General features: G+C 45.6%; 1 protein-coding gene across 1 annotated transcript; it reads left to right on the forward strand.

The window, feature by feature from the left end:
- Positions 1-13980: 13980 nt before the first annotated feature.
- On the forward strand, positions 13981-53464 carry LOC138258108 (nicotinamide N-methyltransferase-like). Its single transcript, XM_069205918.1, has 3 exons — positions 13981-14159; positions 19959-20166; positions 52793-53464. The coding sequence occupies exons 1-3, from the start codon at positions 14012-14014 to the stop codon at positions 53226-53228; spliced, it is 792 nt and encodes a 263-aa protein (XP_069062019.1). The 5' UTR covers positions 13981-14011; the 3' UTR covers positions 53229-53464.
- The last annotated feature ends 18625 nt before the right edge of the window (positions 53465-72089 follow it).

Here is a 72089-nt window from a genome sequence, read left to right on the forward strand (position 1 = left end):
CTCACAAGTCTGTACAGTGGGTGGGTTGCTCAATCCTGGAGAGTGCAAAGCCACAGTCTCTCAAGTGGATAACAGTCTCCACTGGTTCTGGAGGGGCTTTGTGCCCACAGTGCTTCATCCTGCCAAGGACAGAAGTAGTGGATGCCTTACTCCACTGGTTCTGGAGGGGGCTTTGTGCCCAGAGTGCTCCATCCTGCTCGTGGCGGCCTCAGTAGCGGCCTAGCTTTTTGCGCTCATGGGCAGCGGTGCATGTGGCGGCGGTGTCTTTGGCAGCGGTGCTTGTGGCGGCAGTGTCTCTGGCAGCGCTTCAGCTGCTGCCGGTCCTGTCTGGGCCAGCGGGGCTGCTGGCGGTCACTTCCTGGGCAGCGGGGCTGCTGCTGGCGGTCCTGTCTGGGCCAGCGGGGCTGCTGGCGGTCGCCTCCTGGGCAGCGGGGCTGCTGCTGGCAGTTCTGTCTGGGCCAGCGGGGTTGATGGCGGTCTTCTCCGCTGTGCTGCTCTTCCCAGACTTGCCGGGTTTCTTGTGTCCCTTCCCCACCTTGGAAGGTGTCGCAGCTGACTCCACACTCCCACCTGTACCCCTGGGAGCAGCTTTGGTGGCTGGTGTCTTCCCCCTCTCCCGCTGGGCACTGGACAACTTTTGATGCTTGACAGGTGGGGGACTGTCCGTGCTGTGGCTTGTTGCCACACTGGCTGCCCTGCTGCCTGGTGCACTCCATAATCTGGTGACTACTGACACCACTGATCCCGCCAATGTTGTGGCTGAGGTGCTAGGTTGGGACCTGGAGAGTCGGGCCCTAGGAGACTGACAGGGTGGGGGAGGTGAGGGAAAGAGGTCAAGGGTGGACATGAAAATTTTCTTGGAACCACTGGGACGGGTAGCTGGAGGGGGTTTGGGAGTGGAGGAAGAGGTAGTGGTTGTAGTAGGTGTACGTTTGGTGACTTTGGATGAAGGTGCTTGCGCTGGAGACTGTCGTGAGGTGGATGGTTGTTGGGCGGGTGTGTGCCTGCGTTTGTGTACCTTGGGAGGTGGCGTCACAGACACACTGGGAGAGGACACAGGGGATGTGTGAATGGTAGTGGCGGTGGTGACTGCACATGAGCGGCGTGTGGTGGTGGGTGTGCTGGGGATGGAAGTAGTGGCTGTAGATGTAGAGCAGGCAGGTGTGAGTGGAGACGAGACTGGGAGGGAGGAGGGAGACGAGGAGGAGGGGGACACAGTGGAGGCAGTGGTGTTGGTATGTCTGCATGTGTGTGATGCTTGTGCAAGTGCCTGTGGGATGTGTGATGCTTATGTTTGCCTGAGCTTCCTTTGTGTGTTGAGGTGTCTGCATGCTGGTCTGATGGTGTGCTTGGGATAGGCTGAGGAACAGGGGATTGGGTCTGGGTGGAGGAAGTTGGAGGGGGGAGGCTAGAGACCGGGACAATGGCTGCCATCAGTGCTGAGGCCAGAGTCTGAAAAGCTTGCTGAAGGGCTGCCTAACCAGAATGAATGCCCTCCCGGAATGCATTGGTTTGTTGCAACTGCCTCCCTACACCCTGGATGGCATTCAAAATGGTAGACTGTCCAACAGTGAGGGACCTGTAGAGGTCAATGGCCTCCTCACTGAGGGCAGCAGGGGTGACTGGGGCAGGGGCTGAGGTGCCTGGGGCAAAGGAGATGCCCACCCTCCTGGGTGAGCGGGCACAGGGCAAAGGCTGAGGGGCTGCTGGGAGGGCGGTGCTGGTGGGGGGGTGGCAGCTGTACCTGTAGGTGCGGGGGGCACAGATGGGCCCGCCACAAGGGAGCTCCCATCAGAGGACGAGTCCATAACACTGGTGTCAGCTCCTGTCCCCGCTGTGGAGCTCCCCTTGCCCTCCGTCCCACTGGTGAAATCAGACTCCGTAGTGTCGCCCTCCAGGGCCATGTGGGATGCAGCTCCCTCCTGCTCCAGTGCCACTGCTCCTCCGCCTGATGATGCTAATGCACACAAGAACAGGGATACCACAAAAAGGGGGGGGGGTGACAGAAGAAAGACATGTTGAGTGCATGCATTACCGCTACAGTTGGCGGACACGACAGACACAGAAGCCCCCTGCACTACACCGCGCACTTGGGGTCCACTATTCAATCCTTGGGCATGGCCTACAAGGCAATGGCCGACATCTGCACACATAGATGTCACAGGAGCGTGACTAGGTGTAGTTGGAACTGTACCCAGCTGGGGTGGGGTGCCACAGGGTCTGCCTGAAAAGGGGACCTAACTAGCACACTCGCCCTGGCCTAGGGAAATCCATCAGCCCACCTCCCCCACCCAGACACCTCCACAACGCGCTGAATCAGCATAATGAGAGTGTACTCACGCCTTTGTTGCTGCTGTGATGCCCTCAAGTGCCCATCTGACTCCGGGTACGCCACTGCCAGGATCCTGAAAATCAGGGGGGTCATGGTGCGACGGGCACCCCTCCCACGTTGGGAGGCCACCCCAGCTGGGCCTCCGCCGTCTTCTTGCTCCAGCGGCGAATGTCCTCCCATCTTTTCCGGCAGTGGGTGCTCCGTCTGTGGTAGACCCCCAGGGTCCGGACATCTTTGGCGATGCCACACCAGATGTCCTTCTTCTGGTGGGCGCTGACCTACATGAATTGTACAGGGGGAAAAGATAAGTTATTAACAACTGCACCATCACAGTCATTGGCCTGCATCCCTATCCTTGCCATGTGGCACATGCACTCACCGTCATTTCATGCACGCCTCATTCTCCCCCCCCCTATCTTTCATCCACACCACTCCACACAGGCATTGCCCATACAGCATGCTCCCAGTGTACTTACCTGTTTGTCTGGAGGACCAAAGAGTAGCGTGTACTGGGGAGGACCCCATCCACGAGTTTCTCCAACTCCTCCGTGCTGAAGGCAGGGGCCCTTTCCCCAGACGCACAAGCCATTGTCTCTTCCAGACTGAGGTAACAGCAGCACTTGCAGTGTAGGTCCTCTCCTGTCGAAGATCAGGTATCGAGTGATTGAACAGATAGAAAATGGCGGTCGCGTCCGTGGCGGTGCGTACCGTCACCGCCGGCGTACATCGTCATTGGCTCCTGGGACCCATAGGGTCCAATATGAACCAATGCAGAATAGCGCCGCGGTCTTCGACCGCCAACCGCATAGGTGTACAACGCCAGCGCAGTTACCTCACATCCCATTGTCCCACTTTACAGGTCAGGCAGCCGCCATTTCAGGGGCCCACATGGCTTTATTTTTAACTGCGTCGCACATACCTAGGTCTTGCCTCAACACTCATCCGGGCAAAAATTGGGTTTAGAATGGTTTTCTGTGTAAGCTGTGTTTACGTACCTCTGAGTTTGTTGACTCTGTGCTACCTGTTGTCCCTCATAGGCACTGTCCGCTGGGACATGTGAGGAGATGGCGGCATCCTCACGTGTACAGATCGCTGGTGGACCTGTTGACAATGGAGGAAAGACATGTAATCATCACCTACAGGCTTGATCGTGCCACAATCCAGGAACTGTGTGCCCAGTGTCAGATAACCCCCATCCCACAGGGACCCCCCCTCAAGTGAGGGTGCGGTCAGTACTCCATTTCCTAGCAAGTGGGGCTTTTCAACCTACAGTGGTTATAGCATCAGGGATGTCCCAGCCCATGTTTTCCAATGTGTTGTCCAGAGTGTTGTCTGCCCTGCTGAAACACATGCAGAGCTACACCGTTTTCCCTCAGATGGAGGATTTGCCTACAGTGAAAGGTGACTTCTATGCCCTGGGACATATCCCCAACATCATAGGTGCCATTGATAGGACACATGTGGCCTTGGCCCCCCCCCCTGCAGGAGTGAACAGGTGTACAGAAACCAGAAGAGTTACCATTCCATGAATGTGCAGATGGTGTGTTTGGCAGACCAGTACATCTCACATGTGAACGCCAAGTTTCCTGGCTCAGTGCATGACGCTTGCATCCTGCGGAATAGCAGCATCCCTTATGTGATGGGGCAAATCCAGAGGCACCGTGTGTGGCTATTAGGTGAGGACATGGACCCTATACAGTGTGGATAGTTGTCTGGGTCTGGGGTTGTCCCTAAGGGTTAGTGTGTGTCTAACAGTTGTCCCTCGCCATTTGCAGGTGACTCTGGTTACCCCAAACTGTCATGGCTACTGGCCCCAGTGAGGAATCCCTGGACAAGGGCAGAGGAACGCTACAATGAGGCCCATGGGCGAACTAGGAGGATTATAGAGCGGACCTTCGGCCTCCTGAAGGCCAGGTTCCGGTGCCTCCATATGACAGGTGGTTCCCTATCCTACTCACCAAAGAAGATGTGCCAGATCATCGTGGCCTGCTGTATGCTTCACAACTTGGCTTTGCGACGACAGGTGCCTTTTCTGCAGGAGGATGGTCCAGATGGAGGTGTTGTGGCAGCTGTGGATCCTGTGGACAGTGAAGACGAGGAAGCAGAAGAAGAGGACATCGACAACAGGAATTCTGTGATCCTGCAATACTTCCAGTGAGACACAGTAAGAAGACAAACCTGCCTACTACATGTACTTTAACACTACTACCACTCTACTGTCTGTAATTTTCACCCAGTGTATGGTCACTGAGTTGTCACTTTCCCTTACGATTTCACAGATGTGGGTCCCACTGTGTGACATCTGCTTTGTTTCCTCATGGACTAGAGCTGTGTGACATAAGTATGTTGACATTACAATTGAAAGATAATTTTGTCACTGTAATTGCTAATACACTATTTCGAAATCACAGATAGACTCCAGATTGTTTTGTGCTTTAAGGGTGTTTATTTAAGTGCTCTTTAATGGAGGGGGTTGTAAGATGGTGAGGGGTGATGGTGGAGGAATGTCCATGGCAGAGTCCAGTCTATTAGTCTCACAGGTGCATCGTCCAAAGGGGCATAGGAAGTGGAGCTGGGGCAGTTTGAGGATGGACAGGGTGACAAAGTGGAACAAATGGATGACATTCAGGGCGGTCTCATTTTTTGGCGGGGTCTTGGCATCGTTCTCTGTCTTTGTCCTGGATCTCAGGGACCGTTTGCGGGGTGGTTCTCCCTCTGCAGGTGGTGGGGTTCTGGTGTGGTGGTCCTGTGGCGGTGCCTCCTGTCCACTAGCGCCGGCGGAGGTGGTGGGCAGTTCATCGTCCATGCTAGTGTCAGGGGCCCCTTGTTGTGCCACAGTGTCCCTCCTGGTGTTGAGGACTTCCTTCAGCACCCTGGTATGGTCATCTAGATCCAGTTGGACAGAGCTTCTGTCATCACTGTGGGCCTCTTCTGTGGGTGGAGTGGACCCTCCTGTGCGGTGACGTTGGGTAGGGGTCCTGCAGGGGTGTAAAAGCAATAATATTGCATCTGTGTGTACCATGGTGTGCAATGGGTGGGTGACCGTGTACCCCAGTGCTTGCATTCCTGTGTGGCACCTTGTGTTAGGATGGTTTAGGGGGGGTGTATGGGTATGTGCAGTGGCCATGCATTAGTGATTGGTGTCCATGGCTTGTTGTTGCATGCAGGGCTTGGTGTTGGGATGTGTGGTTTGTGATATTGGGACATGTGTGAGGAGTTGGAGTGATGGGGGATGCGAGCCGGAATAGTTTATGTTGTTTTGGTCTCTAAGATTGTTACATGCTACGGAAACATACTTTTTCCTCCTACACGACAGAGGGAAGTAGCTGAGATTTGGCCCCATTTTGCTACTTCAAGTGTGAATTTTGACAAGCTGAGCGGACTCAAGGCTTTATTGTTTCATAAACATGTGGCGCTCACATCTGCACGCGAGATCTATGCGCTTCAGGTGGCACGGTCATCAGCAGAAGTACCAACTTCACAAGATACTTTGGTGAGCTCCTGGAATGAATATTTAATGCGTTGGGTACTACTGAAATTGCAAATTTCTTTAAGGCTGTTGCTAAGACTGATTTTGTTCACACCTTCTCCTCTATATTCGGCTTAATATCCACTCAATGTTCTCCAGTATTTTCGGGGGATTTCGGATAACTTTGGCTATAATAGGTGGCATTTTGCTGTTGCTACTTTTTCTGCGCAATGGCTGTCCCGCCACAATGACTGAAAGCGCTTCCACCAGTGCAGCTGTGTCGTGAACGCATGATGCAGTATTTTGGAGCATCAATCATGGAGCAATTGGAGTGTGACTGGTCTCTGTCTTTCTGACCGGTTTTGCATTGTGTGCAGCCCATGTTTCGGTACCTCTGGTGCTCGTTTGAACATGCACTAAAAGTTTGTCTTTCTTCGCAGCGCTTGCTTTCATTGGACGCTGATCTGTTGATGTTCTTGCTGAGGGCTCATTACCAGACATGCGCGTTGAGGGTACGTTTGCTATGGGAAGCTGCTTATGAGTTGATCTTCATGAATTATGCAGCTCGGAACTCATTGTTGGGCATACCATGGAATGCTGCTGCCTTGTCTGGAGCTCAGGCTTTGGAACACGAATGCTCATTGGTTTTCCTTGGAGATGAAAGGAAGTGGAAGATTCCCACCCGCCGAAGTGGAAGATTTCCTGTCTTCTATTATCCCAGATTCAATTGGCAACTTCCAAAATGACTCTGACTTTTGAAATTTGACTTTTTGGCACCACAATTAACATTTTAAATTGTCCTTCTAATACATGCTCAAGTGACCTTTTACTTGTCATTATTGGCATTCTTATACATATGTGTTAGGTTGAATTTTAGTAGCTTTTATACATAATTAGGCTTTGAAACACCTTTGAACCGGCAAGTGGAGTGTGTTGTGTAGCCATTTTAGTTATAGCTTCATACACGTTATTTTAGCATACTAGGCCTGCCGCTATTCACTTTCACCTAGATATATTTTATTCAGCTTCATTTTATTATTTTAACAATAGCCACATTTGCAGTTTAGTTTTATTTTTTCTATCTAGCTGTTCTTTGCCTAGGCCAGCACTGCGTTCTTAAACAAGACATTTTTTTCACTCTGTGCTTTTCTCAAGGCTGCAGTAAGACAGGTTGCAGGCAAAAGTGGTACTTTTTGTCTCTGTTGTTCACAGAAACATACACACTCTTACGTGGAAGTTGTGTTTTATTATAAAACACTACTTTGACCCATGTACATTAGAGGGAGATTCCAGCCAGATGACCACAACTGTATTCTGATTGCTGAGTGCTTCACTGCAGCTGCTTATGTAGACTACAGGCTTCTTGCTCAGGTATGAGGGATGATGTCTTCCCATGGGAAATGGAAGGGAAGAATTAGAGCTTAACATGCTGTGCTCTATCACAGCCTAGGTAGGAGCTATTCTTAACGATTCTGAGTGACAATATGGTAGCATTATTTTTATGTTTCACTCTCCTTGTCACAATTTTAATCCTGTCATGGTTCATCGTCCTAATTATTGCAATACATGCTTTATTATCTAAGATGCAGTTACTTCAATAAAACCTTATTCAACTATATTCTGCCTCTGATTGTCCTTGCATATGTGAGACTAACGTAACTGAGAGAAACGGATGAGATCTGAGTGATCACAACTTCCCTGAGTAGTCAATTATGTCATGCACTCGGTTGCCCAATCATCCCTGCTCTTGGGTGGAGATGAGGGACTGCTAGTTAGCCAGGCAAAACCCGGATTGGGCAGACAGGTGTCACCTGTAGTGGGTTTAGACTCAGTCCCCCACAGTGCAAGTGATTCTGCCACCCAAATCCAGTAGTCTCATTAGAATAAAGAGAGCCTACGTGACAACCTAATATCTTCTAATAAAACTAGTACCTAAGTTATGTGAGTGGTCCTAATGCCCGCAACAGGTAAAGTCCCAAAGTGCAACATGGACAGATCAAATGTTTCCACAATTTTCTTTACCCTAAACTGTTTGCAAAAACTGATATCTTACTCACATTTTTGTGATGGAAAATTCTGGAATCTGCAGGAGCTACAAATACTCTCCCACCAGGCATTCCTTTGTATCTCTCTATCAAAATGGTACCTCACTTATGTGGGTTGGCATAGAGCCCATGACAGGAAAGGGCCGAAAATGTAATTTGGTCCCCGGCTCGGCCGCCACCCTAGTCAACCTATCCATCCCAGACATTTCTGAAAAAAGACACCTGGTTATGTCCAGGATGGTGGGCTTCACATGGATTCACAATGTTTTCTTACCAACTCTCGACTTCTCTGGGTGTCAAGTTTTCAGAAATATCTGGGTTGGTTTTTCTCTGTGGCTACTCACAGTGATGATTTTTCAACATTGCATTAAGAGGTCAGAAGGTTCAGGATCCTGCAGATTTCAGAACTTTCTCTCAGACGAATGTGAAGAAAATGCATGAGTTCAGGCAAAGTCTGAGGTTTCAAAGTCATTGTGGATAAGAAAACACTGTTGCATTCATGCGTGACACACCACCCGAGAGTCCTTAGGTGTCTCTTTAAAAAAGATGTCTGGGGTTGGTAGGTTTAACTAGAGACAATGTACACATTGGAAGTGATAGTCAGAAAAGACAAATATCATTGCACACCGATCTACTAATTCTAATACGCCCAACTACTCATTGGATAAAGGCTGAGTGAAAAGTTCAAATTGTAAATGATATTATCAAATGATCTTATGAAAACTAAAAAGATAGAATTGTAGAAATCACTTTTAGTAAGATGATTGTAATTTCAAAATACTGAAAGTACAACCAGCTTTTTGTGAGCTGTAAAGCCAGATCAAGGCACCCACTGCTTTCAAGACCATTCACATGAATTCATGGGTCACACACAAACAGCCATTCACACAGCAAGCTGTGGGACCTGTATAATACAACACTCATATTAATAAACAACATTAGTAAAGGGCCCTTTAATTTCATACACTGACAAAACAAACACTAATCACACCAACAGTCACACAGACATCAGCCAACATATAAATACATCACCAGAGAGTCACTACATGTATATTGCCAGCCGACCACAAGTGTATCCATACACTGCCAGTCAACTGCTACTACACACCACATGCTAATGTCATGATCTCACCGGGGGAGGGGAAGGGTGGCAGCAGAAGCACTTCCTCTGTCATCCTTATTGGAAAGGCAGGTAGGTACCTATGCTTAGCAATAGGTTCACAAACCCACACTAGGTCCAATGAAGGTCTCAGTAAATTAATACTTGCTCAACCCTTGGTAGCTTGGCCCACAAGCAGTTAGGCTTAACTTAGGAGACAGGTGTGTAAAGCACTTAATATCATCAAAACAGTAAAGAAGTAAAATACAACAAACAATATAACTCCAATACCAATTTACAAGAATAGGAAATATATTTATCATTGAAATGGCACCAAAATAACAATAATCCAATGTAAGGATCCCGCAAAATGAATTTTTAAAGATTAAATTAACAAAATGCTACTTAGCTCCTAAAAACCAAAAGCACCCAATGGGGATAACTGGTCACACATGCCCTGGGCAAAGTCCCTGCATAGATACACTGAGTAACTGAAGCTTTTCTTCTTCTATTCTGGCCGGATTGGGGACAATGGTAGCCAGTTTGACTCTCAACATCAGTTTGGTCCACCTATGGAGCTTTTTTTTCAAAGTTGCTCCAAACTTCTGGATCTTCTTCCAGAAGTACTTTTTGGGTCCTTGAATCGTCAGCAAACTTGATTCAAGGTTCCAAAAGCTCTGAGTTGCTCCTTGGAAGCTGAGACTACAGTTTCCAGAATGCACCTGGTCAGAATCCTCAAATGGCTCCTGGACACTGGTCAACTGTACTCTTCTTGCAGGGCTTTATGCAGGGGACTCTGGTTGCCTCCTTTGAACATGTAACTTACGGGGAGTCCACTCCTGAAGCTGCCAAAGCAAGGCATAGTCCTTTTGTTGATGAAGTCTAAAGCTTGCAGCTGGTACCTTCTAGACCAGTGGTTCAGCAGTGGAGTCCTTCAGTGTCTTCTTCCAGCAGGGATCTGAATTGTGGGGAAGTTCTGCCATATTTATCCTGGTTACTAGGTGAGGAAGCAGGTGGTGCTCCTGTCCAGTGGGGTACAGGCCACCACACTCTAGGATGACCACTTCCTGCGAACTGTGGTAAATATCAATCCCAGAAAGCAACATTCTCTATAAATCTAACAAGGAGAAAATTCCTCCTTGGAGGTTAGATCTGGCTGAGTCCATCCACTGGTGTGGCTAAGTCTCAATAACACACCTCGTTCATCCCCTCTCCTAATCTAATTATTGGGGCTCTCATCTGGCTTGGGCAACAGGAAATGAGGGAGGTCCAGTTTCTGTCTCAGGTGTCTTTTCCTCCTTTGAAAACCAGTTTGGCTACTCTCCCCCATCCTGTTCAAGCATGTGCTGCAGCAGTTCTCCTCTCACCAGATGCTTCCTTTGTTTCAACCCAGGCCTCTTCACACCTCATCAAGGCAGCTTGGCTCAGGCTGCCAGAGGCTGACCAATCAGGTAAGGGCACTACAGGGCTGTATTTGGTAACTTTCAGAAATAATTCTAGAACTCTTTCTCTGTGCTAGTTATAATCAATTAAAACTTAGCAAGTTGTTAGATTTATTATAACATTTAATTTGATACCAAATTTGATAAATTTAGCTGCTCTACCATGTACTAGAGACACATAGGGAGGTTGTCAGAACCAATTATAATTAGGTTTAATTTGCATATACCATTTTAAACAGAGCACTGGCCCGGGGACTGTAAAGCAGTGCCAGAAAACACCAGTAATCAGCCGATCTCCCAGGCGGGCACCTGCATTTTCACCACAGGCGAGTGTTAGAAATTGTTGACCATGTCCTTAGTACATGATAGCTAGTCCTTAGCGTCCAAGATTTAAACCTTGTATTGTCAACATCAACATATGTCTCAAAACGTTTCAGGACAACTTGCTGTGCATCAGCAAATGGATAGGGCAGGAATGTGCCATTTTTGCAAAGATATGGTACCTCCCTGCTCTCTGCCTCTTATGGTGCACTATGTACTGTCTAGCACAAACATAGGAACACTTGCACTGTGGTGCAAGGGTTCTTGCATTTCAGACAGATTTCTTTTGTGCAGGAAGGATTACCTCCATCCAACAGGACATTTTTTTGCTGTTTTGCTGTTAGCATTTCCAGGTTTTGTGTCTTCTCAACTGTATCTCCCTCATGCAGGGTTCTTTAATTGGGGGGGGCATCTTCTACAAGTGTGGCACCCTTGATCAATCCTATGATCCCACATCATCACTTCACTCTGTCCCAATCCTCCTGTAAAGCATTCTGGGAACATTCCAATATGGCAACCTCAGATTGTCTATAGACAGAGCATACCCATGACTAATGACCTGTCAGGGATCGACTGAAGTTTGGGACAGGCCAAGGTGTCTGGAGGGTGCTTGCTGACTGCAGGGACAATGAATTTCCACAAAAGGGGCAAAACATGTAAGCAAGACTGGCCCTAAAGGCTGGGAGGAAGGCAGGATTGAAGCTGAGGACTGAAGAAGGTTGGAAGAGGGAATGAATAGGGAATTCAGAATTCTGCAGGGGAAACCAGCAAGATAACACAAATACAAGCCACAGAATATGGAAGTAGGGAAACAATAGATCAGCTATCACAAATTATAGTTCTGCTCCCCACAAGTGATCTCCCTTTGAGACAAAAAAGAAGGCAAAGGACAAATGAATCTGGCAGAGTTCAGAGAGACACCCAGCAGCTCCCATGGTGAACGTGTGCAGTTTTTTTTTCTCTGTGATGAAGGCACAAGCCTTGGAGTCTGGCGCCCTTGGAAGCAAAGCAATTGAAATCAGGATAAAATATAACACACAAGAAGGCAAAGGGGAACAGTGGACCGTACACAGAAACAGGAACTGGGATCAGCTGGACTGGAATAAGGGTGAGATACTGAAATACACAGAACTGAGAATACTGGAAATATACACATGAACTAAGACAGGAATATACAATCAAAACAGGAATACAGAAAGTAAAACAAGGAATCTGCATATGCAGGACAGTACAGGATGTGTGCAGTCAGAACCAGAATCATGACAAATACAGGAGCAAAAAGGCAGGAAGAACAAGAGACAGGCAAGAGAACATAAAGCAATAATCAGCATGGTAAGTTGGTAGCTGCTGCATTTTGGGCTCACCAGGCAGGAATAACAGGAGGCTCAAGGTAGGAGGGGTGAGCATAGTTGCAAGGAGAGAGCCAGGAGCAAACAATTAAGCAGATGCAAGGAATTGGGGAACTGAACTGAGACAAGAGAATGAAAATTCTAGAAGGCAGGTATAAAAAGGTCAGAAAGGTTATAAGATCCAGGAATCAGCATCGAAACAGTGTACTGCCACCAGAACATGATCAGGGCAAGGTTTAGAGACAGAACTTACTACAGGGACCATGATGCATCAAGAAGCCTGGACTGGAATATGAAGTGAATCTAGGAATGCAAGGTGGAGAGGTGTACATAATCTAATACAGGGATAAAGGCAGGACCCCAGAGGGCCTTGGGTAATGCCACCGTGTAGCTGGATGATAAAATCCTAACACAACTCTGCCCATATCTTAAACAGCTGTCGGATTCCTTCCCAGAAAAACTCGAATGACAATCCTCTCCAGTGTTGGCTCTGGAGAACAGGCTAGGTTTTTTGCTGTGCATCTGAGCTTTCCCTGCCCAAGTGCAATGTGACAAACTAATTCGCACATGAAAATATCCTCCCTTGGGTCAAGCACTGTTAATTGCTCTATTGCGTATGGAAATGTTTGATTCTCATGCTGGAAAGAAAAGTAATTACATTTATCAAGAAGGAGGGACAAAGACCTAGAATCTGATTATAAGCTGAGCCAGAGAAGTATGACAAATCCAAAAGTTTCATAAATAGTACATGCATGAATGTAGGGACTGTAAGCCTACACTTGGGGTACAAGTTTACCCCTAGAAGCGTATCTTGCTAGACCCAGTAGGCATAAGTAGTACAAAACTGAATTGTATAGTATATTTCACTTTTGAAGTGCAATGCAGTGTAAGCACAACAGGCCTACAGTAAGCACTGCAGGCCTACACTATGAATGCCCCCTCACATTATAAGGCTTACCCCACTTCAGTACCAACCCTTGAAGTATCTCTTCAGGGACAGTTACATGTGTGCAGCTAGTGAGCTGTGCCAGACAGGAGTCTAACATGCACAGTCTGCCCACACATGCACATGTTGTGTGCACATGTTTCCAGCCCAGAGCCTCTTGGCCCAAATGCACAGCAGAGGTCTTATCTTAAAAGTCAGACATTGATGTTTAGCACTTTATGTCCAATTACCATGAACTTACTTTGAGTGACACTCAGATGGTGAGATTCACTCAGAGTAAAAGCCAATGAACTTGGGCAGAACCTGATTTGCTACACTCGCCCCTAGAGTTACTTTTACCGGTCATTTTCACGAAACAAAATTAGTGGACGATAATAAGTGGAAACCAGAGTGAATTACCCTGGAATTCTAGAGCCAGGACCCCTGGTAGCTCCTCATTTCACAGTAGAGTTTCAATCAGACATTGTAGATGTCCACTAGAAATATCCAGAGGAAAGTAAAGAGATCTGCATTCTTCCTTTGGATCTCACAATTCTGTTGGGGCTGCAATTACACTTACAATTCCCACTGAATTAAGTGGCCTCTCCTAATGAGGGTCAAACATTCTTGGGACTGTGAAACATTTGCCAGTCTGGATTGCATTGCTAACTGTACAGGTTTAACTCTTGTAAACAATAGAGCCACTGGATGCTTTTCCATTGGTCCAGGTGAAGAGCAGGGTTTTTGCCAAGACCATCATTTGAAACCATGCTCACAACCTCATACATTTTTGGACATATGTCCGTGCTGCGTAAGGAGTTGCATCATGCTTCAAAGTACTTGCAAACAATAAAAACTCACAGGCAGTCACGAGCTAAAAATGTAATGTCAGTTGAGGATCATTGTTCCCAAGGGTAAAAGTCATAAATAGTTCTCTCTATTTGAAGATCATTATACATGCAGTTTCTAGCTATATAGCATTGGTGCAAGTAGCACAGGCTCAAAGTTGGAGAAGGCTTCACCAGAGAAATGGCTTCTAGTATGAGCCAGAAGGAACTCTTTGAGAATTATTTTCATCCAAGGAAGTTTCTGGAGACATACTTCACACGAGAATCTGAGTTTTTTGACGATACCACTACTAAGTTGTTTTCTAACTTCATCAAATTGTCCTCATCGGGTATGTACTTTTAATGGACTTACTCATTAACAGACAGTACATATTTTGTAATTTCTGTTGGCAGCAGATAAACTCATAATGTGGTATCAGAATAGCATCTAACATAACTAGTGAGTCCAAACCATCTGCAGCAGAGGATTGAATATACACTAACAAACACTCTAAATTATTGATAAAAATGTCTCTCTTTTAGGAATGTTTGTTTCAGCCACCACAATGGAACAGTGAATACAGTAAATTATTCCCCACCCATATAATAATGCAATCTAATTCACACCTGGGAGAAGAAGGAATCTAGCCTGGTCACCCCTTGGACTGTGGGTTTAAAATAGCATCAGTGAAGTTCAAGCTACATGAATGTGTGCCCTTCGACCTCTGTGTTTCATAACCTTTGCACAAAAAACTGAAAAATTGTATATGACTTGCATAAGGAGAGTATCTATTGAATTCAGGTGTATTGTGCACAGAAATGCAAGAAGATTGTTTGGAATTGCCTTTTTTGGTTGCTGAAGAATTCAAAATGCATTTATATCAAAACGTATGGCTATTCACAAATGTGTATTAAACTTGTGAGTAGTTTACATGCATAATTTACTCTTACACTTTTGAGTAACTTTGCTTGAGGTCTGGAGAAAAGTCAATCAGCTCACTTTTTCAGGTTTCAGGAGTATTCTAAATGGCTGATAGGTCTATATGAGTAGTTTTAGATTTAACTAAATAGGCATAGCCAACTGATCTCATACTATATGAAATAATTTCTGTGCCACTGTGCCGCAATATCTTGAGAAACAACCTTTGGTTCAGGTCCACAGACACTCAATTATTCCCCTGCTTTGATATTTCTCATTGCAGGGAACAGCTAGAATATTCTAAAAACTGATCTTTATTGCAATGTTGTTTTTCTCATTCTTTCATTTTCAGAATGGCTTGAGAAAATGAGTAAAGTGTGACAACTAGAAGAAATATATGCAACAAGATCTGACGCAGGATCTAAATTCTCGAGGACAAGGGCTAAATGTTTATTGATTAAAAATGTGCAGGATTTTCTCTTTTGAACACTTTTGCCACACTTAGGGCCTCATTACGAGGCTGGCAGACTCGAGACTGCCAGCCTCATGGTGGCGGTCAGGACCACTGCTGCTGTGGCAGTCCGACCGCCACATTAGGACCCTGGTGGTTAGACTTTCAGGATTCTACAATCTCTGCCTGGATCAGTGATCCCAATGGGTTGACAGCAGGTGCAGGTCAGAATCAGCCAGGGCAGCATGCAGCACCACTCTGCTGATTATGATCTGGTTCTCCGCAAACGTTTTCATGGTGGTATCACTGTCATATAAAGGCTGGTGGAGAACAGGGGAAGGGGGCCACATGGGTCCCCTGCACTGCCCATGTACTTGGCATGGGCAGTGCAGGGATCCCACTGCCCAGCACCCTTGCAATGTTCACTGTTTGCTGTGCAGACAGCAAACATTGTGAGGGTCCTGGTTCACCCTGAAGGTGACAGCATTGTCTGTGGCTCGATTATGAGCCGGAGACAATGCTGCCACCAGTTTCCCACTAGGTAGACTGGTAGAAACCTCGTTTTCCATCTGTCAGCGTAGCAGGAAAGTCTTGATTGGACCGGCGGAGAAGTAGGCAGTGTTGCTCAGAAGTTCAGCGGACAGGCCTTTCCGTCCACCAAACTCCTAATGAGGCCCTTAGTCACTTTAAACAATGTCAAGCACATATCCAGTTATTCAGCAGGACATTAGATGTACATTGAAATACTAATGAGCTTTACTAAAAACAGAATAGGCTTAGTCGGAATGAAACAATGTTGTCTAGGCCACAGCAAATGAACCTATTGAATGTGTGCTTCCAACAATGCACAATGGCACGTTATGATGTGAAGCAGTTTTAACATGTCATAGATACTATTGTTTTCACAACATTTGTAAGCACGCATATCAAGTACGGAAACTTCGCATTCTCATTGTTTTCTTCAGATATAGTTTTTTGCATTGTATACACACAAGCTGTTTGTTTAATGCTCTTGTCATGCAATTCATTCAGTGTAAAGTTACTCAAAGGTTTAGACTTCTACATCTCCATTCACTGAAATGAATGTAATATGGTTCTATACATCGCTTTGAACAATTACTACTGAACATTGTTTTTACTTTAGGATGGAATTTACTTTTTTAATTTAAACTTCAGTTACACATTTGTTATAACATTTAGGCCCTCATTACAACCTAGGCGGTCTTTTTAAAAGACCGCCAAGGCTGCGGGAGCCAGAATACTGCCTGTGCAGCGGTATTCCTGGCTCCCTATTATGACTTTTCCGCTGGGCCAGTGGACGGTTACAGTATTTCCGTCCGCTGGCCCAACGGAAAAGTCACATCAACATTGCTGCAGGCTCGTAATAGAGCCGGCGGCAATGCTGATGTGCAGCGGGTGCAGTAGCACCTGTCGCACATTTCACTGCCCGAAATTCGGGCAGTGAAAAGCACAACAGGGCTATGCCTGTGGGCCCCTGCACTGCCCATGCCAAGTGCATGGGCAGTGCAGGGGCCTCAAGGGGCACCCCAAGTCCCCCTTACTGCCAGCCTTTCCATGGTGGTGTTTACCGCCGTGGCCAGGCTGGCGGTCGTGGAGTCATAATCCCCAGGGCAGCAGTGCTTGCACCACTGTCCTGGGGATTATGACCACCAGGCGGAAGCGTGGCGGTGTGTTGGAGGGGCTGGCGGTATGGCCGTGGCTATTGTGCCATGGTCATAATAGCTGGCGGAACACCACCAGCCTGTTGGCGCTGTAACCGCCAGCTTGCCGCCAGCCGCCAGGGTCGTAATGAGGCCCTAAATATATTTAAATAAATTATAGGTTTAATTGAAATTGTGTTGTGTTTTTTAATTTTTTTTACATATACAATGTACTTAAATGAATATATGAAATCGTTTAAATTAATTTTTAACTTAAGTTTAACAATGCTTTCTTTAAATTTTGGACACTTTATCATAGGGAGATCTCCAACCAGACTGTAGAATCTCTCTATTGTAAAGTATAAGGTAAAGTAAGAAAAGGTTAAGTCAAAAGAAATTAGTGTAACTTTATCATATAATATAATGTATTTATTATATTCATTTTAAATGTGAAACACATAAACATTATATACTAAATATGCGATTAAATAAACTACAAATACATTTTTAGAAGTTTAAGTTAAAAAAATGATTTCCCACCCGAAATAAAAATATATAGGCCCTCATTCTGATTCTGGCGGGCGGCGGAGGCCGCCCGCCAGAATTCCGCCCTCCAAAATACCGCGCCGCGGTCAAAAGACCGCGGCGGGTATTTCAAGTTTTCCCCTGGGCTGGCGGGCGGCCGCCAAAAGGCCGCCCGCCAGCCCAGGGGAAAACGACCTTCCCACGAGGATGCCGGCTCGTAATCGAGCCGGCGGAGTGGGAAGGTGCGACGGGTGCATTTGCACCCGTCGCGTATTTCACTGTCTGCCAAGCAGACAGTGAAATACTTGTAGGGGCCCTCTTACGGGGGCCCCTGCAGTGCCCATGCCATTGGCATGGGCACTGCAGGGGCCCCCAGGGGCCCCGAGACTCCCCCTCCCGCCATCCGGTTCCCGGCGGGAGAACCGCCAGGAACTGGATGGCGGGAGGGGGAGTCGGAATCCCCAAGCCGGCGCAGCAAGCTGCGCCGGCTTGGAGGATTCCTGGGGGCAGCGGGAAACCGGCGGGAGACCGCCGGTTTCCCTTTACTGACCGCGGCTAAGCCGCCGCGGTCAGAATGCCCCGCGGGGCACCGCCGGCCTGTCGGCGGTGCCACCGCGTCCCGCGGCCCTGGCGGTTCTATACCGCCAGGGTCGTAATGAGGGCCATAGTATCCTATAGTGCATTAATAATTATTAAAGTGGTGAATACAATTAATTACAAATAATTTATATATAGTTTAATAAAAGTACATTTTAAAACTTTTATAAATGTAAGTATGTAATTAAATAACATCTATGCTATTGTTTTAGATTTGTTTCATATTCACTTGTATTCATTTTTATGTTTAACTATTCTGAATAGTTTGTTTAATTTAGCATTACTTCCTATGAGGTTTTATTTTAAGTACCTATGCCATTATTTTCTTTTGGAGAGTATTGAAGTATCAGTGGTTGGTCAAGTGGTTAGCCAAGTTTGGTGCTGCAATTACTCCAGCTATGAGTTTGAGTAATTACAGTTTTGGTCCCCTTGTAGCTTGTAGTTGTAGTACATTTAGAATTGAAGCTTGTTAATAGATATGGCATGTGATTTGGGGGACTATGTGCCACACATGGCTTCCTACTAAGGGTTTATAACAATCCTAAGTTCCAGCATACTCCTAATTGTCCTGGAAAGCCCCTGGGGTCTTCACAAGCCTACCTGCTCCTATTGTGGGGATCATCTTCAACAAGCTAGAGCCTGCCAGCAGCAGTGGCAAGAAAGGTCATTTTAAAAACAAATTGCCAATCCAGAAACATCAGTGATAGGAGATGTCCTGCACCTTCCAGGCTCATTGCACTGATAAAAGTTAATGCATAAAAGTAATAGATAAACGCACAATACTTGTCACATGAATGACTAGCCCTTATGTTGTTTGACATTATCAATGGGGGTGTTTTATAACAATTCTCGATGGTCCACACTAAATAAAAGTTGAGTGCATATCTAGTTCAAATAGAGCCTTAAAGTTCTGACCCATTAGCTACAGGGTTACTCCTTCTAACCACTATCATTGTCAGCATCAATGGATGGCAGTCTAGGGCACACAAAAAATGTCTATGCTACAGCAGAAGATCATAACAGGGAATGAAAGTGATGATGTGAGCTGTAAAAATAATCAAGGTAAGTAGCCTGCTGGTGAGTAGGAACAGCCTGAGGAGAGTTGTCTATTATCCCTATTGGAAGGCCGTCAGACGTCTCTTGTGGTGTCAGTATTGAGAAACCAGGATGTGTTTATTGCAGACTATAGTCACGGAGACTGTAAGGTGCACGTTTGTCAATATGTCATGCAGTGAAGAGCAGCGCAGCACAGCAAGCCCCCCTACTACACCGCACTACGTGACAGGGAAAGGGCAGGAATGCACCATATTTAACACAATATGGTGCAATCCTAGCTTTTTCTAGTGCTGGCCCACAATCCACTGCCTTGTATCAACGCAGCCATTATTGCACCATAGTGCAAGGCTGCCTGCATTGATAACATCTTCCTGCCCTGCACAACAACTATCCCCTGGGGCATTTTCTGCTGGATACAGCACACATAGAAAGAAGAAAAATCAAGGAAAAATAAAGATATTTCTCATCGTTGCGCCTCCCCAGGGAATGTGTAGCAGTTTTGACATGCACCACCCATGGAACACCTCCCTGGGGCAGAGTAACACAATGCAGCAATTTGAGCTGCTTTGTGTTACTCCAGATTTATCAAGACACTCATGGCCATGCAAGGTGGCCTTGACGTAGCTTGACCAAACACACTTAAGAGCTGTGTCACACATGCACCCTGTTGCATGGTGCAAAAGCGACAAAAACATTCAATAAATATGGCCCTAATTGACCTGACATTGTTGCAAGCACTGTGAGGGGCAGCTGCAAGAGTAATCTTGATTTCTTGAAATGGAGTTCCTATATCCCTAGATGCAAATGTATTGAAGAGAAAAACACACTGCAGAAAATCTCATAGTCTACAAGAGAGGTGCAGGGACCTAGTAGAAAAGAAAGAGGCATGTACATGTTGTATATTTTTAGTTCACTCAAGTATGAATGTTTTTCTAAACAGGTGATGTTAAAGGAGACTCCCTGACTGCACTTTGCCTTGGCCCATATCTCCAGTACATTCTCCCACTCTGTAACTATTTCAACGAGATCACTTTTGCCTGTGCAGATGACAAATCCATCCAAGAGATAAAGAAATGGCTGAAAAATGAACCTGATATAATGGACTATAGTCATGCTATGAAGATGATTTGTGAGCTGCAGGGCAGGGGGTAAGTATTTTGCTCTATTTACACAGTCCTGCTTTGTTTTCCTATCCAGAATCTATTTGTATAACTCCTATGCCAAGGACAAACATGCCAGGGAGAAAGGTTAAGAAAATGAAGGTAAAGGAAGGAATAATCTTCCATGTGCTATACTTGGGCTTCAATAATCACCAACTCAGTTATGTAGAATCACAGATGAACAAAAGGCTCGCTAAGCTACCCTTGATTATTTTTTGTCATATCTTTCCTCGTAGAAAAGCTTAAATGCCATACAAGTTCAATTCTAGATCATGATTTTAAAAGTCTCGATTTAGTACCTCACTTTGACATGTACTGATAAATTTACTGGTACCTTCATATACTCAGACTGTGTGATGAAAGTTGAGCACAATTGGGAAGGTGAGAAGATGTTTTGAATTGTTGACTCATTACTTTATATTGAACATACAACAAACACACCTCCCCTCTTGGCTACTGAATCTTTAGGGGATTACCATCTCATGACTCTCATCTATTTGGTTGATGGCATTGTAGTGAATCCTAGTTCGTTTTAATGGTATATCAGGAGTTAGCTTAGCCTCTGGCTTGTAGACTCGTGCCCCCGCCACCTAGTGACTTTTAACCTACTTAGCTTGCTCTGTTCTAGTCCATTTAATTATTTATTTCCTCTAAGATGGTGCCTTGTTTATAGTTAGGCCACTTGTTATGAGTTACATTATCAGTGTCACCACACCAAGGCGTCAAGATCAAACACGAAAGACAAACAAACAGTAGGTGTTCACACTTAGGGATTTTCCCTCTCTATACTTTCGAGGGATTGTTGATATTAATTGCCGTCCCAAGCGTGTCTGTTATCTATTGTTTAGGAACACACCTACGTCAGAGGACCTTGTAGATCTGTATAAATACATCACACTTTAGACAGATAATCAGAGGGATTCCGACCAGAGGGCATCGCCACCATCACTGATACCGATGCTGCAGTCGTCTTGACGCTGACCCAGTCTTCGTGTTCCTGTGGAGTCTGAGATAGAGACCTCATTCCAAGGTAACGAGGGTTGGGGGCTCCTCTCATGGACATGGCATTGGCAGATTAGGTTTAACAAACCCAGCTCTCCTTTAGGTAGGAGGTTAGGCCTTTCACATTAGGGTATTAGGGCATATTCCATGTTATATATCTTTTTCATGTATTGCAAAATGGTGGGGGTCTTCGTAACAATGACTCTTGTCTTCACAATGCTGTTACTTGCTATATTCATTATCCTAATCATTGCAGTCCATGCAACTTATCGCAAATTGCAGTTATGTTAAATAAAAAGCTATTATAACTATACTGCATCTGTGTCATTGCCTGTGTTTGTATGAGACATAATATATCTGTGAGAAAAGGGTAATCTCCGTTTAACCACAACGCTCCCTGAGATATCTCATTTTTTAGTCCATGCGTAAACGACTGCGATAAATCACCTTTTACTATTGTGTTTCTGGTGAGGTGCTGCTAGTGAGCCGGTAAGGTTGGGATAACAGTTGCGACTTGTTGTAGGAAAGACGCAGACGCCTACAAACAAAAGTACTGTCATCCTTAAACCAGCAGTCTTGCTCAGAGCAAGAGTCCAAACTACGACAAACATGCCCTTTGCCTGGTCCTGGGGAGTGCAAGGACACAGTCTCCCAAGTGGGTGGCTTGCCCACATGCACACACCTAGCACTTGGATGCATCCAAATGTCCCCCTATGTTACAATCTGCCAGTCTGTCATTTGGGAATATGAGGGTCTAGTTGAGTGTATATTTATTATCATCGACATTTCCAACATGTGTTGAAACACGTAAATGATAAAAGACATACAAGGTCTGAAGTTTAGACCACTTAGTTTTAATTGTGTGACATGAGAATCACAGCAATCAAATCAATTTTAGGGTCACTCCTTACCCAGTCTTAGTTTAGACAAATAGGGCCTCATTACGAGAGTGGCGGTCCTTGGATCGCTACACTCGCGGTGGCTGTAGGACTGCTGAGGTTGTGGTGGTCCGACAGCCACATTACAAGTTTGGTGAGCTGACCCGCCAACCTACTGCCATCTCTGTTGAGATCGAAGATCCCAACGGGCTGATGGCGGGTGCAGGATGCAATTAGCCAGGGCAGCGCGCCCTGCTGATTATAACCTGGTTCTCCACTAAGGCTGGTGGAGAACAGGTACAAGGGGCCACATGGGGGGCCTGCACTGCCAAAGACCAAGGCATGGGCAGTTCAGGGCCCCCCCTGCCCAGCACCCTCATAATGCTCCCAGTCTGCTGTGCAGACAGTGCACATTGCAAGGACACTGGTGCTCCCTGCGTGTGGCAGCATTGCAGACGGCTCTATTACGAGCCAGCAATAATGCCGCTGCCACTTTCCAGCTGGGCTGGGCAGCGGAAACCTTGGTTTACACCAGTCAGCCCAGCAGGAAAGTCATAATAGGGCTGGTGGGGAGTTCGCCACTACAGTGATGGCTACCCTGTCGGGAGTTTGGCGGAAGGGTGTTTCCGTCTACCAAATTCATAATCATGGCAATAGTGTTGTGATAAATATAATACCTGGCAGTATAAGAACTTCCAACCCTATCTCTCCAATGACACGCACGACAGACAGAATGGCAGATTGACAGACCATAGCACATGAGCACCTTTGGTGCAACTAAGTACTATTTGTCTGTGACAAAGTCACTGAAATCTCCTTATGGTTTCTGCAAAGATATACAAAGGTAATAGTATAGATTAGGGACTTTATGGGCCTTTTAAAGCTACCAAACAGCAAAATGAATCATTCAGGCAAATGCCACATACAAGAAGGGTTCTGAGGGAACTATTTCTCTTTTCAACTACATGTAAATAAGGACAGTTTTGAAATTACTGGAGTTCTGCAAAACTGTAGGGGGCCCGAAAATTCTCCACCAATGTTAAAACATTGAGACATAGTGGAGGTAATGCTGTCAAAGGAAACAGATGGCTGACAGGTAGGACTTTTTTGAAGGTTCCTTTGCAGATACTTGATAATTTTGCCACATTATTTTATTCCCAAAAAAGGCCTGAGTGAATTAGAGTGATATATAACATATCTTAAGGATATCAACCAATGATATTGTAAAACTACTAGGGTTGTGTCAGGTTGTATCATGATGAGCCTTTTGGAAACAAACAATGTGTTTTCTCCTTGCCTTTCTAAAAACATCAATGCATTTCTAAAAATGATCCATTATCCTCATTGGAACTTTTTACAATTGATTTCTTAATCTGTCCCTAAGCTTTCCACTTCTCACCTTTGTGTTTTCTGCCTTTGAATTGAACCCGCCTCCTGCCAGAATGGCTCCACTTTGCAGACAGAGAAACAGTACCTGTCTGGGTTATTTTTCACTTGCAGAGAGAGGGTGGTATCCAGTTTATCAATGGGCAAATTAGTATTTGTGTGGCAGCTGGAAAAGTATCCTATAATAGAGAGAGTTGGTGCCACACCAACTTGTTTTATGATGATGTGTTCTTTGAGGTGGAGGATGTTGTCCTTCATGAATCAAAGTGACTTAGCATTGATTCAAAGTGACGGATCACATCCATCTTTGTTCATGATTTGGAGCTAGGTTTGGAGCAGCTGTGGCTTGTTGTTATTAGAGAACAGAAGGAATTCTGTTTTGGTGCTGCTGAGCTCCAGACAGGTAGTAGACATCCAGGTCTGGATGAAGTGCCGACGGTTTGGGAGGTATTAGATGTTTGATGTGGAAAAGTCCTCCAAGTAGATTTATGTACCACTGTGTGCATCTATAAGTAAGCTTCCAAAGGGGTCCAGTTAAACGTTGAAGGAAACTGCAATTGTTAACAAAAATATTGTCTGATATCAATAGAATGCAGGGCTACACATTAATCTGATGTAATTCAACATTTTAAAGGTTTCAGAAGGCACTACGCTGTTGACAGGTTTGACTATCCCTTCAATACCATAATAGTCAATAAGGAATAGGTGAATTGTCCCCAACTGTGAGAAAGTAGCCTCTTCCTAGCATGGTTACAGCATTTTTGGCCTGTTTGTCAGTGTGTTTGACTGTGTCACCGGGATCCTGCTAACCAGGACCCCAGTGCTTATGCTCTCTCTTCTCCCAAAATCTGTCACTACATACTGGTAACCCAGTATTTCATCCAAAATTGGCATACTGGTTACCCCTTATAAGTCCCAAGCATATGGTACTGAGGTACCCAGGGCATTGAGGTTCTAGGGGATCCCTATGGGCTGCAGCATTACTTTTGCCACACATAGGGAGCCCATGCAAAGGCTTATTCAGGACTGCCATTGCAGCCTGCATTAAATGGTGCATGCACCATTTGACAGCCAATTACACTTCACCAGGTCACTTATAAGTCACCTATATGTCAGGCCTTCCAATCCTGAAGGCTAGGTGCAAAGTACCTGTGTGTGAGGGCACCCATGCACTAGCAGAGGTGCCCCCACATTGTCCAGGACCATTTTCCCAGACTTCGTGAGTGGAAAGACACCATTTTACGTGTGCACTGGACACTACCTATGTCCAGCTTCACAATGTTAACTCCGAATATGGCCTGGGAATTGTACCCCAATACTGATTCTAGTATTGGTTTTACAATTCTATGCACTCTGGGTGCTCCATAGTGGATCCCCAGTACTGCCATACCAGCCTTCTGGGGTTTTCCAGGCAGCCCCAGCTGCTGCCACCTCACAGGCAGGTTTCTGCCCTCCTGTTGCTTGAGCAGCTCAAGTCCAGGAAGGCAGAACAAATTATTTCCTTTGGGAGAGGGGTGTTACACCCTCTCCCTCTGGAAATAGGTGTTACAGGCGTCGGAGGGGTAGCCTTACAGTGCCTTCGGAAAAACTTTAAAGGGCACAGATGGTGCTCTCCTTGCATAATCCAGTCTACACCGGTTCAGGGGGCCCCAGTCCCTGATCTGGTGTGAAACTGGACAAAGGAAAGTGGAGTGACCACTCCCCTATCCATCAACACCCCAGGGGTAGTGCCCAGAGCTCCTCCAGAGTGTCCCTGGGTTTTGCCATCTTGGATTCCAAGGTGGTGTTGTGCTCTGGGAGCATCTGAGTGGCCAGTGCCAGCAGGTGACGTCAGAGCCCTCCCCTGATAATTGTCTATCTTTGTAGCTGACCAAAGCCCCTTTCAGGGCTATTTAGGGTCTCTCCTCTGGGTGTTTGCTCAGATTGCAAGACTCCAGCAGGGATTCTCCGCATCCTTTACTTCACCTTTTACCGATGAAACTGCATCTGGACACTCCAGGAACTCTACAAACTGCAACAAAGAAGCAAAGACAACTTCTGCAACATTGTATCTTCAGATCCTACCAATAACTGCAATTGTTTCTAGGTTGTGCATCCTCTGAGGACTGCCTATCTTCAGCCTGCACCAGAAGAACAAAGGAGTCACTTCCCTGCTTCAGCAGACACCCCTCTGCAGCGATGACTGGTGGTGTGGTTCCCCTCTCCTGACAAAGTGCTTGGATCTAGCAACATGTGTGGTGGACTGAAGATGTCCCGAAGGTCCTAAGGTCCAGCTGTTAAACTTTGGTGAAGGAAAGAGCTTGCCTCCCCACGCAAGACAGTACCCCCTTTCACCATGTGATTTGCAGTTGCCAAGGCTTGTATGTGACCTTCCACAAAGTTCTTCATGCAGAGCACGTCTCCATTCCCGAGCACTCCTTCCTGCGATGCACAGCTTCCTGAGTGGTTCTCTGGCGGCGTGGTCTCCCTTTGTGTCATTCTGCATGGGCCTCCATTTGCACCTTCTTTGTCCCCATACTGTGGGACTCCTGTGTGCACTGCCTGGTCTTCTGATGGCTCATTGAGTTGCTGAGAGCCCCCTCTGTCTCCTCCTTCTGGGTAGAGGCCACCAGGTCCCTCCTAGTTCCGGGCAGCGCCTTTTTCCGCTAACCACGAGCTTTGCATGTGCCAAAGATTGTTGGTGGAATCCAGCAATGCAAACCAGACTGCAATCATCCATCCGGCGTGGGACATCATCTGCACCAACCAGTAACCCACATCCATCTTCTTGGGTGCAGTACTGACTTCTTCTTCACCGGTGGTTCTTTTTTTGCACCTTCATCTGGGTTAGTATGGGCTCCTGTTCCCTGGACTCTTCAGTGCTTCTTGGACTTGGTCCCATTCTTCCACAGGTCTTCAGGTTCAGGAATCCATTGTTGGTGTCTTACAGTGTCTTCTGGTTCTTGCATTATCTTCTATCACAACTTCTTGTGTGTTCTAGGAAATTTACTGTGATTTACTCCTGTTTTCCTGGGGTCTGGGGTGAGTTCTATTACTTTGGTGTTTCCTTACACTCCCAGCACCCCTTTACACACTACACTTGCCTAGGTGGGAAACCGACTTTTGCATTCCACTATTTTAGTATATGGTTTGTGTTCTCCCTCGGCCCATTGCAACCTATTGTGAGTTTCACTATTTGCACTGTTTTCTAACGGTTTTTACAGCTATTACTGCATTATAGTGTATATACTGTGTATATTACTTACATCCTAAGGGAGTATAGTCTTTAATGTATTTGTGGCATTTGTGTCACTAAAAATAATGAATCTTTTTTTTGTAACACTGAGTATTTTCTTTCATGTGTGTGAGTACTGTGTGACTACAGTGGTAGTGCAAGAGCTTTGCATGTTTCCTAGATAAGCCTTGGCTGCTCAGCTACAGCTACCCCTAGAGAGCCTGGCTTCTAGACACTGCCTACACTTCACTAACAGGGGATACCTGGACCTGGTATAAGGTGTAAGTACCTTGGGTACCCACCAGACACCAGGCCAGCTTCCTACAGATGCAATAGATGAACGGTGACTTCCTGTCTCACAAACACGCCGCTTTGAAATTGAGGCACCTTAGATGCGTACCATGCGAGTTAACAAGTTGGGATATAAGATTGCGGTAAAGATTACCCTGCATTTGTGGCATCATAATGCATTAAATAGCAACTTAAGGACAGTACAGTACGACGAAGTGTAACTCCAAGTAACATGTTATGGCTCTGTGAATAACGATATGTACTATTTGAAATGCCAATAAATAAAACTGTTAAAAAAAGACCAGCACTGCTGGCTGGTTAGTGATGACCCAGACCAGGGCTCGCTTTTGCCACCCAGAGCGAGCCCATGCAAAGGCTTCCACACGACTGCCATTGCAGCCTGTGTGAAATGGTGTATGCAATGGTGTGGCTAGAGTGATATTTCCTGAGCTTTGCATGTCTCCTAGATAAGCCTTTGCTGCTCAGCTACAGCTACCCCTAGACAGCCTGGTTTCTAGACACTGCCTACATTGCACTAATAAGGGATAACTGGACCTGGTATATGGTGTAAGTACCTTTGGTACCCACTACAAACCAGGCCAGCCTCCTACACCAACTGTGTCTGGGAATTTTCGTTCAAAAATTTGAAAATAGCGATCGTACTTTTTAATTTATCAGTAGTCCTGTAAATCAGATAGATTCCTGAGAGTGAGTGTGAAAGTTAATACGATGTGAGAGATGGTAATGAGATGTAAGTGTGATTGTGAATGGGAGTGCAATGCACACATGTCTTTGCTTAAAACAGACTACCATAAGTTGTTTGCACACACCCTGCATGACTTCTTCTTTAAATTAAATATTTAAATATGATTTAATTAAATACAATTATTAGAAATGGGGTCTTTGGTTGACAGTCAGGTTACCCCCTGTTCAAGCGAGGACCCTCACTCTAGTCAGTGTAAAAGAGAATCACCCTCAGCTAACCCCTGCTTACCCCCTTGGTAGCTTGGCAGAGCAGTAGGCTTAACCTCAGAGTGCTAGGTGTAAAGTATTTGTACCAACACAAACAGTAACTCAATGAAAAACACTACAAAATGACACAACACCAGTTTAGAAAAATAGGAAATATTTATCTAAACAAAACAAGACCAAAACGACAAGAATCCAACATACACAAGTCAAGTTATGAATTTTTAAAAATTAAACTCCAAAAATAGCGCTGAGAAACAAAACTGCTTCGATGAGATGTTAACACGGCGTCGTGACGGAGTCATTCCTAACAAGCCAACACCAGCGGCGCCGGACACGGAGTTGTGTAGACCCCCAAGTACAGTACCTTTGGTACTTTATTTTTATGACAATATGCCAAAAGTATGTCAGTGAGTACCCTCAGTATGAGGATGACAAATATACATAAGATATATGTACACAATACCAACAATATGCAGTTAGAGCAAAAGGAAGTAATGCAAGCAGTGTAAAGTTACAATAGATTGCAATAGGAGCACATAGGTATAGGGGCAACACAAACCATATACTCCAAAAGTGGAATGCGAACCATGAATGGACCCCAAACCTATGTGAGCTTGTAGGGGGTCGCTGGGACTGTAAGAAAACAGTGAGGGTTAGAAAAATAGCCCACCCCAAGACCCTGAAAGGTAGGTGTAAAGTGAACCTACAACCCCCAGAGAGCACAGAAGTCGTGATAGGGGGATTCTGCAAGGAAAACCAACATCAGCAATGCAACAACAGTGGATTTCCGGACCTGAGTACCTGTAAGACAAGGGGACCAAGTCCAAGAGTCGCGACAGTGTCGAGAGTGGGCGGATGCCCAGGAAATGCCAGCTGAGGGTGCAAGGAAGCTGCCACTGGATGGAAGAAGCTTTGTGTTCTGCAAGAACGAAGAGGACTAGAGGATTCAGTTTAAGGCCCTCTGTCATATTCACAGGGCCATCTTTAATAAGGGTCCTGAAATGCTTAAAACACTGGCACAGATTTATGTTCCAGCTAGGCCACTCAGATCCTCATCAGCTAACCTGATCATGGTACCGTTGGTTAGGAAGGCAAGATGGGGAGGAAGATCACTGGCATATCAAGGTGCTGTGCTGTGGAACAACCTGCCTTTCAGTATAAGATCCAATTCTCAAGAAACTTCCTTTAGGAAGGACCTGAAAACATGGTTATTTAAAACCTAAATTCTTCAACGAATAGAAATAGTTTCATCCTGGCGATGGCATTTGAAGCGCTACGAGGCCTTAGGGCAGTTAGGCGCTATATAAATATGAATAACATAACATAACATAACATAACTAGGAACTTCGCCTTTGGAGGATGGATGTCCCACGTGGTGAAGAAGCTTGCAGAGGTGTTCCCACGCAGAAAGACCGCAAACAAGCCTTGCTAGCTGCAAGGGTCGCGGTTAGGGTTTTTGGATGCTGCTGTGGCCCAGGAGGGACCAGGATATCGCCACTTGGATGAGGAGACAGAGGGGGTGTTCAGCAAGTCAGGGAGCCCTAACAGAAGCAGGCAGCACCTGCAGAAGTACCGGATCAGGCAGTTAGAAGAGGAGTGAAGCGGAGTCCACCCAAAGTCAGAAAAGGGAGTCCCACGACGCCAGAGGACAACTCAGAAGGTTGTGCACTGCAGGATAGAGTGTTGGGGACCCCAGCTCGGCTGTGCACAAAGGAAATCCTGGAAGAGTGCACAGGAGCTGGAGCAGCTGCAAATCACGCAGTACCCAGCAATGCAGTCTAGTGTGGGGAGGCAAGGACTTACCTCCACCAAACTTGGACAGAAGAGTCACGGGACTGTTGGAGTCACTTGGACAGAGTTGCTGAGTTCCAGGGACCACGCTCGTCGTGCTGAGAGGGGACCCAGAGGACCGGTGATGCAGTCTTTTGTTGCCTGCAGTTGCAGGGGGAAGATTCCGTCGACCCACTGGAGATTTCTTCAGAGCTCCTGGTGCAAGAAGGAGGCAGGCTACCCCCAGAGCATGCACCACCAGGAAACAGACGAGAAAGCCGGCAGGATGAAGCGATACAAAGTTGCAGTAGTCGTCTTTGCTACTTTGTTGCAGTTTTGCAGGCGTCCTGAGCAGTCAGCGGCCGATCCTTTGGCAGGAGGTGAAGAGGGAGATGCAGAGGAACTCTGGTGAACTCTTGCATTCGGTATCTGAAGAATTCCCCAAAGCAGAGACCCTAAATAGCCAGAAAAGGAGGTTTGGCTACCTAGGAAGGAGGATAGGCTAGTAAGAAAGGTAAGAGCCTATCAGAAGGAGTCTCTGACGTCACCTGCTGGCCCTGGCCACTCAGAGCAGTCCAGTGTGCCAGCACACCTCTGAATCCAAGATGGCAGAGGTCTGGGGCACGCTGGAGGAGCTCTGGGCACCTCCCCTGGGAGGATCAGGTCAGGGGAGTGGTCACTCCACTTTCCTTTGTCCAGTTTCGCGCCAGAGCAGGGCTGGGGGATCTCTGAACCGGTGTAGACTGGCTTATGGAGAGAGGGGCACCATCTGTGTCCATCAAAGCATTTCCAGAGGCTGGGGGAGGCTACTCCTCCCCAGCCCTGACACCTATTTCCAAAGTGAGAGGGTGTAACACCCTCTCTCTGAGGAAGTCCTTTGTTCTGCCCTCCTGGGCCAGGCCTGGCTGGACCCCAGGAGGGCAGAAACCTGTCTGAGGGGTTGGCAGCAGCAGCAGCTGCAGTGAAACCCCGGAAAAGGCAGTTTGGCAGTACCTGGGTTCAGAATGGCATTGGGGTGACAATTCCATGATCCTAGACATATTACATGGCCATGTTCGGAGTTACCATTGTGACGCTGTACATAGGTAGAGACCTATGTATAGTGGGCGCGTGTAATGGTGTCCCCGCACTCACAATTCCTGGGTATTTGCCCTGAACGATGTGGGGGCACCTTGGCTAGTGCCAGGGTGCCCTCACACTAAGTAACTTTGCACCCAACCTTCACCAGGTGAAGGTTAGACATATAGGTGACTTATAAGTTACTTAAGTGCAGTGGTAAATGGCTGTGAAACAACGTGGACGTTATTTCACTCAGGCTGCACTGGCAGGCCTGTGTAAGAATTGTCAGATCTCCCTGTGGGTGGCAAAAGAAATGCTGCAGCCCATAGGGATCTCCTGGAACCCCAATACCCTGGGTACCTCAGTACCATATACTAGGGAATTATAAGGGTGTTCCAGTATGCAAATGTGAATTGGTGAAATTGGTCACTAGCCTGTTAGTGACAATTTGGAAAGCAGAGAGAGCATAACCACTGAGGTTCTGGTTAGCAGAGCCTCAGTGAGACAGTTAGTCATTGTAGGAAAGTACCGTCTTGCCTGGCATGTTACCCCCATTTTTCACTGTATATATGTTGTTTTAGTTGTATGTGTCACTGGGACCCTGCCAGCCAGGGCCCCAGTGCTCATAAGTGTGCCTGAATGTGTTACCTGCGTAGTGACTAACTGTCTCACTGAGTCTCTGCTATCCAGAACCTCAGTGGTTATGCTCTCTCATTTCTTTCAAATGTCCAAGTGACTCCCACAGTCCAGTGACTCTTCAGTCCAAGTTTGGTGGAGGTAAGTCCTTGCCTCCCCACGCCAGACTGCATTGCTGGGAACCGCGACTTTTGCAGCTACTCTGGCCTCTGTGCACTTTTGGCAGAAATCCTTTGTGCACAGCCAAGCCTGGGTCCACGGCACTCTAACCTGCATTGCACGACTTTCTAAGTTGTCCTCTGGCGACGTGGGACTCCTCTGTGCGACTTCGGGTGAGCACCATTTCATGCATCTTCGTAGTGCCTGTTCTGGCACTTCTGCGGGTGCTGCCTGCTTCTGAGAGGGCTCCTTGTCTTGCTCGACGCCCCCTCAGTCCCCAGACGCAATTGGCGACATCCTGGTCCCTCCTGGGCCACAGCAGCATCCAAAAACCCTAACACACGATTTGCAGCTAGCAAGGCTTGTTGATGGTCTTTCAGCGGGAAAACACTCCTGCACGACTCTCCACGGCGTGGGGGATCCATCCTCCAAAGGGGAAGTTTCTAGCCCTTGTCGTTCCTGCAGAATCCTCAGCTTCTACTGTCCAGTAGCAGCTTCTTTGCACCCACAGCTGGTATTTCCTGGGCATCTGCCCATCTCCGACTTGCTTGTGACTTTTGGACTTGGTCCCCTTGTTCCACAGGTACCCTCGACTGGAAATCCATCATTGTTGCATTGCTGGTTTGTGTCTTTCCTGCAGAATTCCCCTAGCACGACTTCTATGTCCTTTGGGGAACTTTAGTGTACTTTGCACTCACTTTTCAGGGTCTTGGGTGGGCTATTTTTCTAACCCTTACTATTTTCTAATAGTCCCAGTGACCCTCTACAAGGTCACATAGGTTTGGGGTCCATTTGTGGTTCGCATTCCACTTTTGGAGTATATGGTTTGTGTTGCCCCTATCCCTATGTGTCCCCATTGCATCCTATTGTAACTATACATTGTTTGCACTGTTTTCTAAGACTATACTGCATATGTTTGGTATTGTGTACATATATCTTGTGTATATTTGCTATCCTCATACTGAGGGTACACTCTGAGATACTTTGGCATATTGTCATAAAAATAAAGTACCTTTATTTTTAGTATATCTGTGTATTGTGTTTTCTTATGATATTGTGCAAGTGACACTAGTGGTACTGTAGGAGCTTCACTTGTCTCCTAGTTCAGCCTAAGCTGCTCTGCTAAGCTACCATTATCTATCAGCCTATGCTGCTAGACACCCTATACACTAATAAGGGATAACTGGGCCTGGTGCAAGGTGCAAGTACCCCTTGGTACTCACTACAAGCCAGTCCAGCCTCCTACAGTCATCACACGGGGAACATATACAGGGCACACTTATGAGCACTGGGGCCCTGTCTGGCAGGGTCCCAGTGACACATAGACTAAAACAACATATATACAGTGAAATATGGGGGTAACATGTTAGTCAAGATGGTACTTTCCTACACAGGAGTGTTTTGATGAGGTGTTCTGAAGGTGCCATTTTTATACCCAGTGCCTGCATTTGTGTAGGGGTGGTCCTTGGCCTGCTCCCGAACTAGTTTTGGCCAGTTCTTTCCCTTTTGTTTGGTTTGGTTCCAATCTGTCCAGGGGCAGAAAGGCAAGGGCAGGCCTGCTGTTAATTTTCTTTGTGTGTACTTTGCAGTGTCAGTGAAGGTCATCATGGCAGACCCAACTTCTTCCTAGCCACCCTTTCAGAAAGACCTATTCCCTTTACACCAGGTACCTTTTTCCCCATGTCTGTAAGAATAGACAACACACCACAGGAATGCAATCCACAGTCATATGTTTCTTGACACTGGCAGGAAGGCACATTTGGTTTAGGCAGAAAAATGCAAACTTTCTAAACAGTAACCTAAAATCGGACTTCACCATTAGATAGGATTTTAAATTACCTTTGAAATGAGTGGAAGAAGCATTTCTCTATCTGTTCCCAAACTATAGTTATACCTTAATTTACAGTTTTCTCATTAATAATTTCACTGCAAATGTTGCAGTGATATTATCAATGATGTCAAAAAAGATGTCATGAGTGATGCAACATGTGGGGTATTTTAGCAGTGCATGGTAAAGGCACAGGTTATAGTTAGTTGAGGTAACTATAACTATGACTGGTGAATTTCAGTGATTGTTAGAGATTAAAATGTTGCATTGCTACTGAACATTTCACCTAAGTATAACATTATTTTAACCTTTGTTTTTTTAGTGAATTTCTGGTGGTTTTTATGTAAAGTAATATTTAATTACCATCCGTAAATCCAACACACCGCCATGTACAACCAAAGGCCAGGCGTGATGGGGGGGTTGGCTGCAGGACCTGGTCTGTAGCCAGGCTCTGCAGCCACTCCCTGTATGCATAGAGATTGGCCACAATGTGTGGCCTGTGGCTAGGATTTGTGGCCAACCCCCCTAAAGGCTGTGAATCCCACACACCGGTGCTGGCAGGAAAACCACTATGTCCTGGTGGTGGGCTCTCCAGGACATAGCTAATAAGTCAAGTCTGGGGGCTGAGGTCCCCATGTGTGACGCATACTACATACCAAAATGCTTCCGCTAAGGTAATCAGGAGGCAAGCACACTCCAGTAGGTAGATTTCAGACTAAAATTCTTATTTAATCAGCAAAAATCAATCTACTCATTTCAGAAATAAAAACATCTTGATCACAGGATAATTAGTGTTCCCGAAATAACCAGAAATATTCAAATGACTGTGAAATCTGCAGCACTGTCTTGAAGGGTTCAAACATATACAATATGCGTATGACAAGAGATTATCTCTTACAACTTCAAATGAAATTGAGCAACAATACCAATTACATAATTGTTAAATGTTTTTGTTTTCCATGCACTGTAATGCCCAATTGGGCAAACATCTGACACTAATTATGTCAATGTATGTAATGTGGTTCGCAATTGATTACAACTTAAATAAACAACCATTAATTCTCTAGAATTACAAAAAAAAGGAAATGTATGATTTTTAGAAAACATTTTCCTAACTTACGTTTCATGGTCATACTTTGTTAGTTAGAGCATCATACACCAGTGGGCTATTTCATCACAACATTAAACAATAATTTATTCTCGCCAGTACATTCTTTTACAGGATCATGATAACCATTCAATATCAAGGAAAACTAGATTCATACCAAATAATAACAGAAAAAAAAATAACAGAAACAAATATTTTCTTAGCTGAAGGAGCTGCATATTCTTCTCACAAAAACAATTAAAATCCACAATCTTAGTCATAAAAGAGACTGTAAAGAACTGTAAAAATATGCAGTAGTGTTCTATCATAATTTTACTATCAGAAATGCCTAGCAATTAACCCATATGAACACACATTTCCTTATCTAAATTTAACCCTATGGGGTAGCTTGTGTTAAAATTGATAATGTAACAAAACTCAAGTCTATGTAATGCTAGCACTCTGTCAGCACCATGGATGTTTGGTAAAATTCTACCAAATTCAAAGACCCACAGTTGACTGATCTCCCTTGAATGATGTTCCTTGAAATTCCTTACAACGGGTATTGTTTATCACAACAAGTAATAGAACGCTTGCAATGTAATACTCTCTGTTTATTAGCCTTACAAATAGTGCTTTCAATATAGTATTGGTTGCAAGTACATTTCAGGGCATAGATACAAAAGTCTGAATTGCAAGATATATTCTTCTGAATCACAAACTTTTGCACATTTTTGCACATTTCTATGAAATTTATAAGCCTTGCATTTTTTACAGGTAACAAAAAATAATGATATTCCTCCCTTTTCTAACATCCTGTTCAATTATAATCATGTTCTCACATAACATGACTAGCTAAATGTTTGTATATTAGTTTGTCTGTGTGCAGAACATGGCAGTGTTTATACAGTATTCCTCTAACCTTATTGACTTTGTTACTATATGTAGTAATGCATCCAACAGACTCAGTTTCATTAGATTGCATACTGCCCTCCATAAGCAAGTCTTCTTTTTTTAGTTTATTAACTTTATTTGCTGCGGCCTTCACAATCTCAGACTTATAGCCTCTTTTATGAAATCTCTATAGCTTGACTTTGTTTTCTTCTTCAAAAACAGCAGTGCTGCAACAATTTCTTCTGGCCCTTAATCATTTTCTGTAAGGGATACTGCAGATCAGATTTTTAGGGTGATTAGTTGTGGTGTGCAACAAACTTTTTGCGTGGTCTCTTTCTTGAAACCATGATTCTCAATCTTGAGATCTAAAAATTCTAACATACTGGTGTGAACACTGCCTAACATTATAATTCTATAACGTCCCTGTATTCTTTTTTTTTCAGTGTATATATATATATATATATATATATATATATATATATATATATATATATATATATATGTAGATATATATATATATATATATATATATATATACACACACACATATATATATACTAAACCATAGAAATTCAGCAGTTATAGTTATAGGTACCTCAAGAAACTATAACTCATGCCCTAAGGTAACTATAACTCGTGCTTGAGTCTGTGAGTGGGTGTGTGAGTGTCTAAGTGGGTTTGTGAGTAGGTGCATGAGTGTTTGAGTAGGTCTGTGAGCGGGTACATGAGTAGCTAAATGAGTCTTTTAGTGGGTCTGTGAGTAGGTGAATGAGTTTCTGAGTGGGTCTGCGAGTGGGTGTGTGAATGTCTGAGTGGATCTGTGAGTGGGTGCATGAGTGTCTAAGTGGGTTTGTGAGTAGGTGTGTGAGTGTTAAAGTGGGTTTGTGAGTGGGTGTCTGAGTCTCTGAGTGGGTCTGTGAGTGGGTGCATGAGTATCTGAGTTAGTGGCTGAGTATGTTTGTGAGTGGCTGTGTAAGTGTCTGTGTGTCTATGTGGGTGTGTCAGTAGCTGTGAGCCACAATGGAACCTCACCTGTCCTTTTATCCAGTAAGAGTCCACAGCTTTGCACAAAAAATTTACCCAAGTGGAGTTCTTTGTGCCACCTTGGATAAATGTCTAGTATGTATTCTACACTACACTGTGTAATGGAGCACAAGGAAATGTTACCAGTGACTTTGAGTGCATTTTGGCTATGTGACAGTTCCTGTTGCCTCTTTCGCTAGAATTCTGTGATAACATGAATCCTCCTATAAAGAGGCAAATGAGACTACAAAGACGTACATCTCCACCAAACCAGGGTCCTTCCTCTTATCTATTTGACATAAGTGCTTCTTTGCTTTGTGAAGATGTTCTCATATTCCTTGGCATCAAGAACGTGCCACCAAAATCAACTGGAAGCTTACTGGGGGGCCCTTTGGTAGCCTGTTCATCATGCTGGTAAAATGCGGAAAGACCTTTGCATATTACTAAGGTAGACAGTGCACGGCCAAGCAGGTGCAGCTTCCAGATGATTTGCACATTTGTGAACTCATAGCAATTTAATGGGAGTATTGGAAAGTGGATTGTTGGTAAGGGCAGGTAGGTACAACCACTTAGCAACAGGCAACAAACCCACACTAGGTCCAGTCAAAGTCTCAAAAAATTCATCCTGCTCAACCCTTGGTAGTGTGGCCCATGAGCGGTTAGACTTAACTTAGGAGACATGTGTGTAAACATTTCATTTAATATCAACAAAACAGTAAATAAGTAAAACACAACACACAATAAAAATTCAAAACCAATTTATAAAAATAGGAAATAGGTTAATCTTTAAAATGACACAAAAACGAAACAAATCCAATGTAGGGAACCAGAGGTATGAATTTTGTAACAATAACAGTAAGACTAGCACCTAGAAGCAAAGAGCGCTCAAATGGTTAAAAAAATGTTGCACTGGACAGGGCCACAGTCCAGGGGTCAGGCCACCCATGATGTAACACTGTTAGACTTACTTTCAGAAGTGTGTCTTGACTCAGGAAAGTTCTCTACAGCACTAGTCAAGGGTTCAGAGGCTCTGGTTTGAGTCTTGGAGTCTGGGACTACAACTCCCACAATGCACCTATTCAGCTTATGGAGCTTTTTGCAATAGTAGCTCCAAACTTCTCCAAACTGCTGGATCTTTTTCCAGAGGTCCTTTTGGGTCATTAAAGTGTCCACAAACTTGATCCAAGGTTCCAGAATCTGAGCTGTTCCTTGGGAGTTGGGACTACAATTCCCAGAACGCACATGGTCAGTAACCTCAAATGGCCACTGGACACTAGTCATCTGGGCTCTTCTTGCAGTAATTGATGATGGGGACTCTAGTCAGCTCCTTTGTACCTGTAGCTTACAGGGAGTCCACTCCTGAAATTGCAGAAGCAAGGCAAAGTCATTTTCTTCATGAAGCCCAAAGTGTGCAGCTGGTGTAGTCCTTGTGAGTACAGTTCTTCAGGTGCAGACCAAGGGTTTAGCAGGGATCTGAACTGTGGGGAAGCTCAGACATAGTTATCCTTGCTCCTGGGGGTGGAAAGCAGGGGGTGTTCCTGTTCAATGGTGTGCAGGGCAGTGCTCTGTGCGGTGACCACTTCCTGTGAAGTGTGGCAAATATCAGTCCCAGAAAGCAACATTCTTTAAAAATCCAACATGGTAGTAGTAGCTTACTGTTCAGATAATAAAATCCAATACTAATCGGCAAAGCAAAAAACAATCAAAAATAGTAAAATACCCTCAGAGGCTGATTTCAAACTAAAAGCACACCATAAATTACGCATGCGACATATTAAAATACATTTCTCCCCCCAAAAAATAAAAAAATTGAGTACAAACCACCCGACCCGGAGCCCCACATAAAACACAAGGCACTATACATAGGACACAGCAAAGTGCATGGTGCATAAGGAAGTAATTGCACTAAACATCATCATAACTGTTAGAGCTCCTCATCCTAACCAATAACGGGCAAAATGGCAAGAGCATTAAAGAATTTCAACTAAACCTGTTCATTGCTCACAGTGAGATTAAATTTAGATCGAGCTATTTTGATAAATTTGGTCAGTAACATATTCAACATTGTAGACTGAATAATAGCCTGTCGACAGGAGCGGATTCTCAATTTGTTCCATTTGCTCCGGAGCAAGAGTCTACGCTCCTTTAACCCCTTCGCTGCCAGGCCTTTTCCCCCTCCTGTGCCAGGCCTTTTTTTGCCTATTTGGGGCAGTTCGCGCTTAGGCCCTCATAACTTTTTGTTCACATAAGCTAACCAAGCCAAATTTGCGTCCTTTTTTTCCAACATCCTAGGGATTCTAGAGGTACCCAGACTTTGTGGGTTCCCTTGAAGGAGGCCAAGAAATTGGCCAAAATACAGTGAACATTTCGTTTTTTTTTTTAAAAATGGAAAAAGTGGCTGCAGAAGAAGGCTTGTGGATTTCCCCCCGAAAATGGCATCAACAAAGGGTTTCTAGTGCTAAACTCAGCAGCTTCCTAGCTTTCAGGAACAGGCAGACTTGAATCAGAAAGCCCAATTTTTCAACACAATTTTGGCATTTTACTGGGGCATACCCCATTTTTGCAATTTTTTGTGCTTTCAGCCTCCTTCCAGTCAGTGACAGGAATGGGCATGAAACCAATGCTGGATCCCAGAAACCTAACCATTTCTGAAAAGTAGACAAAATTCTGAATTCAGCAAGGGGTCATTTGTGTAGATCCTACAAGGGTTTCCTACAGAAAATAACAGCTGAAAAAGAATAATATTGAAATTGAGGTGAAAAACACATCAATTTTTCTCTATGTTTTACTCTGTAACTTTTCCCTGCAATGTCAGATTATGGAAAGCAATATACCGTTACGTCTGCTCGACTCCTCTGGTTGCGGGGATATATAGGGCTTGTAGGTTCATCAAGAACCCGAGGAACCCAGAGCCAATAAATGAGCTGCACCCTGCAGTGCGTTTTCATTCTATACCGGGTATACAGCAATTCATTTGCTGAAATATAAAGAGTAAAAAATTGCTATCAAGAAAACCTTTGCATTTCCAAAAAGGGCACAAGATAAGGTGCTGAGGAGCAGTGGTTATTTGCACATCTCTGAATTCCGGGGTGACCATACAAGCATGTGAATTATAGGGAATTTCTCAAATAGATGTCTTTTTTACACACTCTCCTATATTTGGAAGGAAAAAATGTAGAGAAAGACAAGGGGCAATAGCACTTGTTTTGCTAATCTATGTTCCCCTAAGTCTCCCGATAAAAATGATACCTCACTTGCGTGGGTAGGCCTAGCGCCCGCGACAGGAAACGCCCCAAAGCGCAACGTGGACACATCGACAATTTTGGGAGAAAACAGAGGTGTTTTTTGCGAAGTGCCTACCTGTAGATTTTGGCCTCTAGCTCAGCCGGCACCTAGGGAAGCCTACCAAACCTGTGCATTTCTGAAAACTAGAGACCTAGGGGAATCCAAGGAGGGGTGACTTGCGGGGCTCGGACCAGGTTCTGTTACCCAGAATCCTTTGCAAACCTCAACATTTGGCTAAAAAAACACATGTCCCTCACATTTCTGTGGCAGAAAGTTCTGGAATCTGAGAGGAGCTACAAATTTCCTTCCACCCAGCGTTCCCCCAAGTCTCCCGATAAAAATGATACCTCACTTGCGTGGGTAGGCCTAGCGCCGGCGACAGGAAACACCCCAAAGCGCAACGTGGACACATCCTAAATTGTGGAAAAAAACAGAGGTGTTTTTTGCGAAGTGCCTACCTGTAGATTTTGGCCTCTAGCTCAGCCGGCACCTAGGGAAACCTACCAAACCTGTGCATTTCTGAAAACTAGAGACCTAGGGGAATCCAAGGAGGGGTGACTTGCGGGGCTCGGACCAGGTTCTGTTGCCCAGAATCCTTTGCAAACCTCAACATTTGGCTAAAAAAACACATGTCCCTCACATTTCTGTGGCAGAAAGTTCTGGAATCTGAGAGGAGCTACAAATTTCCTTCCACCCAGCATTCCCCCAAGTCTCCCGATAAAAATGATACCTCACTTGCATGGGTAGGCCTAGCGCCGGCGACAGGAAACACCCCAAAGCGCAACGTGGACACATCCTAAATTTTGGAAAAAAACAGAGGTGTTTTTTGCGAAGTGCCTACCTGTAGATTTTGGCCTCTAGCTCAGCCGGCACCTAGGGAAACCTACCAAACCTGTGCATTTCTGAAAACTGGAGACCTAGGGGAATCCAAGGAGGGGTGACTTGCGTGGCTCGGACCAGGTTCTGTTACCCAGAATCCTTTGCAAACCTTTGCAAACCTCAAAAGGGGGGGCAGAAAAGGCCTTCCCGAAAATATGCCCCCCCTGGGAGCGACCCTTGCCCAAGGGGTCGCTCACTTTTGTCAATAACAATAAAAAATAAAAAATCCCTGGTGTCTAGTGGTTTCTACCCCCCTTGGGGGCAGATTGGCCTCATCAAAATAGGCCAATCTGCCCCCAAGGGGGGCAGAAATGGCCAAAATATAATTTTCCCCCAAGGGGAGCGACCCTTGCCTAAGGGGTCGCTCCCCACCTCAATAAAAAAAAATGAAAAAAACAACAACAAAAAATGGTCCCTGGTGCATAAAGGCCTTTTAAAAAAAATGCCCCCCCTGGGAGCGACCCTTGCCCAAGGGGTCGCTCCCTTTTGTCAATTTCAAAGAAAAAAAAAAAATCCCTGGTGTCTAGTGGGGTTTCAAAAGCCGGATTGCAAGCAATCCGGCTTTTGAAACCCTCGGAGGGACTTCAAAGGGAAGGAAATACTTTTCCTTCCCTTTGAAGCCCCTCCGGGCCTCCCAAGTGATTGAAAAAGAAATGCTTTTGCATTTCTTTTTCAATCGCGCTGGAAGCAGAGCTTCCAGCGCGACGAGGGAGGCCCCTGTGACACATCAGCGCGCGCGCTGACGTCACAGGGGGTGGTGGGGGGGGTCGGGGGTGGAAGGGAGCTGCACGGGGGGCGCGCTAGCGCGCCCCCAAGTTCCCCTGTGCCATGGACGAGATGATCTCGTCCAAGGCACAGGGGAACTGTAGCCTTGGACGAGATCATCTCGTCCAAGGCACCCAAGAGGTTAATAAAGCTGGACACAGGCAAACCACCTGCTCAATGGTTTCCTCCGCGTTGCTGCAGCCTCTACATGTCACACTGTTGCCGGGGAGTAGCTGCCATTGGGGCAGATGTTTTTAAAAAAAACAATCACCCATCCGTAGGGTCAAAATGGCCTTTTTTAACCAAAACCGTATGTGCAAGAGAAAAAACTGGAGGACATACCTGGCTTAAAGGAGCCAATTACTGCCCAGGCATGCTTCCGATGGACAAGAATGGAACAGTCAGAGTGATAAGAATACAGTTGAATAAGCCCTTTAATCTCTGATTTAAACAAGGAGTAGGAGGGATTGCTTTCCCAAAGATCACCGGCATCCAATCGCAGTTTACATTCAACCAAAAATTGGGAATAGGTGCACTTCGGTTTCAACTCATTCATTTCTTGCCACAGGACTTCCTCCAGGTGGCCGTCAGAGGCCTGACGCAGTTTATAACACAACTTCAAGAAAGCACCCGTGTCAACTGCCACCAAATCTGGAAGCCCGAACTCCAACCGTAACTGCGCGGGTGAAGCCAGGTGCGGAACATGAAAGACTCTCTTATAGATTTTATTAACCAACCTATTTAATAGGCAAGAGCCTTTGCCCAATTTCTTGACCATAGGCCAATGAAGGGGCGATCTTTGCCCTCACGACTTCCATTAGGGGAAGAAGGGATGGCCCCTTTAAAACTTTAGCTAATTTGGAAAGGCCACCAGCAAAGCCACAGCTTTAAGTTCAATTTCCTTCTTATGTTTAACAAAACTACCCCTGGAGTAAAAATGTATCCCCAGATATTTGTAGGAGTGGTTGGAGACAAGTTTACGGTTCTTATAGTACCAGCTGAAACCCAAATGTTTTTTCCCTTCCAAAGGGGACCACTTTAGTTTTAAACAGGTTAACTTCTAGTTGATTTGCGGAAGTGTACGTCTCAAGTTGGTTAAGCAACCGTTGAAGGCCGATCTTAGTATAGCTGAACAAAGCAGGATCATCGGCGTAAAGCAGGTGACTAAGCCTGAGGCCACCAATCTTAGTTGGATAAGAGTTGACGGCGTCAAGAGATGTTGACAAATCTGCAACAAACAGGTTAAAAAGAAGAGGAGCAAGTACACAACCCTGTTTCACACCACGGGTGGTAGGAATTCTCCTAGATAGGAAGCACCCGTCACCGAGCTTAATACGTACCCAGGTGTTAGTATGGAGTTCTATAATAGCACCCAAGAGTACTGGGGGGATGCCCCAGCTTTGTAATTTGGCCCATAGGGCACTACAAGGATCCGATCGAATGCTGCCTTGAAGTCCACAAAACTGCAATTCAATAAGCCTGATGAGATCACTCTGTCAATCAAAATAGAAAGTGCTAATAAATTTGTTGTAGTGCCTGAGCCAGCAGAGAACCCCATTTGGACTATGGGAATTAAGGCCTTCGATTCAACCCAGGCACAAAGATCCTGGAGCAAGAGGCTGGCATAGAACTTAGCCTCATTTTCCAGCAGGGCTATCATCCTAAAATTGGCAGGATCTGACCTTGAGCCATTTTTATATAAAGGGTGAAGGATGGCACCACGCCAGAACTCAGGTATTGTTGAAGTTAAGAGGCAGTGTTTGAATAAATGTGCAAAATGATTGGCCCAAAGGAGAGGGTCCTGTTTGAATGGTGCCTGTGGAAGACCATTAGGACCGGGGGCTCCAAATTGCTTAGCCCTCAAGATAATATGGGGGGGTGTAATTGGAAGGGCTCCCTTACTCCCTGCAAGGGGATTAGAGACCCTGTGAATGAGGGACCAGTTTTAAACAAAGCAGGAGTAGGACTATAAGTGCCCTCATCCAAAAATTCCCAATCCTGCTCGCTGTCGGAAAAATGGGTGGTCAAGTAAACTCCCACGCTCCTTCTAAAATGTCAACAACGCCTGTGCCCGTTTGATTACTATTTAGGTTATTAATAAGGGACCAAAATTTCGAGGAGTTTGAATTTTTACTTGTGCTTAAAACTGACTGAGATAGGTCTGATAGTCGTCATAAACAGCCTTCCTATAATCTTTCCTCAGTTGTTTATATTCAATGAATAAACACTCAGAATCTGGGGTTTTCCTGATTGCCCTCGCTAGCCTATTCCGTGCTTTCTTTAAATTCTTGGTTTCCTTGGAGACAACAAAAGGCGTAGGTGGGGCACAATTGCACGCGGATTGGTGGAACTTTGACCATAAAAGGCAAGAAAGTTTAACCCATGACTTAATCGGGGACACACAACCCGATCCCTCAGAATTAAAAAAATTAATACATTCAATCAATACTGTGCCGCCAATAGAAGCATTTCATTTTATGTGCTTTAGTGATTCGAATCAAACGCCACCACCCACGGCCCGCATGACATCATGAACAGGGAATCTTGATTTAATAAATACAATTTGTGGACAATGGTCGCTCTCACTCCGTGGGGAAATCAGAAACCTTTCAATGAGGGGACACAGTTCAATGTTACAGATGGTGTAATCTAAGTAGGAACGAGATCGACCATCGGATCTTGTCTACCGTGGGGGGGCATCATCACGTAAACAACCATTCAAAACTTTAAAGCCCATACTGTTAAGATGCATTACTAAGTACTCTCCCAACGGGCAGTGCAGACAACCCGGGGCCCTTGATTGTTTGGGAATTAACTGGCAGTTACCACAATCTGGACCCTCAAGAGCCTCCATTGTATCCTGAAACAGGTTTGTGTTGAAATCACCGGTTATAAGATAACTGGCACATGGGTAGCCCCCAACTAAATTGGCTACAATCTGCATTAGTCGAGACAACCTGCCCATTTTACCCTCGGTTCCGGGGGCAATATAAACATTATTATGAGCGTCTGCTGCGCAGGCCCATTCCTTATGACAATCCCCTGGATCCAGTTATCCTCCCAAACCAGAGGCAGTATGCTCCCATCCAGTTTAACGGTCACGTAAATGGCCAGACCACCCTTGGCGCGGCCATTCTTGCTCGTTCTATGGGCAGATTTCCATATTTCTAAGAACCCTGGCAGTGGACAGCTGTGCTCAGCCCAGGTTTCCTGAAGGGCAATTACATCGTGACTGTTAAAAAATGTTAAGAGGTCTGCCGAGGCAAACTTATGCGCAACATGGAGAAAATCTCTCCTTGAAGGTTAAATCTGGTTAAGCCCACCCACTGATTTGGTCAAGTTTCCCTAACACACCTCCTACAACCCCTCTCCTAATCTAATTAGTGGGGGTCCTCTTTGGCTGGGGGAATAGGGAGTAGGAAATGGGGGAGGTCCATTTTCTGTCTCATGTGGCTTTCCCTCTTTTGGCCAATCTTCCCCCATCCTGCTCTGTCACCTGCTGCAGCAGTTCCCCGCCCACCAAATACTTCCTTTGTCTCAGCCCAGGCTACTTTATTCACCATTAAGGGAGCCTGGCTTAGGCTGCCTGAGTCTGATCAATCAGGAAAGGGAACTTCAGGGCTGAATTGGGTAACTTTCAGAAAGAGTTCTGAAACTGTTTCACTGGATTAGTTATATGAAATTCAACATTGGCAATTTGTTAGATTTATTATAACATTTCATTTGGTACCAAACGTGCTATATTTAGCTGATCTCTATGGAAAATAAGACTTTAAATAAAATAAAGTCTCCAAATTGTTAGCCTATGGAGCCTATTGACTACATATAGGAAAAACAAATGTGGCTGTTTTTCCCTCACCAGGGCTCATAGAACATTTTTTGTAAGGTCCCTGCCGATTATTACACTGCGCCCTACTGGGGGGTACCTATGGCAGACCCAGGGGTCTGCATAAATAGGGTAGTTTGAGACTTTAGAAGTACTTTTAATTTTAAAGTCGAATTTGGGGCTAATTTTAACTTAACAGCAGCCAACAAGGAAGGCTTGCCTTTACAATGACACCAGGGACCACAGCAGTGCACCCGGGTGGCCCTATCTATCCCGGAGTCCATTAACCTGCATACCTTACCATATACTAGGGACTTAAACATAGGTCGTCAGAACCAATTGTAATTATGCCTAATATGCATACCATTTTGAACAGAGCACTGGCCCTGGGACTGGTTAGCATTGCCCAGGGCACAGTCAGAGATAGTAACAACCAGTAACTGTCCAAGAGTTTGGAGGGTGATCAGGGCAAAAAGGATGACTTTCCCACAGGCAAAACCATGGTCTAGAGGGGAAGAGGGCCGTGCTGTCCAGTCATGTCTCCTGGATGCCCCCCAGGGCACACAGAATGCAATAAGACCACTTGGGGAGACTCAAGGCCCCAGTGGCCCCACCTGGCTCCCAGCCTCCTGTGGGAGACAGCATTGCTCTTGCATACAGGGAGCTGCTAAACATACAGCTCCCTGTGTGTAAGAGCAATGGTTTCATCTCTTTTCCTGCCTGCATCTCTGTGGGCAAGGAAAGAGATGAAACCTTCACTTCCAGCATGCAAAAGCACTTTGACAGCTCTGCCCCGCTTAAACCGGAGTGTTTGCTCTGGCTTGGTGGGAGCTGTCAAAGCTCCCGCCAAGTAAAAAAAAAATACCTATGTCCTGGCGGTGGGCACCCCGAGACATAGCAGGGGCTGGTCCTTTGGGGGTGGTGATCTCAAGGGTCATTATTGGCTCCAAGAGGGGGGGCTGCATCCCCCTCCAACCTTTAATTTAGCAATGGGGGGGTGGTGATCCCTGGTACTGCTGGAAGAGACTGTACAGGCCTCCCCTATTACAAATTTCTGTTGTGCCCCGGGGAGGTGGTGGTCCCTGGGGCACGAGAGGCTGCACGGCTCCCGGAACACTCATTTCACAGTGCCCTGGGGAGGTGGTAGTGCCCGGTGCTAATATAAGCCCAGGAGGGGGTGCCCAATGCACCCCTCCTTTTTTACTCCCCATTACCCACGGGACCTCGCCCACCCAGGGGCAAGAAAAGGAAAAGTGTGGGAAACCATCTGTGAATTTTTCTGAGATTTCTTTTTTAAAAAAAATGCTTTTTTGAAGCTGAGTCCCAAAATGGTTGTCAACACTTCTTTGTTGAAGTATTGGCAGCTAATCAAATGTCTGCACAGGGACAGTTGTATCCACAGAGGTTCTGTGTCCCTAGACATCTATATTTTTAAAACTCTAATATCTCAAAAACTACTAAATCGATTTAAAACAAATCACAAAAAACACGCTTTATGGATGAAGAGCTAGCTTTCTACCAAATTTGGTGTAATTCCTTCCACCAGTTCGGGCTGTAGTCATGTTCAAAATCCCTATGGGAAAATGCATGGGGAAAATGCGTTTTTGACGGACCACCCCAAGATTTTCAAGGCAGCAATTGAACCAGCTAAAGTATAAGTTTTGAAAATTTTGCAAAAATGTGTTAAGCTGTGCCAAAGTTATTGACAAAACAAAAAATGGTTTTCCTATCTATAACTATCTACGCAACCATGCACAGTTTTCTCCTCAATAGTTTTACTGCAAATAATTCATTAATATTATCAATAATGTTATCAAAGATGACATGAGTGTTGCAATATGTGGGGTAATTAGCAGTGCATGGTGAGGGTGCGAGTCATAGTTACCTTGGGGCATGAGTTATAGTTACTTTAGATAAATATAACTGATGAATTTCTGTAGTTTTGTGCGTGTAAATTCAAAACCTAACTATAGCATCCCAGTACCCTTTGTTTTTTCAGTGAATTTCTATGTTTTTTAAAATTCTATTTCCTAAATATAACATCCCTGTAACCTTTGTTTTTTACAGTGAAGTTCTATCGTTTTTTTAATGATAAGTGATTTTAATTACTTGATATTAACCAACCACCGCCTTGCCAGCCTTTGGCTGTTTGTGGTGGGGGTTGGTCCCAGCGCGGCAGGGGTTTCTGCAGGGCCTGGCCAGCAGCCAGGAATTGTGACTTACACCCATTGAACCCTGCAGGGTGTGACAGGGGAAAATATATATATACATACATATATATATATATATATATATATATTTATGTATATTCATGTTAGAAATGGGGTCTCTAGTTGGCAGAGGTATTCACCTCTGTCCAAGTAGGGACCACAGTCCTAGTCAGGGTAAGTCACACACAATCCAAATTATCCTGTGTCCACTCTCTGGTAGTTGGCACTGAGCAGTCAGGCTTAACTTAGAATGCAATGTGTAAAGTTTTTGTGCAATAAATCATGCAATAACACAGTGAGAAAGCCACAAAAATACACCACAAAGGTTTAGAAAAATATATGATATTTATCTCGTTAATTTAAGGTCAAAACAGTAAAGATTCAATAAGCACAAGTTGAAATATCACGTATGCAGTGTTAAGAAGATTCTTAAATCTTAAAAATCAACAGTTGTCTCTTGTGTGTACAAAGTACATGGTTTGCGTAAAAATTACATGCACGGAGACCGCAGAGGAGGAGATGATTGGAAAAATAAGGTTTGCATCGGATTTTCTGACGCAGCACAGACGATGCGTCATTTATCCCCACGCCGCAAGGGGTTTTGCATCGATTTCCGGCATGCAGTCTTGGGTCCTCACTACGATGTGGGATTCTTTTGACGCCCAGGGATGATGTATGGAAATCCTGGCCGTGCGGAATGAAGTCACAGGCGTTATGTCGATCCAAAAGTGGATTGTAGGTCTTCTTGTCCAGGAATCCACTGTTGGTGTCTTGCAGTCTCTTCTGGGTTTTGCATAATTCTTCTTCTCATTTCTGTGTGTGTTCTGGGAAAGCTACTGTGATTTACTCCTGCTTTCCCGGTCGCTGGGGTGGGTTCTGGTACTTACCTTTGGGCTTTTCTAGTACTCCCAGCTCATCCCTACACACTACACTTGCCTAGGTGGGAGACCGACTTTCGCATTCCACTTTCTTAGTATATGGTTTGTGATCCCCTAGGCCCATCTCTAACTATTGAGATTTTCACTAATTGCACTGTTTTCTAACTGCTCTTATGCTTATTTCTGCATACTAGTATGAGAAAGTAGCCTCTTTCTAGCATGGTTACCCCCATTTTTGGCATGTTTGTGAGTGTTTGTCAGTATGTTTGTACTGTCTCACTGGGATCCTGCTAGCCAGTACCCCAGTGCTCATAGTTTGTAAACCTATTTGGCAGTGTGTTTTGCCTGTCTCACTGGGATCCTGCTAGCCAGGTCCCCAGTACTCATAGTTTGTGGCCTATGTGTGTGTTGTCAGTAGTGATTAAATGTGTCACTGAAGTTCTGCTAACCAGAAGTCCAGTACTTATGCTCTCTCTGCTTCCAAATTAGTCACTATAGTTTAGTGACTTCATTTACCAATTCCAATTAGCACACTGGACCCCCCTTATAAGTCCCTACTATATGGTACCTAGGTACCCAGGGCATTTGGTTCCAGGAGATCCTTATGGACTGCAGCATTTCTTTTGCCACCCATTAGGAGCTCAGACAAACCCTTTCACAGGACTGCCACTGCAGCTTGCGTGAAATAGTGCACACACTATTTCACAGCCATTTTCACTGCACTTAAGTAACTTATGAGTCACCTAGATGTCTAACCTTCATTTACTGAAAGCTAGGTGCAAAGTTACTAAGTGTGAGGGCACCCTTGCACTAGCAAACGTGCCCCCACATAATTCAGGGCCAATTCCCTGGACTTCATGAGTGCGGGATACCATTACACGCGTGCACTACATGTAGAACAATACCTATATGTAGCTTCACAATGGTAACTCCGAATATGGCCATGTAAGGTGTCTAAATTCATGGAATTGTCCCCCCATTCCAAATTTGGAATTAGGGGTCAAGCCCCTGCATCCTGGGGGCTCCACCGTGGAACCCCAGTAGTGCCAAACCAGCTCTGGACTTGGTCTCCTTCCTTTGCAGGTCTTCAGGTCCAGGAATCCACCGATTGTTGTTTGCAGTCTTGCCTGGTTCTTGCAATAACTCTAATCACGACTTGTATTGTGTCCTAAGGAAACTTGCAGTACTTTACTCCTACTTTCATGGGCTCTGGAGTGGGGTATTTTACTTTCCTTTGGTGTTTTCTTACACTCCAAGCACCCCTCTACACACTACACTTAGCTAGGGGGAATTTGTGATTCGCATTACACTTTCTTAGTATATGGTTTGTGTTGCCCTTAGGCCTATTGCATTCTCTTGTATTTCCTACTGTTTGCACTATTTAATGTCTGTTTACCTACCTGATTTTGGTCTCTAGTGTATATATTGTGTATAATACTTACCTCCAGAAGAAGAATGGACTCTAAGATATTTTTGGCCTTGTGTCACTAAAATAAAGTACCTTTATTTTTGGTAACACTGAGTATTGTCTTTTATTGTGTTTAAGTACTGTGTAACTATAATGGTATTGCAGGAGCTTTGCATGTCTCCTAGATCAGCCTAAGCTGCTCTGCTACAGCTACCTCTAGACAGCCTAAGTTGCTAGAACACTGACTACTTTTCACTAATAAGGGAAAACTGGACCCGGTATAAGGTGTACGTACCTAGGGTACCCACTACAACTACTGTATATAATTTGTGTATTACTTACCTCCTTAGGGAGCATAGTCTTTGTTGTATTTTTGACAGTTGTGTCATCAAAATAAAGTACCTTTGTTTTTGTAACACTGAGTGTTTTCTTTCATGTGTGTGAGTACTAAGTGTGACTACAGTGGTATTGCTTGAGCTTTGCATGTCTCCTAGATAAGCCTTGGCTGCTCATCCACAGCTGCCTGGCTTCTAGATACTGCATACACTAATAAGGGATACCTGGTATAAGGTGTAAGTACCATAGGTACCCACCACACACCAGGCAAGCCTCCTACAGTTCTGTCTGCCATGGTCCCAGTAGTGGGTTTGGCAGTCTATTGTGTGAGGGCAGGCCACCAGCCTTTGAAATGTAAGTGTCAGGCCCTCCACCCTTCTATCCCAGGAAGACCTATTCAGTATACAGATTAGTGCAGGTGTAACTGAGTATCCTGTGTTTGTGGATGTCTGGGTGAAATGAACAAGGGAGCTGCCAACCAGCCCAGCCCAGGCATTGATTGGAGACAGGCTGTAAGGCACAGATAGATTTTAAGTGCAGAGAAATGCTCACTTTCTAAAAGTGGCATTTCTAAAATAGTAATATAAAATCCAACCTCACCAATAAGCAGGATGTTCTATTATGATTCTGGCCATACTAAACATGACCTGTGTACCTCTTTCTGATCAGGATCTACCACTCAAAATGTATATGAGGACAGACCTAATGCTAGCCTATGAAAGGAGCAGGCCTCACACCAGTGGAAAATGAATTTAGGAGTTTTCCACTACCAGAACTTATGAAACACACATGTATATGTCCTGCCTTTCACCTACATAGCACCCTTCCCTATGGGTTACCTTAGGGGTGAGATATGTAGAAAAAGGGGAGCTTAAGGTTTGTTAAGTACTTTTAAATGCCAAGTTGAAGTGGCAGAGAAACTGCACACAAAGACCTTGCAATGGCAGGCCTGAGACATGGTTATGGGGCTACTTATGTGAATGTCATAATCAGTGCTGCAGGCCCACTAGAAGCATTTAATCAACAGACCCTGGTCACATGTAGTGCACTTTACTAGGGACTTACAAGTAAATTAAATAGGCAAATTGGGTATGAGCCAATGTTACTATGTTTGAAGGGAGACAGCATATGTACTTTAGCACTGGTTAGCAGTGGTAAAGTGCGCAGAGTCCTAAAACCAGCAACAACAATGTCAGAAAAGTGGAGGGAGGCAGGCAGGCAAAACGTTGGGGGATTGACCACCCAAAGGCTGCCAGGTCTAACTATATATATGTCTAACAATGTGTGTGTGTATATATATATATATATATATATATATATATATATATATATATATATTTGCACTTACTGTCTTGATATTTTGTTTCTCGTTTTTATGGACACTATATTATATTCTATCACTAATATCAATAAACCTAGGAGGCATTTAACCAGGTTTCTGTTAGGAATAAAATGTTAAGGTTTTATTTGAGGGCAAGGGGCTATATGTATGACCCTCTTTGCGTGGCTCTTGAACCACACATTGTGGTGCAAGATCGTCGCAAACCTTAAGTGATATTTATGAAGTCACGCAAAACCGCTTTGCGTAGCTTCATAAATCTCGAGTAATGCAGTGCAAATCACTGCCTTACATTACTCCGTGCCAGGGAGGCTTTTCCATGGGTGTTGCGTGGGTATTCCCAGGCAACATCCATGGATTTTGACGCATTCACAGATTTACAAGAACTTGTAAACTGGGGATGCATCTAAACAGTACACCTCCCCAGAACAGGCACAATGAGGAGACATGTTTGTATTTATCCTAGTTTTTACTTTTGCTCCACACATTGAAAAAGGAAAATGACTCTAAGGATTGCTTTTGCGCAGGAAGGTGTCCTTCCTGCACAGAAACACTGCTACCCACAGCACAGGCACCCTTGCGTGGTGGTGTAAGGGGGCCTGCGTTGGTGCTAGGTTGCTAAACAGTGCAAGCACAAGGGAAAAGGAAAGGAATGCACTGTGTTGTACTGTGTGCACACTTCTGTCCTTTCCCTGTGATGCAACACTGCACAATCTCAAGGTGTTTTTTTCAGCCCAGCAGCATTTGTGTGTAAGACATTTGAGGAGGATTGCCTTGGAAGTCAGTGGAGGATATTGGGAATGGGATGAGGTTAAAGGGATGCATTCCAGTGCCAGGGCAGAAGGACACCAGTCTTGTAATGTATGAGTATGAATAAGGAATCTCTGTGGGACCTGCTGTGGGTTGGGTCTTGACTCTCAGGCGGAAGTGTGCGCTCTGTGGATGTTGATATATTTGTAGATATCGCTGTTCCTTGCATGGTTGAGGGAGTTGAGATGCAGGGATGTTTTTTGTTGGTGAGGGAGATGACTTGTCACACACAGTGGTTTTGATTGTGTGATGTGGATGGAAGGTTTACTGTAAATGTATCTGGCAATGACCATATCTTAGAAACTATGGATCTTTTCGCATTGCCTACGCACAGAACGCTCTTTGATGTCAAGCAAACCACTAATTCCAAAAAGCAAAACTGAATCCAGCATGTTTAAAAGGAATCCAAGGAAAGCAGAAATGCAATGACGTCTGAATCTGCTTCTTGTTAAAAAAAAAAAACAGTGATCCCCATTGCTCCAGACAAGTGTGAGCCAGAGAGTGCCCAGTACAGGCCCTGGGGGCGGCCATCCTGAGAACGCTTATACATTTCTAAAACAGCTATGAAGTTGGTTATCTTTACATTACAAAACATGTCAGTCAACAATTAAAAGCACATTATTCACCTGTCAGTCAACAATTAAAAGCATATTAACCAATTTGTATCTTTTTGTTTCAGTGAAACTTTGCCTGAGGTGGAACAGATGTTACGAAAAAAAATCAGAACAGTTCTCGAGTGTGACGTCACCAGCAGGAACCCGCTGTCTCCCGTCATCCATCCCCAGGCTGACTGTCTGCTCCTCGTGCACTGTTTGGAGCACTTTGTCACCAACAAGAAGTCCTACTGCGAAGCTCTGAAAAATGTGTCCTCCCTCGTAAAGCCCGGAGGACACCTGCTAATGATTACAAAATTCTGTGCAACTTTTTTTATGTGCGGAGACTTCAGGTTTCCCATTTTCTGCTTGGAGGAGGGTTTTCTGAAGGATGCTCTCAAGGGGGCTGGGTATGTCATTGAGGAAGATCATATTTATCCTCGGAAAACACAAAGTTTGTTTGATGTAGCAGATTTTCAATATTTTGCCGTTTTAAAAGCACGGAAAGTAAGAGAAATTTAAACTTCCAGTAGCTAAAGAATAAACTGCCAGGAAGCAAACTGATGAAAATGTAAGCTCCGATGAGCATCAAATTACTTTCATTCCCATTTTCTCATAATGTATTTTCATTACATTCATAATGATTTCTTCAATATTATAGTGAAATGTTGTTAAAATGTTGATTAACAATAGTGAATAAAATTGTAAGTGAGTAGTTGGTTGATAAATACAATCAATAAACAATGAAGTCTTCCTGACTCCTGGACATGACTTTCTTTTCAAGAACTTCTGATTCCTGTTCTTTTGTTTTTACTTCTAAACCCCAAGGATCTGGACGCTCGTGCAGACCACTACAGTCAAAGCCCAGAGGCCTGACTGGACTAGTGCCTAGATCTCAGGGTAAATGTGTCAGTAGTTCAGAAATACACATTATTCATCTCTGAAAATAACATTTTAGTTTATTCTGCTTCAGTCAATGGTACATATTGAAATTATTTATTTTCAAACATAAGACTTTGAAGTTATTAGAAAGGAAGGAGTGTTCGGAGGATGATCTCAAGAGTCAGCCAATTGATAATTACATTTGAGTGCATTCTGCTTCTAGAGCAAACTCAGTCTAATCAAAGATTGCTGCTCCCAAAAGGTGATGGCCAGCCTATGTACTTCAGATCTTCTCATCATACATATTAGGAACAAAGTGACACCAATGGCCACACTGAGGGTGGGGCCACATCCTGCACTTAAAGCTCACTGGACACTGGTTGTACCCTGCAGGCTCTTTGTTCAGGGAGGAATAAGTGCTGGAAGTTCATGGGGGCTGGTCAAGGTGATGACCAGCCCGTGTACTTCAGATCCTTGGGTAGGGATCCTGCAGGGGTGTAAAGGCATGATTATTGCATCTGTGTGTGCCATCGTGTGTGATGGGTGAGTGACCCTGTACCCCAGTGCTTGCATTCTTGGCTTGGTCCTTGTGTGATATTTGGTTTGGGGTCTGTGTGGGTATCTGTAGTGGACATGCTTTGGTGATGGGTATCCATGCTTTGGTGTTGCATGCAGGGCTTGGTATTGGGATGGGTGGGTTGTGATAGTGGGGCATATGTGAGGTGTTGGACTGATGGGGGTGAGGGTGAGGGTCGGAGTATGTGATGGCATGCAGGTAGGGTTGGGGGGATAAGATAGTAAAGATTTGCCTCACCAGAGTCTAGTCCTCCTGCTACTCCTGCGAGGCCTTCAGGATGCAGTATTGCCAAGACCTGCTCCTCCCATGTTGTTAGCTGTGTGGGAGGAGGTGGGGGTCCACCGCCAGTCCTCTGTACAGCAATCTGGTGTCTGGAGACCACAGAATGCACCTTCCCCCGTAGGTCGTTCCACCTCTTCCTGATGTCATCCCTTGTTCTTGGATGCTGTCCCACTGCGTTGACCCTGTTGACAATTGTAGGAAGGTAGCCTCTTTCTAGCCTTGTTACCCCCACTTTTGGCCTGTTTGTGAGTATATGTCAGGGTGTTTTCACTGTCTCACTGGGATCCTGCTTACCAGGGCCCAATGCTCATAGTGAAAACCCTATGTTGTCAGTGTGTTTGTTATGTGTCACTGGGATCCTGCTAGCCAGGACCCCAGTGCTCATACGTTTGGGGCCTATATGTGTTCCCTGTGTGGTGCCTAACTGTATCACTGAGGCTTGCTAACCAGAACCTCAGTGTTTATGCTCTCTCTGCTTTTAAAATTGTCATTGCAGGCTAGTGACTAATTTTACCAATTCTCATTGGCACACTGGAACACCCTTATAATTCCCTTGTATATGGTACCTAGGTACCCAGGGTAATGGGGTTCCAGGAGATCCCTATGGGCTGCAGCATTTCTTTTGCCACCCATAGGGAGCTCAGACAATTCTTACACAGGACTGCCACTGCAGCCCGTAGGAGGCTGGCCTGGCTTGTAGTGGGTACCAGAGGTACTTACACCTTGTGCCACGTCCAGTTATCCATTATTAGTGTAGAAGAAGTGTTTCTAGCAGCTTAGGCTGATAGAGGGTAGCTATAGCAGAGCAGCTTAGGCTGAACTAGGAGACATGCAAAGCTCCTACTATACCACTGGTGTCATATGCACAATATCATAAGAAAACGCAATACACAGATATACTAAAAATAAAGGTACTTTATTTTTATGACAATATGCCAAAAGTATCTCAGTGAGTACCCTCAGTTTGAGGATGCCAAATATACACAAGATATATGTACACAATACCAAAAATATGCAGTAAATAGCAAAAGGAAGTAATGCAAGCAGTGTAAAGTTACAATAGATTGCAATAGGAGCACATAGGTATAGGGGCAACACAAACCATATACTCCAAAAGTGGAATGCGAACCACGAATGGACCCAAACCATGTGAGCTTGTAGAGGGTCGCTGGGACTGTAAGAAAACAGTGACGGTTAGAAAAATAGCCCACCCCAAGACCCTGTAAGGTAGGTGTAAAGTGCACCTACAACCCCCAAAGAGCACAGCAGTCGTGATAGGGGGATTCTGCAAGGAAAACCAACACCAGCAAAGCAACAACAGTGGATTTCTGGACCTGAGTACCTGTAAGAGAAGGGGACCAAGTCGAAGAGTCGCGACAGTGTCGCGAGAGGGCAGATGCCCAGGAAATGCCAGCTGAGGGTGCAAAGAAGCTGCCACCGGATGGAAGAAGCTTTGTGTTCTGCAAGAACGAAGAGGACTAGGAACTTCCCCTTTGGAGGATGGATGTTCCTCGTCGTGAACAAACTTGCAGAGGTGTTCCCATGCAGAAAGACCGCAAACAAGCCTTGCTAGCTGCAAGGGTTGCGTTTAGGGTTTTTGGATGCTGCTGTGGCCCAGGAGGGACCAGGATGTCGCCACTTGGATGAGGAGACAGAGGGGGCGCCCAGCAAGTCAGGAAGCCCTCACAAAAGCAGGCAGCACCTACAGAAGTACCAGGTCAGGCACTTAGAAGAGGAGTGAACAGGAGTCCACCCGAAGTCAGAAAAAGGAGTCCCACGGCGCCGGAGGACAACTCAGAAGGTTGTGTACTGCAGGTTAGAGTGACGGGGACCCAGGCTTAGTTGTGCACAAAGGAAATCCTGGAAGAGTGCACAGGAGCTGGAGCAGCTGCAGATCACGCGGTACCCAGCAACGCAGTCTAGCGTGGGGAGGCAAGGACTTACCTCCACCAAACTTGGACTGAAGAGTCACTGGACTGTGGGAGTCACTTGGACAGAGTTGCTGAGTTCCAGGGACCACGCTCGTCGTGCTAAGATGGAACCCAGAGGACTGGTGATGCAGTCTTTTGTTGCCTGCGGTTGCAGGGGGAAGATTCCATCAACCTACGGGAGATTTCTTCAGAGCTCCTGGTGCAAGAAGGAGGCAGGCTACCCCCAGAGCATGCACCACTTGGAAACAGTAGAGAAATCCAGCAGGATGAAGCGATACAAGGTTGCAGTAGTCGTCTTTGCTACTTTGTTGCGGTTTTGCAGGCGTCCTGAGCAGTCATCGGTCGATCCTTTGGCAGAAGGTGAAGAGGGAGATGCAGAGGAACTCTGGTGAACTCTTGCATTCGGTATCTGAAGAATTCCCCAAAGCAGAGACCCTAAATAGCCAGAAAAGGAGGTTTGGCCACCTCGGAAGGAGGATAGGCTAGTAAGAAAGGTAAGAGCCTATCAGAAGGAGTCTCCGACGTCACCTGCTGGCACTGGTCACTCAGAGCAGTCGAGTGTGCCAGCAACACCTCTGTTTCCAAGATGGCAGAGGTCTGGGGCACACTGGAGGAGCTCTGGGCAACTCCCAGGGGAGGTGCAGGTCAGGGGAGTGGTCACTCCCCTTTCCTTTGTCCAGTTTCACGCCAGAGCAGGGCTGGGGCATCCCTGAACTGGTGTAGACTGGCTTTATGCAGAGATGGGCAGCATCTGTGCCCATCAAAGCATTTCCAGAGGCTGGGGGAGGCTACTCCTCCCCAGCCTTCACACCTATTTCCAAAGGGAGAGGGTGTCACACCCTCTCTCAGAGGAAATCCTTTTTTCTGCCTTCCTGGGTGAGGGCTGCCTGGACCCTAGGGGTGCAGAAACCTGTCTGAGGGGTTGGCAGCAGCTGCAGTGCAAACCCTGAAAAGGCAGTTTGGCAGTAGCCAGGTTTTGTGCTAGAGACCCGGGGGATCATGGAATTGTCCCCCCAATACCAGAATGGTATTGGGGTGAGAATTCCATGATCTTAGACATGTTACATGGCCATGACCTATGTATAGTGCACGCGTGTAATGGTGTCCCCGCACTCACAAAGTCCAGGGAATTTGCCCTGAACAATGTGGGGGCACCTTGGCTAGTGCCAGGGTGCTCACACACTAAGTAACTTTGCACCCAACCTTCACCAGGTGAAGGTTAGACATATAGGTGAATTATAAGTTACTTAAGTGCAGTGGTAAATGGCTGTGAAATAACGTGGACATTATTTCACTCAGGCTGCACTGGCAGGCCTGTGTAAGAATGGTCAGATCTCCCTATGGGTGGCAAAAGAAATGCTGCAGCCCATAGAAATCTCCTGGAACCCCAATACCCTGGGTGCCTCAGTACCATATACTGGGGAATTATGTGGGTGTACCAGTATGCCAATGTGAATTGGTGAAATTGGTCACTAGCCTGTTAGTGACAATTTGTAAAGCAGAGAGAGCATAAGCACTGAGGTTCTGGTTAGCAGAGCCTTAGTGAGACAGTTAGGCATCACACAGGGAACACATACATATAGGCCACAAACTTTTGAGCACTGGGGTCCTGGCTAGCAGGGTCCCAGTGACACATAACAAACATACTGACAACATAGGGTTTTCACTATGAGCACTGGGCCCTGGCTAGCAGGATCCCAGTGAGACAGTGAAAACACCATGACATATACTAACAAACAGGCCAAAAGTGGGGGTAAGAAGGCTAGAAAGAGGCTACTTTCTCACACAGTCTGAGTGAAATAACGTCCACGTTATTTCACAGCCATTTATCACTGCACATAAGTAACTTATAAGTCACCTATATGTCTAACCCTCACTTGGTGAAGGTTGGGTGCCAAGTTACTTAGTGTGTGGGCACCCTGGCACTAGCCAAGGTGCCCCCACATCGTTCAGGGAAAATTCCCCGGACTTTGTGAGTGCGGGGACACCATTACACGAGTGCACTATACATAGTTCACTACCTATGTATAGCGTCACAATGGTAACTCCGAACATGGCCATGTAACATGTCTAAGATCATGGAATTGTAACCCCAATACCATTCTGGTATTGGGGGGACAATTCCATGAACCCCTGGGTCTCTAGCACAAAACCCAGGTACTGACAAACTGCCTTTCCAGGGTTTGCACTGCAGCTGCTGCTGCTGCCAACCCCCCAGACAGGTTTCTGCCCCCCTGGGGTCTGGGCAGCCCAGTCCCAGGAAGGCAGAACAAAGGATTTCCTCTGAGAGAGGGTGTGACACCCTCTCCCTATGGAAATAGGTGTGATGGGCTGTGGAGGAGTAGCCTCCCCAGCCTTTGGAAGTGCTTTGATGGGCACAGATGGTGCCCATCTCTGCATAAGCCAGTCTACACCGGTTCAGGGATCCTCCAGCCCTGCACTGGCGCAAAAATGGACAAAGGAAAGGGGAGTGACCACTCCCCTGACCAGTACCTCCCAGGGGAGGTGCCCAGAGCTCCTCCAGTGTGCCCCAGACCTCTTCCATCTTGGATTCGGAGGTGTTGGGGGCACACTGGACTGCTCTGAGTGGCCAGTGCCAGAAGGTGACGTCAGAGACCCCCTCTGATAAGTTCTTACCTCTCTTGGTAGCCAATCCTCCTTTCTTGGTAGCCAAACCTCCTTTTCTGGCTATTTAGTGTGTCTCCTCTGGGGTATTCTTCAGATAACAAATGCAAGAGCTCACCAGAGTTCCTCTGCACTTCCCTCTTCGATTTCTGCCAAGGATCAACCGCTGACTGCTCCAGGAACCTTGCGAAACCGCAACACAGTAGCAGATGACCACCAGCAACATTTTAGCGCCTAATCCTGCCGGCTTTCTCGACTGCTTCCTGGTGGTGCATGCTCTGAGGGCTGTCTGCCTTCACCCTACACTGGAAATCCCAAAGAAATCTCCTGTGGGTTGACGAAGTCTTCCCCCTGCTAACGCAGGCACCAAACTTCTGCATCACCAGTGCTCTGGGTCCCCTCTCATCTCGACGAGCATGGTCCCTGGAACACAGGAGCTATATCCAAGTGACCCGCACAGTCCAGTGGTCCTTCAGTCGAAGGTTGGTGGAGGTAAGTCCTTGCCTCCCTACACTGGACTGCAAACCTGTGTACTGTGTGATTTGCAGCTGCTCCGGCTTCTGTGCTCTTTTCCAATGATTCCTTTGTGCACATCCTAGCCTGGGTCCCCAGCACTCCATCCTGCATTGCTCAACTCGCTGATTTGAAATCTGAAGTTTTTGGACCCTTCTTTGTGACTCTGCGTGGACTCCAGTTCACAAATCTTCTAAGTGCCTGATCCAGTACTTCTGCAGGTGCTGCATGCTTCTGTGGGGGCTCTCTGAGTTGCTGAGCACCCCCTCTGTCTCCTCCTTCAAGGGGCGACATCCTGGTCCTTCCTGGTCCCCAGCAGCACCCAAAAACCTCTACTGTGACCTTTGCAGCACGCAAGGAGTGTTTGTGATATTTCTGCGTGGGAACACTTCTGCAACTTTCAGCACGACATGGGACATCTTCCGCCTGAAGGAGAAGTTCCTAGTCCTTTTCGTTGTTGCAGAATCCTCAGCTTCCTCCATCCTGAGGCAGCTTCCTTACACCTTCAGCCGGGGTTTCCCGGGCTCCTGCCCCCCCTGGACACTATCGTGACTCTTGGACTTGGCCCCCTTGCCTTGCAGGTCCTGAGGTCCAGGAATCCATCTTCATTGCTTTGCTGGTGTTTGTGGTTCTTGCAGAATCCCCCTATCATGACTACTGTGTCCTATTAGGGTAGTAGGTGTACTTTACTCCTACTTTTCAGGGTCTTGGGGTGGGGTATCTTGGACACCCTGACTGTTTTCTTACAGTCCCAGCAACCCTCTACAAGCTCCCATAGGTCTGGGGTCCATTGGTAATTCGAATTCCACTTTTGGAGTATATGGTTTGTGTTGCCCCTAGACCTATGTTCACCTATTGCATCCTATTGTCATCCTTCACTGTTTGCATTACTTTTCTTACTATTACTTACCTGTTCTGGGCTTTTGTACATATGACTTGTGTATATTACTTACCTTCTAACTGAGGGTACTCACTGAGATACTTTTGGCATATTGTCATAAAAATAAAGTACCTTTATTTTTAGTAACTAAGAGTATTGTGTTTTCTCATGATATTGTGCTATATATATGTGGTATAGTAGGAGCTTTGCATGTCTCCTAGTTCAGGCTAAGCTGCTCTGCTATAGCTACCTCTATCAGCCTAAGCTTCTAGAAACACCTCTATCTACTAATAAGGGATTACTGGACCTGGCACAGGGTGTAAGTACCACTTGGTACGCACTATAAGCCAGGCCAGCCTCCTACAACAATTTTTCGCCATAGCTCCATCGTCCTTGCAATGGAGGTGTGCTGCACCTGTGATCCGAATAGCTGTGGCTATAACCGGACGATTTCCTCCACCATGACCCTGAGCTCCTCCTCAGAGAACCTGGGGTGTCGTTGATGTGCCATGAAGTGGTGTGGGTGATGTGTGATGTGGTGTGTGTTGTGATGTGTGAGGGGATGTGTTGGTGTGTGTTGTTTGAGGTGCATGGATGTTGTGTATGTGATGATGTTGTGTGTCTGTGGATGCTGGTGTTGTTTCTGGTGGTGTCTCTCTCTGGCGTGGTTTCAGAATTCTGGTAGTAAGGGTTTGTGGGTGATGTGGGTGTGTGTTTTATATTGGATTGGGTGTGTGGTTTTGGTGTGTGTATGTGTGTCAGGTGTGTGTATTTTGCTTTGTCCAATGTGGTTGTGGTTTGTAAATGTGTATGTATTTTGAGCGCAGCAGTGTGTACTGCCAATGGAATACCACGGTTGAAAGACCACGCGTTGATTCGTGGGTCGTGATGGTGTGGGCTTATTCCTGTTGGCGTGACGGTGTGGGTTTTGTTTTCGCCAGTTTATCACTGACCTTTGGTGTGGCGGACTTGTGTGGGTGTCTGTATTATGGCAGATTCCGAGCTGTGGGTCGTAATAGCTGTAGCGGAATTCCGCGGTCGCAGTGGTATGTTGGCGGTCTTCTGCACGGCGGTAAGCGGGATTTACCACCAGGGTTGTAATGAGGGCCTAAATGCCTAAAGTCACAGTGAAGAATCTTTTGTTCTGATCTAGTATATTATTTGGAAGTCAAAGATTTCCTGTGGAACAGAGCTGCAGACTATAGCCGATGATGACTCCGCAAGGCCGCATACCCATTCTGCGAGGAGCCGTTGAACAGGATTTGCTGCTGTGGCCAGGAACACAGTGTGAGCTGCTGCAAAGTCAGACCGACTGGTGATGTAACTAGGGTGGATTGACAAACAGGTTGGTCCTGGTCTCCTCTTGGTTCTCAGAGCACTTTTTAACCAAAGGTTTTCCAAGTCTCACGTTTTGGATTTTGGCTATCTGGGCACATTTATCAGCACCAATACCAAGGGTATGGGACAGGTGAGGCACCACTTGGAGGGTCAGGACACACTCAGCCAGGTGCCACGTGAGGAAGCCTCTGGTCAGGAGACCAGATAACTAGCCCTTAGATTCACTCCAGTAGTTTTGAGTTGAAGGAGAAGTGCAAGGCACAGCAGCAGAGCATACCTCTTCAGACTCATGGTAGTTCAAAGAGAAGAGCAGGGCACAACAGCAGGGCAGACATCTGGACCTCGGGGCAGGTTTTAAACAGAAAAGCAGTCCTTCTTGGTGCAGCAAAACCGTCTTCTAAAGTACATTGCAGGCCACAGCATCAGACAGTCCTCTGAGAGTCCAACCACATGTCAAGAAAGTGAACAGAAATGTTGGCCTGCAGCTCCTATTTTATACCTGGTGCGTTATTTGAAGTAGGGAAAACTTTCTAGGGATTGGAGTTATCTACCTCCTTGCCTGGCTCCAGGCTGGCTGCAGGTACAACCGACTAATGTTCTTTGTATGAAGGCGGGGCATAGCCAATTAATTTGCAAGTGGGGCTGTGCCCATCTCTACACCTCCATCGTGTCAGTGATGGCTGATTCAGGCACACCTAATCCCTCTATTGTGTGGCTGTCTGGGAGGAATACACAAAGTCAAACTGCCAACTGTACCCAGTCATGTGACCTCGTAATAGGCTGCAGGTATCAAATAGTTAGGGCAAGAATATGCCAACTTTCTAAAAGTGCCATTTTCAAATGTGTAACTTAAAATCTCACTTTAGCTTTAAAGAGAATTTTAAATTGCAATTTCTCTGAACCAAAACATGAATTCCGTACCAGCTCCCAATCAAAAGTTTAGCATTTATTGAATGTAAAAAGGCAACCCAATGTTAACATATGGGTGAGGTAAACCTCACAGAATTGAAGGATGAACTTGTGAGTTTTTCACTACCAGGTCATGTTAAACTTAAAAGTATATGTCCAATCTCTTAATTACAATGCATCCTATGGGCTGCATGGGGTCTACATTGGGGATGACACATATGTACTAAAAGGGGAGTTTCAGGCTTGGTAAAAGGGTTATTTTGTCTAGTCAAATTGGCAGTTTAAAACTTCATTTAGATTGGAATGGTAGACTTGGGACATGTTTCCTAGGGATACTGAAATGAATGGCACAATAAGTGCTGCAGGCCTACAAGTTGAATTAGGGAATTATGTGTAAATTAAATGTGCCTAATCAGGTGTAAGCCAATGTAGCCATGTTTTCGTGATTCAAACAAACATCTGTGAATTAAGAAATAATTATCCTTTATAGGATTCTAATGCACATCCTATCCATTTTCTCTAACTTCCTTTTATCTTATACATCTCCCACCTTCTCTTTTATTTTATTTTCTTTTCTTTGTGCATTCGATTTTTATTATAGAATGTTTCCAATTGCTCCAGAACTGTCCCTTTCTTTCCCTCTTGGTATAAACCTCTCAAATCTCTACAGAGCATGTGAACTGTGTGGAAGCAGGCTGAGTTTACCTGATGTCTGATGGAGAGTTTGCTGTCTAGGATGATGCCGAGGTTGCAGACATGGTCTTTCGGTGTGGGGTGTGACTGAGCTCCGACGGCCACCAGGAATCATTCCAGAGGGCGGTGTTTTTGCTGAAGATAAGAACTTCCGTCTTGTCTGTGTTCAGCTTTAAGCAGTTGTACTTCATCCACACTGAAACGTTCTTCATGCAGTTGTGGAATTTTTTCTTAGAAATGATGGGGTTGGCAGAGAGTGAAAGGACAAGCTGAGTGCGATCCAACGATGTCCACGAAGGGAGTCATGTAGATGTGGAAGAATGTGGGGCTAAGGGACAAGCCCTGGGGAATGCCACAAATGTTATGCTTGGCTTGCGATGTTAAGGGGGGAGGCAAACTTTCTCGGTGAGCCTTGTGAGGAAAGATGCCATCCATCTGAGCACATTCTCAGTTATTCTCGGCTGGCACAGGTGGTGGATTAGTGTGTGGTATGAAACCGTGGTGAAAGTGGCAGATAGGTCGAGCAGGATAAGGGCAATGGATTCTCATATGTCGAGTATGGCATGAGTCTAGTATGTTGTTTCTGTCCAGCAGCTTGGTGAGTTGGAGGTTGACAACCTTCTCCAGGACTTTAGCAGAGAAAGGGAGCAACAAGATGGGTCAGTAGTTTTGTAGTTTGTTGGGGTCTGGCAAGGGTATATTGAGGAGTGGTTTGACCTCTGCGTGTTTGGAGACATCGGGAAAGGTGGCCGTGTAAGTGAAGCTTCGATAATGGTAGTGAGTTGTTGGCTGATCTTATCCCTCTGGAGGTTGAAGAGTAGGTGGTAGCAGGGGTCTCTTAAGTGGATGGCGCTCATAAGGGCTGTGTCGCTGAGTTGTTTCCAGGCTTTAAGTGGCTGTTTGATTGTGGTGGTTGATTGTTTGTTGGGTCTGTCAGCGGGCTGGGGATTGAAGTTCGTGTAGATGGTTGCTATTTTGTTGTGTAAATGGTCGGCGAGGGCATCACAGAGCTTCTGTGATGCAGGGGTTGTGTTTTTGGTGGCTGCGGAGCACGTAACGATCCAGAAGGTCAAGCCTCTCTCTTTGCTTTACAATAAGTACTTTGATGAAGCGGAATCAATATACATGTTTTATTTTATCCTCACAATTGTATACAAATAAAATACCAACTAATACCGTGACGGCACTCCAGGAATTCAACTTCCTGAAACCATTCTCTAATATAACAGCACATATTTTTATTGCATCCTCACAACTGTATCTGAATAAAAATATTAGCTAATATCACAACAGCACTCCAGAAATTCAATTCCTAAATGCATTTTTAATATAACAGCTGTTAAACAAAATGAAGCGTCTCTACCATATTATTACCAATAGACTTTCTTTCATTATTATTGTTGCATTTCTGGCCATTGTAGTTCACCCTGAAAGATATAAACTATTCACTCAAGTCAATGTTGTAATCAAATTCACATTCCTTGTGAATTAACATTTTCTACTAGTATTAATTTATGTCAGCCAAACACACTGACATAATTCCATTATGTGCTTTTAGCACTTTTACAGGCAAATCTTTTACAGGCAAATTCCCTTTTACAGACAAATCCTCTTAAACATACATAAGTAACACCCAACCTGGATTACATTTCTTGACTGTGGAATATGCCCTTTACAATATCTTTTTTTTAAGAGATTAGGTTTAGGTCAACCTGTTTCTCCAGACTCAATCAATGTAGAACCTCATGTGATTCTCACCAGTGTATTACCAAACTCATGTGTGTCATGGCTATACACTACACTCATCTTGCCCTCTAGTAGACTTTGTGGTATAAACCTCACACAAATCTATCTCACCAGTGTATTACCAAACCTGCACGGGTCATGGCTACATAATACATACATCTTGCCCTCTAGTTGTCTTGCGGCCTATTGTGAACAAGTGATGGCACAATCGTTTCATGAACCTTAGTTGCAAAAAATATACTCAAGTGAGCAGGATCGGTGGGGCATGACGCGACCATACTATTCTGATTTAGTAGAAACTGTTTCTGTAATTCTTGTAAAAAGACAACAACCCCAGGGTGGTCAATTCCTATGTTTGAAATGCTTCACCTGAAGTGTCATGCAATTAGTTTTTTGTGCTGAGAAACCAAAGCTGGCCGGCAGCTAAACAAACCTTTCTGCCAGGCGTGCCTGCTTCCCTAAAAGAAATGGAAATGTGCGCAAGGAGTTCATCTGCAAATGTATAGGGTAATCTGCAAATGTAAAGGACACTTGGGAGCGGTTACTGGCTTTAATTGATCAAATCACTCAAAGCTTTGTGATGTCAAAGTTTTCTTTTGGTAGGAGTGCAAAGAGTTGCAAGCTGAGCTGTGAAGTGCATGCTTTTAATTTAAATTGTATTTACACAGAGTTTACTACCCCTGACGAGGAAGCGAAGCGACAGTCATGTAAAAAATGCACTATGTTCAGTCCGGGTATTTCCAAAATCTATATTTTGGAAGCACCATTTTATCTTAAACCTTTTTGTGCATTTTGTAGCAGTCAATATGATACTGTTTGTAATGCATATTCACGCAGGCTCTGACCTCGTAGCACTAAAAATACATAAGTCACTATTTACCCCAGCATCAACCAAGATTCTATGGCCCTCCGGTAACACACAAACCTCTGCAGCACAATAACTAATAGAGGTTTTATAATATACTGTAGTACATTTTCCACAGTGTAACAATTTTTAAAATGTACTTTTTATTTAAGCTGCGTGCTATTTATATGTAGCTACCTGACAGTGAAAGACCAAAAGAACCTACAGGATATTTTGCTTTTTAGCCACATCTTTGACCCCACGTTCACTGAGCCCGCCCCTTTGCATGCAGCATCACAGTTCCCATACTTTTTTTTAATGCACTTCGACCACTGGTTATAAGTCATCATATTGAAAGCATAAGGAAAATACCAACACATTAACACATAACCATGTTTCATAAAAACAAACATTATCAAGAATGACTATTAGAGAGGTTTCGCGAAAATAACATTCATATCGATTTTGAAATTTTATAAAAACAAATTCAATAACAATATAGCATAACATAAAGAAAATTGTCAGATGGAATGAGAGAAACAAATACAAATAAAGAAGTCAGGCAGGATGGGCAAGGGATTTTGGATTTGGTTGGGCATCATACAAATAACACATCAAGATGCATCTGGGGATGCAGTCTATATGCAAAGGGTTCAATTAAGTATTCCAAAGTCAATAAGTGGACTAACCATTTGCTTGTGAAACAGGGGAGGACTGCAATCAAAAATTGAAGATCTCTTGCTTGTGGAATATCTGAGCACATTGAACATAAAAATGATACACGAAACATGGGCTCAGGCCAATATACTCCTTATTGGATTTGTTGAGTTCTGCAAGCCAGCACAGAAAAGCAGTCCCTTTGGAAGGGTGAGGGGTAGTCTGACAGTTTATGTAAATTCCAATGTATCTATAAACACCACCTAATGGGAATGCTTTGAGGGGCACAGATGGTGCCCTCCTTGCATAAACCAGTCTACACCGGTTCAGGGATCCCCCAGCCCCTGCTCTGGTGCGAAACTGGACAAAGGAAAGGGGAGTGACCACTCCCATGTCTATCATCACCCCAGGGGTGGTGACCAGAGCTCCTCCAGTGTGTCCCAGACCTCTGGACACACTGGAATGCAGAGGTGTGAGGGCACAATGGAGGCCTCTGAGTGGCCTGTGCCAGCACGTTTCATCAGAGACCCCTCCTGCTAGGTGCTTACCTGGTTAGGTGGCCAATCCTCCTCTGAGGGATATTTAGGGTCTCTCCTGTGGGTTTCTCTTCAGATAACGAATGCAAAAGCTCACCAGAGTTCCTCTGCATCTCTCTCTTCGACTTCTGCCAAGGATCGACCGCTGACTGCTCCAGGACGCCTGCAAAACCGCAACAAAGTAACAAGAAGAATTCCAGCAACCTTGTAGCGTCTAATCCTGCCGGCTTTCTCAACTGTTTCCTGGTGGTGCGTGCTCTGAGGGCTGTCTGCCTTCACCCTGCAATGGAAGCCAAGAAGAAATCTCCCGTGGGTCGATGGAATCTTCCCCCTGCTACCGCAGGCACCAAGGCCCTCATTATGACCTTGGCGGGCGGCACCACTGGGCGGCCACCAATGCGGCCGCACCCCCGCCGCGGCCATTTTGAGATCCCCGCTGGGACGGCTGGCGGAAACCTAGTTTCCGCCCGCCGGCCCAGCTGGGATTTCGGCCGCAACACAGGAGCAGGCTCCAAATGGAGCCGGCGGTGTTGCGGCCGTGCGACGGGTGCAGTTCCACCAGTCGGGCTTTTCACTGTCTGCGTAGCAGACAGTGAAAAGCTGCACGGGGCCCTGTCAGGGGCCCCCTGCACTGCCCATGCCAGTGCCAAAGGGGAAGGCTAACTGCGAATTGCTTTGCGACCGCGTTCGCGGTCACAAAGTAATTCTACATCGCGACGCGAATCGCAAATAGGAAGGGGAACACCCCTTCCTATTTGCGAGTCGCATTCCCAAAATGGGAATGAGCATCACAATGTGCTTTTTGCATGGTGCAAACAGCGAATTTCGCAGTTTGCACCATGCAAAAAGCTTCGTACATCTGGCCCATAGTACCTATATGATATAAGTGGTATAGTAGGAGCTTTGCATGTCTCCTAGTTCAGCCTAAGCTGCTCTGCTATAGCTACCTCTATCAGCCTAAGCTGCTAGAACACTACTAATATACTAATAAGGGATAACTGGACCTGGCACAAGGTATAAGTGCCATCAGGTACCCACTATAAGCCAGGCCAGCCTCCTACATATGGATGTCTTATAAGTGACCTGGTGCATGGACCATTTCACACAGGCTGCATTGGCAAAAATGGGGGTAACCATGCTAGAAAGAGGCCACTTTCCCATATAGATATATATAAATTATGCCTAGTGGCGGTCAGCACTAGATTGTTAGAGTTACAACTTAGTTTCTATATAAAAAGTGTTTTTTACTTGCCTATATATTTAGCTCTGCTTGACGAATCTTCACGGAACTTTCAAAAAATATTTGTCAGTTCTGTCAGCTCCTGCCTGGAAAGTTTTGGGGTGCTCCATCCGGAGGGGGACAGAGAAAAAAGGGGGTCCCAAACAATGTTTTCCCTATTCATTTTTCCATAGGGATTTGTAACAGCGATAGCGCAAAAACTTCTGGACGGAATTACACTAAATTTGGCAGGAAGGTAGGTATTTGTCCAGAAAGAGTGCTTTTTTAATTTGGTGTAATTCGGTTCAGTAGTTTTTGCAAAATTAAGTGGAAAACAAATTTGTATATCTAGGGACGCAAAGGATTTGCGACCCCTAACGATCTTGTGTTGAGATCTGATTGGCTGATAAAACTTCAACAAAAGAAGCTTGAAATGTTGTCAGCCATCTTCAGGCTTCATCTGAGTCCCAAAAAAATGTTTAAAAAAAAAGCAAAAGGTGCCAGGGTACGAACACCCCCGACCCCTTAGCATTTTTTATTTTACAAGCAGAGACGTGGTGGATCCGTGAATCCGCTTGTAAAATAAAAAATAAAAACGAAGCGCAGGCTCCCGTGCTTCATTAGCCTAATGTCCCTGGATGGGCCAAGTCCCGGGGTCTTTTTGAAAAAAAAAACTGGAGGAAACCTCCTGGCCCCCTCCCGCTGCCTCAGGGACCACCACCTCCCAGGGGTGATCTCTTAATGGGGAGGGGGTGTGCCCCCCCGCTGCCCTGTGGACCTAAGTGTAGGTACTTACCTGCCCTTACCAGTAATCCACTTTCCAACAGAAGTAAAACACAAAGCACAATAAAATCCAACTCCAATTTACAACAAAACACTCACACAAACATTCACAGACCGATCCAACCACTCACACACCAACTCACCCATTCTCAGGTCCCTAAGATAACTATAACTCATGCCCTCACCCTGCACATTTGTTTGTGAAAAATTGTTCCACAAATATTACATTTGTATTGTCAATGATGTTATCAAAGATGTCATGAGTGCTGTAATTTGTGGGGTAATTAGCAGTACATGGTGAGGGTGTGAGTTATAGTTAATTTAGGGCATGAGTTACATTTACTTGAGAAAAACTCTAACTGTAACAGGTGAATTTCTGTGGTTTTGTACATTTCAAATATGAGCCTAATTATAACGTCCCAGTTTTTTAAAAATGTCTTAGTTTTTTAATACAAATATATATACACATATATATCTATATAGATATCCACTCACACAATCATACAGCCACCCACACCCACTCACAAACCCACAAAACAACTCACACACCCAGTGACAGACTCACACAACCACTCACACACCCATGCAGCCACTGGTACACCCATTCATAGACCTACACAACCACTCACATACCCACTCATAGACCCACACAACCACTCACACACCCACTTACAGACCCATACAACCACTCACACACCAACTAACACACTCACAAAGTCACTCAGACAGCCGCTCACACAACCATATAGCCACTCACACACCCACTCACAGACCCACACACCCACTCACTCACTCATACAGCCACTCACACACCCAGGCCCATATTTATGGAAGCTTAGTGTTGCCGTAGTGCCATTTATTTTGGCGCTAAAGCAGCGCTAACATTACTCCATATTTATATTTTGATGCTAGACTCATCTAACGTCAAACAATTGGAGTTTGTGCCATTTTTAAGATGAGCAAATCCACCTTGCATCAATGAGATGCAAGGTAGGCATCCCCGTCCTGAAAATGGCGCTAGCCCCAGTGCCATATTTAACTCCTAGTGCTGAATTGACATGGGAGTGGGAGGCGAGCCTAAATAATGGCGCTAAGCCCGCTTAGCGCCATTATTTAACAACTGGTCAGACCAGACACCAGGAAATGGAGCACTGATAGAACCTGCACTAGAGGCGAGATCCCAGTGGGATGATGGATAGCTGATATCAGATCAGGCTCCAATTGAGTACACAGCTCTGTGATTGTGGCCCTGTCCAGTCCATAAGTGAGTATTATGTGCCTCTCCTCCAGTGTCGCCAGGTCCACAAGGGGTCTATACACGGGGTCCTGTCTCCTCCTCCAATTCCTCTGCAGTGGTCGGTATCTAAGGGACACAAGATTGAGTAGGCTGTCACAATTTAAACAATGGAACCACAACCTCAGTGTACATAGAGCAGTAACATGGTGGGACAATGGGAATGGCAATGTATATGCAAATTAGAGAAATGATGCAGTTCTCGATTATCTGAATATTGTCAACTACCATAAAATGGCGACCGCCTGCCCTGTATGTAGGGACAGGTGGAAGTGAGGCAACTCCGCTGGCGTTGCGCGTCATGGCAGAAGCTGGTCTTGCACCGTTGTGCTATTCCTCATTGGAGAACATGGGGCTCCATGGAGTACAGTGGCCAATGGGGATCACCAGCGGCGATGACGGTGTACACCGCCACGGCCGTGACCGCCATTTTCTGTCTGTAACCTCAATTGATTCCTGACTTTCCACAGGACAACACCTACACTGCATGTGCTGTTGTGACCTGAGTCTGGATCCTGCCACGTCCCTGTCTGACTGGGGAAGGGACCCCTACCTTCACTTCGGAGGAGTTAGAGTAGTTGGTCGATGGGGTCCTATCTCAGTATGGGCAGCTGTATTGGCCTCCAGACCAACAGATGAGTACACCTTGGGCATGATGCATGTGACAAGGTTGCATAGAGATGTGTGTGCAAGCATCATGGCATTTGGACGGGTCGTATGTCTGGTGGCAGTGTACATGGTGGGAGCTGGGTGATATGTGTGCCAATGGGTATGGAAGGGGATGTGTGGGCCATATGTGTGACAGGCTGGATTGTGTGTGTAATGTCTGTTTGTGTTTCCTCTGCAAGTCAGCGCCCATCAAAAGAAGGGATTGTGGTGTGCCATCACCAAGGACGTGCGGACCCTGGGGGTCTACAGCAGGCAGAGCACCCACTGGAGGAAGAGGTGGGAGGAACTGAGAGGAAGACTGCGGAGGCCCAGCTGGGGATGGCCTCCCATTGAGGGTGGGGTGCCCGCCAGAACCTGACCCCCCTGATGGCACGCATACTGGCGATGGACTACCCAGAGCTGGATGGGCGCTTGAGGGCATCACAGCAGCCACAAGGGGATGAGTACAGTGAGCGTTACAACTATGATTGGTAGGTGGCATGGGATCCTGGTGATGGGTGTCAGTTAGTGGGTGCCCATTAATGCCAGGTCAGAGATCGCAGCATGCTACAGCTCAGGGGTTTGTTGTATTGCTAAATCTGGTAACCTAGCTAGGTTGCATACCATGTCAGACAGGGCTTAGTGACTCCCAGGAAGGGTGTAGCTCGCTGAGGTGTCTCACAATTTGCTGTGGTACCTAGCCAATGGAATGCCATCCATCCACGTGTCCCCTGTGTCCTCTCCCACCTGTCAGGAATCCCCAAGGTGCCTCCTACGTTATCTGTCAGCATCCCCAGGGATAAGGGTTAAATCATATCTCTGTTCTTGGTTAAACCTTCATGTTTCTAAGTAAACATAATTTGCTGTGTTACACAACTGGTTTTATCAATGCTTGTTTTACTAATGCATGTTTACTAATGTGAGCAGGTGTAGACATGTGCTTCTAATTGGGTGTGGTGTAGACATGTGCTTCTAATTGGGTGTTGTGACTCATCTACATGTGGAAACTCAACTGCTTTCCTGATT

This window comes from Pleurodeles waltl, chromosome 2_1 (genome assembly GCF_031143425.1).
Source record: "Pleurodeles waltl isolate 20211129_DDA chromosome 2_1, aPleWal1.hap1.20221129, whole genome shotgun sequence".
In the NCBI taxonomy this organism is placed as follows: Eukaryota; Metazoa; Chordata; class Amphibia; order Caudata; family Salamandridae; genus Pleurodeles; species Pleurodeles waltl.

What these genes read in the sequence shown, in the direction of transcription:
- LOC138258108 (XM_069205918.1), top strand. Translation starts at nt 14,012, where the DNA reads ATGGCTTCTAGTATGAGCCAGAAGGAACTCTTTGAGAATTATTTTCAT. An exon ending in CATCAAATTGTCCTCATCGG is followed by an intron (nt 14,160 to 19,958) that starts GTATGTACTTTT and finishes TTTTCTAAACAG; the next exon opens with GTGATGTTAAAGGAGACTCC. An exon ending in TGTGAGCTGCAGGGCAGGGG is followed by an intron (nt 20,167 to 52,792) that starts GTAAGTATTTTG and finishes TTTTTGTTTCAG; the next exon opens with TGAAACTTTGCCTGAGGTGG.